The sequence below is a fragment of the Phasianus colchicus genome, chromosome 2 (assembly GCF_987193195.1).
Source record: "Phasianus colchicus chromosome 2, bPhaCol1.hap1.1, whole genome shotgun sequence".
NCBI lineage: Eukaryota > Metazoa > Chordata > Aves > Galliformes > Phasianidae > Phasianus > Phasianus colchicus.
Window position 1 is genome coordinate 79,733,933 of NC_143437.1, and position 71,464 is coordinate 79,805,396.

At 43.8% G+C, this 71,464-nt stretch overlaps 2 protein-coding genes across 3 annotated transcripts; one reads left to right on the top strand and one right to left on the bottom strand.

The window, feature by feature from the left end:
- Positions 1–21,056: 21,056 nt before the first annotated feature.
- On the bottom strand, positions 21,057–32,203 carry LOC116240457 (maestro heat-like repeat-containing protein family member 2B). 2 transcript variants are annotated; one of them, XM_090136111.1, is made up of 31 exons: positions 32,080–32,203; positions 31,657–31,778; positions 31,377–31,499; positions 31,088–31,253; positions 30,843–30,941; positions 30,518–30,669; positions 30,010–30,153; positions 29,407–29,499; positions 29,064–29,133; positions 28,835–28,948; positions 28,674–28,747; positions 28,222–28,341; positions 27,969–28,076; positions 27,614–27,773; positions 27,450–27,490; positions 27,130–27,271; positions 26,722–26,774; positions 26,421–26,528; positions 26,089–26,208; positions 25,772–25,894; positions 25,482–25,637; positions 25,141–25,263; positions 24,752–24,831; positions 24,209–24,344; positions 23,996–24,088; positions 23,509–23,604; positions 23,207–23,330; positions 22,892–23,001; positions 22,256–22,408; positions 21,844–21,998; positions 21,057–21,688 (listed from the first exon to the last, which is right to left on the bottom strand). In XM_090136111.1, exons 1-31 carry the CDS (start codon positions 32,105–32,107, stop codon positions 21,637–21,639), a joined length of 3,438 nt encoding a protein of 1,145 aa, XP_089992237.1. In that variant the 5' UTR covers positions 32,108–32,203; the 3' UTR covers positions 21,057–21,636. The 2 variants fall into 2 exon arrangements, with proteins under 2 accessions (XP_089992237.1, XP_089992236.1); XM_090136110.1 differs by lacking the exon at positions 32,080–32,203 and having other exon boundaries at positions 31,657–32,073.
- Positions 32,204–62,916: 30,713 nt separating this feature from the next.
- HTR1B (5-hydroxytryptamine receptor 1B) lies at positions 62,917–66,608 on the top strand. The gene is made up of 2 exons (XM_031612756.2): positions 62,917–64,826; positions 65,461–66,608. The coding sequence occupies exon 1, from the start codon at positions 63,624–63,626 to the stop codon at positions 64,761–64,763; it is 1,140 nt and encodes a 379-aa protein (XP_031468616.1). The 5' UTR covers positions 62,917–63,623; the 3' UTR covers positions 64,764–64,826; positions 65,461–66,608.
- The last annotated feature ends 4,856 nt before the right edge of the window (positions 66,609–71,464 follow it).

Here is a 71,464-nt window from a genome sequence, read left to right on the forward strand (position 1 = left end):
AATGAGGAAGGTGAAATGCAACAGCCATATAATTGAAAAGAGTCCTAACAAAGATGACTTCTTCTGATAAGTATGCGGCACAAAGAACTGCAAATTTATAAAAAATACGAGAGAAAGCACATCCCAGAGGCACCTACACAAGTGATCATTGTATAAACAATCAAGCAGATGAACAAATCAAGTGAAGATTAAGTTTATTAAAATTCTTAGCACTAGATTAGAAATAGAACAGAAAATATCCTGCAAAGGAATAGATCTATTCCTTTGAAATAAGAAATGTGAAAGAGCCTCCTTCATGGGAAACTGTGGAAACAGTTCTTAACTAGCAGCACAAAGCTCGGTAACTGCTGCTAGGCATTCTGCATTTAAATCAAATGTATGCAGCAGTTAGGAGCAGCAGTTAGCAGCAGCAGTTAGCAGCTGCTGTCAAAACAGGATAAACCATATGGGTAGTGTGATAACATGCTATTATTTCCTATCTAGTTGTATGTTTGCTTTACAGTTTTCTAGTTTTCCTTCCGTATCTCCTTCAAAATGAAAACAGGTAGACTGAATCAGTTATTGTTTACTGGTTGCTTATTACAGAGTGGCTTTTAAACAGAGTTGGAGTTTCCTAAACCAGAACACACTAAATCTAGATCAAGTCATGAGTTCAAATACTCAAATTGGACATCACTTCCTATGGTTTTCATGGTTACCTCTGGGCTTTCAAATCAGGCACAGAATCTAGTTGTTGCATGTGTGCCATGTTACATTTGATTATTTTAACCGAAGTAGCTGTGCACTGAAAGGCACCTCATGCATTTGTGCTGTTTCCAGGCTTTCGTATTCTGAAATACACTACTGAGATTGAAAATACATTATTTCAGCATGAAATTTCATAACAGAGGTTCCAAGAAAGTAGTTTTATGTGCAATAAGTTGACATCTATCATAATTTGATATCAAGAAAGAAGAAAATGACATAATCTAAAGTCAAATTCTCAACACATTGAAAAGAAAATAGATATGGCAAAATATTTTCTAACTATTTGTCTACGTTTCCCCCAGTTCTAAGCAGAGCCATTGTGGGCAACATTATATTGAAGCTACTTTAAACAAAAATAGTAATATGATTAGATAGATATTATACAGTTCTGTATACTTAACATGGAAAATGTCATACATACTATGACTATTGGATGTAATGTCAATGTAAAAATATATTTTTTAAGATTTCAGAATATTCACACATGGCCATAGAGCAGTTATTATAACCTTTGGTTAGGCTTAGAATGAGCACATGTATGTTTGTGTGTATAGATGTACACACACACACACATATAGATATAAAACTGCATACTATTGAGAAAATGGGGCATTCTTCAGTGTTCTCTCACCTTTTAGTCAGACATGTAGACTAGTATAGAAACTATACTAGTGTTTGAAGCCAATTGTATGCACAGATAATAAAAAGGTGATACAGTTCTTATTAAATTCTCAACTCAAAAATATGTTTGGACAAGCTATTGTGGAAACAAGAAAAGCAGTACAGAAGTGCAGCAGAGTACTAATGGTAAACATTGACAATTACACAATTTCAATATTGAATTGTATTTAAAAAAAGGGGGGTAGAAAGAAAGGAAGGAGAAAAGAATGGATCTAAGAGTTTCCTAGGTACTAATCATTGTATCTTCTAATTTTCTTTAAAAAATAAATGAGGCAAAAAGGATAGGTACCTAAAATATTCTCTTGCACTTAGACTAGGAAGCCATTTAACATCTCAGACATACCTCCCGAGTTTTTAACTCTGGTTAAAACCAGAGAAGCATGAATGATTAATGATGTAAGCTGCTTGGCCAAAATGAGTACTACCTCTAAATTACTTTGAATCAATTAAAACTAAAGATTAGGATCTCGGCCTGCAAATAAATAAGCAAGTAATAAATTCTGACAACCCAAGATTATCTGTGCCTTTCCCACAGAACCAAGAAGCTTTTTGGATGATCCTTCCCAGCTCTCAGCAGTAGTATTTGTGGTTAATGCAGGACATCACACGAAGCTAGCAGGGGAGAAAGGAAATGCTGTGCAAGAAGAGATAAGGAGAGAGTACCAACAGGGAAGCAGAATCTGAAAATAGCAGTTATTCTAGGAATTTAATTAAGGCCCTAGCTACAAAAGGGTACTCAAAATAATAATAGTGGTACTGAAATATAAGGTTTACAATCCAGAGACCCATACTCATAACTTAATACTTTACAAAGAAAATAAAATTACAGTGAATCAGGAGGGAAAAAAGAAGACCAAAAAAAAAGACAAAAAGAAAGGACAGGAGAGGAAGGGAAGGGAAAGGAAGGGAAGGGAAGGGAAGGGAAGGGAAGGGAAGGGAAGGGAAGGGAAGGGAAGGGAAGGGAAGGCCAAAAAAAGTTGTAATTAAAAATACACATTCTTACGATGTTTGTAGATTTTTCTGAAAGTTTCTGGATGAACCAGGACTAAGTCCAAATGGGGAAAGCAGCCAGTGGGAGAAGAAATAGATCATACTTTATGCTGCCAACTTAAAATAGTGATTATTAAATAACCTGAGAGTTACTGCATTCCCTAGGACAAACAACTTCTTTAGATTAAGACTGGGATTTTTATCCATGAAAACTAGACTTAATTGGGAATTTTCCAAAATCAAAAACCACAACTCCCATACCCAAAAGCAGAAGATAAAATATTTCATCATGTCACTGGCAGATGAAATATTTAGTTTGGGACTGGTTTATACAGTGCTGAGATTAAGCTTCATGAATTAACATAGAGTGGAGGTATGAAGGCTGGGTCATCAGGATTTACTGCTCAAGTTGCAGAGTAAATTAAATAAAGATGAATCTAAAGAATTTGGCTGAGCTCAGAGTGGAAATGTCAAGATGTGTTGTTCAGCTTAGAATGACAAAACAAAACAAAGGAATAGGATGCCATGAAATTTGATTTGCATGAAAAGAAGTGTCAATATTTCTTTTGTCTGATGCATAACAAATTTTGAAATCCTGCCATTTTCACAGGATGGAAGTCTTGATTTGTCACCAATTCTGGTAAATTTAAACCCTGTGTACTATTAAACAGGAGATTTGCACAATATTATGTGATCAGAGTCAGATAAGGCTCTGAGGTGGATGCCTTGATGCTTGCATTATGGTAGAGACCAGAAGACCAAAACACTTTTTCATCTAATGGGCAGATTTTGTTAAATATAAGCCAAAATAATTAGCCTTTTAAAGAGACAAAGCTTGTAGTCGCTCATACAGAATAGAAATAAAATTGTATTTAAACAAATCTCATCCACCCACTGCATCTTTACAGGCAAGTTCTTGCTTTTCTGCATGGTTACTGTGACCACAGTGGCTTTTGATTTGCAACCAGCTCTCTCTGATCCATAAAATGTTTCTCTCTACCATCGTGGGTGCTTGGTTAAGGGTCAGTCTCTGCTCCTTTTAATATTATCTTTATGGGCTCTAGCCCATAAAAGCCCATGCAGCCCATCAGTCACCTTCTTGTCATGACTCTCCCACCCTCAGAACCCTTCTCCTTCCCTTGGGCCATTCTCAGCTCTCTGAAGACACCACTCGGGCTCACAACACATTGCCAAAAAGGACATATTCAATCCAAGAACAAACTGTCCAGTACATGTGAAAAAGTCTGTTTTTGTTTAGTTTTAGAATCTGGTATTTGGACCACAGAACTATACTGTTTGGCAAGATGACAACTTTTCTGATTTAGTGAGTAAAAAGGTGTCATTTATTTGACTACATGAAAGGAATATTGTTTCTTTTTTTGTGAATCCATTGCCAATATTAATTAGCTTTTTCTCTGTGTGAGATCTTTATCTCTCAAAAAAACTCTTCTGATAAAGTCTTTCATAAGTTTGAAGACTTTATTTAAGCTGTGTTCAAAGTATTTAACAACTTCTATATCTGCATGATAAATTTTGACTTTTTGGAATGTATTATTTTCTTAGCAGCAAATTAAGGAAAATATTAAGATCTGTAACCTCCAAAGGAGAAGCAATCCCAGTGTTATTCAAAATAGCACAACGAAAATTGTTTGACCCACCAAGAAAATAATGTATTTTGATGGTCATACTGGTAGCTTGGAGCTGATGAGAGCAAACTGTATGCCAGTCTACTAATAGAAGGAGACACAATGGAAAATTTGAGCAAGTTGAGAAGTCTCAATGAATTAAAGACTCCCACTTGCTGCATACAGAAAGTTGACATAAATCAGTATGATCTATGCCATTGAGATCACCTGACTAGAAATAGTTAATTACAATAAAAACTGTGATTTTTGATGAAAAAAAAAAAAGGTTAGGTTTTTTTTTTTTTGCTAGAGTAGATTACCTAGGCAACTATCTGTAACTCTTATTCAAAACATAGATTAGAGCCAGCATGGTTATGTACAAACATACTTAGATACTGTGCATGAAATACGTTTAATTTTACAAAAATAAAAAAAAAAGTATTTCCATGCTGCTGTTTATCTTGCTCCACAGCTTCTGCTCTGAACAGTTTTTCTTGTATTCCCACACCATGCCATTATTCACATAAGTAAATTTAAACACATGAGTGGAAAATACAATTTCAAATTGGGAATGTATCTATACAGTCACCAAAATTACTTGAAAAATCAAGTTGTCATTCACACACATTTCCGCTGTAAAGAGAGGTAATGGTATTTCTGCATAAAAACAAGCTCATTTCTTGTAAATGTGACATCTGATGGGGAGATCTGCATACCTAAAAGTACAGCTATGACAGATACAGTCTTTACAAACATCTTGCTCAGTCAATGGACAAATGTTTTGTGTTCTGAAGATATCTCTGTGAAAATCACACAGGACGCCACATTAGTTGGATATGATAACAGAAGTATTTTTAAATAAAAAAGGAAAAGTAGTTAGTGTATGAAATTGAACATAAAACTTAAGAGTTTGGTTATTTTTCTGTTCTGTGAAATCCTTCATAAAGAAAATGTAGAATTACAAGTAATTAGAAGGTGCATTAAAAAAAAAAGATATGGCAGGAAAAATTATGAAAAAGAATAATTGAAAAAGGGCTATCTTTACAGTCATCTGTTTAAAGACATTAGTCACATTTAGGCTACATCCAGTATTAGCCTGAGTAAATAGCTAACCTGTGCTCCAGAGAGAAAATCAGGTAAGCACATGGCAAGGGAGTAAAATAGTACAGGGACACACATTAGAGAATCTTCCATTTTTTTTATCACTTAATTTTGACAATAACATTTTCAAGGCATAACATTTAATATACAAATACCAGTCTTAACTTATCAGAGGTAATGTTCTTTACTTAAATTTCTTCTAGTGGCTTTCCATCATGAAAATTAGTTTTTCTTCAGGAAATCATACATTAAATATTTATTCAGAGCAATATTCTGGTAAAATAAAAAATGAAAGTTGATTTAAATTGTCTTTCTATGCACATGGAGAAAATCTACACATTCATGTGGAAAGGAACTCATTTATAAAATGGAAAAAGAAGCCAAAGGTCTAAAATTCCTTTAGAGTCAGTTAAAAAGATGAAATATTTTCCAGAAAAAAAATATGTTCTCCTGAGTCCTTGTTTTAATAATTTTAAGGCCAAAAGGTTTTCACCAGGCTTTCTTGAATCCCTGTCTTAATAATTTTAAGGCCACAAGGTTCTCATTAGTTTTTCTAGCATTAGAATATCACCCCAGGCTGTAAGTGAGACCCTGATGTTTCTGTGGGTGATGTCAAAAGAAAAATAAATCCACATTCCTGGCAGTTTCTGAGCCTGGACTTGCCATCTCCATCTGACATTTTCCTTGCCCTTTATGGTACATCTACTTAATGCAGCGTATGACGCGTAAAGTTCATCAGGCACCACTGAATACCAGCATGTTCCTTCAGACCCTGAAAAAACACCAGTCACATTGCTGCATTTTCAAGACTGGTTCATGAGGGCAGGGTGCCCACTGTTCTTCTGTGGGGTAAGATCACTCATCTCTGTGGACATGGAGTCCTGTAGTTGTATCATTTACTTTGCACAGGCACTGAAGAGGTACTTCCCTAAGGCAACGTGTGTTATCTGTCTTGATGGCTATTGGAGGATAGATTTGCTCATGCTCTGAAAGATTTTATTTCATTTTGGGCCTCCGGGACCTTTCCAAAGCTTAGGAAAGTATTTTTTATTGCAGCCGAAAACAAGGAGAATAATGTGCAGAAAATTACTTGTTGGCTAGAAGGAGTTGCATTAATAACATGCTCTGGCAGAAAAAAAAAAAAAAAAAAAAAAAAGGTGATTGGACAGAAATACAACAGAGATCTATGGGGATTAGCATACAGAGATGACACATTTGGACCACGTAAGATAAGGAGCACTTACATTTACTACCTGTGCAAAAGTGATGTAGGATTCCAGGGGGAAAGTGAAGGAAAAGTGTGATCTAACATTTTAATTTGCTACTTAACAGGTTTAACTTCTATTTAATCAGAAAAAAACTTTTTAAGACTGTTCAAATCAATGGCTTATAATCATTAATGGAACTGTGTGTTTAAATAAGCAAATATGTCAAAGTACTTTAATGCCAAATCAACCCTAAAGCATATAGAGTTCACATTTTATAGGGTGTTTGATGTATGCCAGCATGCTTTGACATGTAGCAAGTCTGGGGTTCTGAAGAATGACTCACCTAAATCTTGCAATTACTTTTCTGCCAAACAAAGTGGTTGTAATTGAAAACGTCAGTAGTATTGAGATCTCCTGTATGTTCTAAAAGATCAGTGTAACACTGTCTGTCTTTCCCTTCTAATGACTGCACAAATGACTTGCAAAGAGAAGATTATCCTCTGAATGCAGAAAGTTTTCACAAAGTCTAAACTCTTTTTGCTACTCAGAAATAAATCAAAAGCATTAGATTTTTCAGAAGCATTTGTTCTAATACACTGTTAATGTCTGATAAAATCTTTATTTTTTTAATTAGAAAAATTCTAATCTCTTGAATGCATACTTTGTGAAGTGGTTATGGGGATAACCATAATTATACGTCCTCTAAAGCCCATAGGGTTTAGTGGGGTGAATATACCAAAAGGAAGATAATGTTTTCTTTCCCATTTAGCAATCTCAGAATGTCAGGAAAATACTTTATTGAATAAAGAAAATTAATTGACATGATTTATTTATATTTTCAAACTGCCTTTAAAAAATCTTTCACGCTGAACACAAAAGAAGTTCACTGAATTCATGATGAGAATGAGTTTTTTACCACAAACTGGAAACTGGGTAAGAAACAAGAGAAAAAAAAAAAAAAAAGAAAAAAAGCCAAATGAATGGTGGATGACTGTTGTGGCACATCAAGAGTGTTTGTGTAGTTATGTACGTGTAGCATATCTACCCTGGGGAAGGTGACAAACAGCAAGACAGAAAAAGTAGATAGGTCAGGATAATCTTGGCAAAACTAGAAAGAAATGGGGAAGTAGGCAATATTGTGAGGTGGCAATTTGAAATTGAATGCCACTATAAATCTGGATGCAGTCCTAAATTACTAATCCCAGTTCTCTAAGGATCACTATCTAACAGATGAAAATAATGGAAAGTTAGTCTATAAAAGGTTGGTATGAAGAATAAAGTGAGAAAGACTGTAATCACATTTATAAATCAAGATACATCTGTTGCACTAGGGATATCATCCTTAGGTTGGCCTATCTCAAAATAGAGTCTTCTTAAGAGTGCAGATGGGAGTAAGAAGAAAGACTAGGAAGAGACTGAATTGCTTATACAAAGAAATAGAGAAACTGAAACTCTGGGCTACAGAGAAGTAAGCTTCCGTGACTTATGCAAGTGAAGACTAGTGATGAGGAAATAAAAAGGAAATAAGTATTACAAATCAGCATGTTTCACCCTTCTGATACAGACTTTAGAGGAGGAGAAATACATTTTTCAGAAAAGCAAGGCAATGAAACAGAATTTCATGTGTAAAGTTCACAGTTGTTGATGCACATGTATAATCCAGTCTCTGCCTACGTTACATTTCTTCTAATTCAAGTCCCAAAATGTGATTGGTCAGAATCTGTATATCTGCATCTTAAGTGGTGCTTCTTCTTTGAAAAAGGTGTGCCTAATTTCTCTCATTGATTCCAGGATTGATAATATGTCCTCAGCGATTGCAATGCCATCTCAAACAAGTGGCAGATATCTAAAAAGCACGCAAAGATAGACAGTGGCAGTTTTAGGGTCTTGAACTCCTGAAATTGGAAATTTGATGATTCTTCCATCACAACCTGTTCAAGTGGCAAAAGGACATTGCTTGAAAAGTATTAGCTCACCACTTCTGCCATTTATTGGGGCAGAACTGCTTACAAAGCAGCTTCCTGTCTGGGGAGTTCTCTGAAGGTGAACAGGGTGAACTATACAGCAAAACTGGAGTCCCTACTATGGATATCAAGAGATGGAAAGGCACACTAACAAATGAAAGTCTCTGCTGGTGGTATGATATAGTATTTGGACATCTAACTCCTCAAGTTAGGAGGAAAAAATCTAGGAATTAGTTCCAATTTTCTCTCCCATATCCCATATCTCTCCCCATAATAATCATATAATTATTCAGTGGAAAATGTACCTTTCACTGAGAAGAAACTCACCTGAATTTGTGAAGAGCTTTGAGACCATTATAAACTAAAGTTGCTCACAAAAATCGAGTCTGTTTTACACTCATTTCATAGCATGATGAAAGTCAAATGGATCACATTTTCCCAGACAAAATTTTCCAGCTTCTCCTTTCCCCATTTCTACTATTTCTGCTTTAATTTCAAATAGTTAATGTAGCCTCCCCTTTGCCAAAAGAGTTCTTCTCTTCAGTTCCAGTCCTCAGATTCAGATACAAAATTAACTGTGAAGAGGATAGTCTAAATGTCATGGAAAATTTACTAAGTGCATTAATGCTAGGACTGGCATGAAAACCAGTGACTTTATGCTACATCCCTTCTGTGCTTTGCTTTCCACTGCTGTGTTCTACTAACCTTTGCCTTGTGCTGCTCAGAAAGTGCCCATATTCTCTGAGCAAGACTCTCAGGCTTAGTAATTTAGCTTATTGGTTTGAGCTGGTGCAAAATGTGGCAGAAGTGATGGCAGAAATAAGACCAAAATAGATTTGATGGAATTAATGGAGCACTTGTGGGCAGGAGTTGGCTTAGCGCATTAAAGATTTTTTTTTCCCAGCTTGACAGCAAAATACAGGGCTCTATCTACAGGGGATGGAGAGTTAACAGGGACTGATAAATCAGTGTAATGCAGTAGCTAAAACCACAGCTTCATGGGGAAGAGCCCAGAGAAATCCACAGCTGCATGCCACTTTGGCACTAATGCTGGTGATAATGTTTAAGGGAGGGTGATAAAAAGGATAAAGAAAGTGTGCCCCTAAGCAGCAACTAAAAAGGGCCCTGTTTCCCCTAGAGCATGAGACAATAGTATTGAGCTATCCATCCCATCTCTCCTAGATGTGCAACAGGAGGCCTTTGTGTGAGCCACAGCAGAAAGAGGCACAAACAAGCCCTTCATCCATTGAGTGAACATTTTGGGGCTTCTGAAGCTCCCAGATGGTTGCAGTGCTTTCAGGCAGTGTATTGTCCAGTACAGATACAGGGAAAGCCTCTGAATCTGCCAGATTTTGCTTGCAATCAAGGCAGGAGCAACACATCTCTTTTCTCTTTAGGAGATATATATACATGTGGATTTAATTTGAGGAGAAGGGGGCTGAGGGAAATACCAGGGTGCCTTGTGGGAACTCAAGACATTAATTAGCCCTGTCTAAATAGAGCTAGATATCCAGGTTCCACCTTCATCCAAATTAAAGCACAAGTCTTCAGTTCTTGTACAGTTTTATACCTGAATGCGTCCCACTTGCAGATGACTCTACAGAGGGATTTTCTCTTTGCCTTCTTCCCTTGAATAGCACAAGAAAGAAATAGTATTTTTTACTTTAAAATGTTGCAACACTGGTTTCATCTGTGACTACCTGAGCTGCTGCTCCAGGACAGTCAGTAGCCTACCACCAACTGAGGCTGAATCTGTGAAGCTTTGGAGCAGTGCCAAAGAAGCCCAGGGATGTTTTTCAGGGAACAGTGAAATCTTCCTGCACGTGAGTGGTGAGCTAAGGGAAGAGCATGGGCTTTGATAGAGGGAACTCTGTAGATCTTCCCCTTCATAAAAGATGCTAGCATCATCTTTTATTCATCAGAACTGTGCAAGTGAAACAGAAAGAAAAACATCATAAACTGGCCTTCAGACCAAGAATCTTGAAGAAATTCACCTTGCTGAAATGCCCCATCCAAACTGTAACACAGCATATCAGCAGTGCTGGACATTGTGACCAAATGGGCAGTCTGACATCCAGAACAACAGATCCCCTCTGTTTTGCTGCTGTTGAGCCTCAGTCTTGTTCTCCTCACTAAGCAACAGTAGTGCAGGTCTGACTTAATGCCATGGAAACTATTTTCCTGAGGTCTCCCCCAGTGTTTGGAACAGTTTGTTGTACAACACACTAGCACTAATTGCTGGCAAACAAAATTACTTTGAGTATCAAAAAAATAATCAAATTTGAGAGGATAATTAAGAGTCAGAATGCTCAAGAGAAAACCTTCCTTTTTATTTTCATTTTTGGTAGAGATAGAAAGTAGAGAGGAGATCTTCCTATCTCTTTTAATTATGAAATAAAGTTAGAAATGAGACCTTAAAGGATACTGTTAAAATAAAAAGATAAAAAGGCAAAGAAAATTGAAAAAAGTATTTTTCTTGGCAAGAGTTTCACTTCAGAAAAACTAGATTGATGAAGTGAGGTTACCTGGAGAAAAAAATGTGTAATTTCTCCATTTTTTTGTAATGAAAATAGGTCTTTCATATTTACCCCCTGGTAGAAATGGTTAACACATACTGGGAAACTTCTGTACATCAAAATCTGCAATGCCCTGTAGATCAAAGTGTGACACAAACGTGGCAAAAGGGGTTGGGATTTCTTTTGTGAGGAAAGAGTGACTGTGAAGAAGTTCTGCTCCTCTGGACAATACATTCCATCACCTATAGAGGTAGGACCGGAATGCTTGAAAAAAGCTGTTGTAGTGATTCTCTAAATTTTTCTCTTCCTTGTAGACAAGTGGCAGCGTTTACATTCCACACTTGATGTTAAAGTTCTGTTTAGTAGATATGGCAAACTACTGATGATCCAAACATGCACCCTAGAGTGCTGAGGGAGTTGGTAGATGTGGTTGCCAAGCCACTCTCCATCATTCTTCAGCAGTCCTGGCTAACCGAAAATGTCCTGGTGGACTGGAGACTGGCAAATGTTACTCCCATCTTCAGAAAGGGCCAGAAGGATGATCCTGGTATCTACAGACCTATCAGTCTCACCTCGGTGCACAGGAAGGTTATGGAATGGATAATCTTGGGAGACATCATGGACCAGTTAAATGTCAACCAAGGGATCAATCCCAATCAGCATGGATCCTGTCTGACAAACCTGATTTCATTCTATGACAAGGTGACCCGCTTAGTGGATGAAGGTAAGGCTGCCGATGTGGTCTACCTGGACTTCAGCAAAGCCTTTGACACTGTCCCCCATAACATTCTCACGGAGAAGCTGGCTGCCCACTTTTTGGATGGGTGTACACTCTGCTGGGTGATGGCCAGGCCCAAAGAGTTGTGGTCAGTGGAGTTAAATCCAGTTGGCAGCTGGTCATGAGTGGTGTCCCCTAGGGCTCGCTAATGAGGCCGCTTCTATTTAACATCTTTATTAACTATCTTGATGAGGGGATTGAGTGCACCCTCAGTAAGTTTGTAGATGACACCAAGTTGGGAGGGAGTGTTGAACTGCCTGAGGGGAGAAAGGCACTACAGGGGAACCTGGACAGACAGACAGTGGACCAAGGTTAACTGTATGAGTTTCAATAGGACCAAGTGTCGGGTCCTGTATTTCGATCACAACAACCCCAGGCAACCCTACAGGCTTAGGGAGGAGCAGCTGGAAAGCTGCCTGATAGAAAGGGACCTTGATGTACTGATGGACAGTCAGCTGAATATGAGCCAGCAGTGTGCCCAGGCGGCCAAGAAGGCCAATGGTATCCTGACTTGTATCAGGAATGGTGTGGTGAGCAGGAATAGAGAAGTCATCCTGCCCCTGTACTCAGCACTGGTCAGGCCTCGCCTTGAGTACTGTGTTCAGTTTTGGGCGCCTCAGTACAGAAAGGACATTGAGGTGCTGGAGCAGGTCCAAAGAAGGGCAACAAGGCTTGTGAAGGGCTTGGAGAATATGCCCAACAAGGCGAGACGGAAGGAACTAGGGTTGTTTAGTATGGGGAAAAGGAGGCTGAGGGAAGACTTTATTGCTCTCTCTGATACCTGAAAGGTGCTAACAGCAAGCGGGGTTGGTCTCTTCTCGCTGGTGATAGGTGACAGGATGAGGGGAAATGTCCTCAAGTTGCACCAGGGGAAGTGTAGGTTGGATATCGGGAAAAACTTCTTTACAGAAAGGGTTGTTAAGCACTGGAATAGGGTCCCCAGGGAGGTGGTTGTGTTTAAAAACCATCTGGATCTGGTGCTCAGGGACATAATTTGTGGAGGGTTGTTAGTTAGGGTAGTATGGTTAGGTTGTGGTTGGACTCAATGATCTTTAAGGTCTTTTCCAACCTCTCCTAGACTTACATAAGAAATTCCTGGATGTGACACTAAGAGACATGGGTTAGTGATAGGACTTTGTAGGTCTGGCTGATGGTTTGACTTAGTGATCTTGAATGTCTTTTCCAACCTAAATAATCCTATGATTATCTTCCAGTGGAGTTCAGGAACACCAAAGATGAGACATAAGGATTTACCAAACAAGAGGATAAATCAGAAAAAAAAAACAACAACAACAACTTCACCAATCCTTCCCCACATCAGAATTATGACATCTTGCATGGGAACAAATTGGGGTTCTTTTTTTTTTTTTCTGGCTTTGCCTTTTCTCTATTTGGGTTAAATTGCACTAGTAGGGATTACTGGCTGATTTGACAGTTCTTCTCTTCCATATGAAAAGATTCCGGGGAGCTGCAAAAGAGAATTTCCCCAACCAAGTCTATGATAAGGCCCTTTATGATTTATTGAACTATGCTTCAGCACAGGTTACCAGCTGTGAGATCACAGACTGAGCCCATCTATGCAAAAAACGGAAAGATTCATTTTATGGCGTAAAAAACTCAAGGGCCAATATGATTTGTCATCAATCACTATTGACTTAAACAGAGAAATAAAAGATTTGGGGAAAGTTAAATAAAAGACTTCAAGGGAAAAGCTAGGTCCTTTGGGAAAGCTGTTGCACAGACTTCTGTATCTATCCCCAGTTTGGCTGAAGAAGATTTTTTGACAGAAAACTGGAACATGTTTGGGGAGAAAAAAAGTAATCTTAAGAATATGGCAGTGAGAACTGTATTTGCTAACCAACAATTTCAAGAATGTTTTGACAGCAAAATTTTTCAATGCTGTCTAAATCACAACATTCTGAGGTTAAAAAATGCCTGTGGCAAATGATGTTCACTGTAAGTACTCAATGTCAGAGCTAATTAAAATTCTTTTTTAGAAGTTGAATACATGAGAATAGATTTAAGTCCACATGCTTAGAAAATCTCATCAGTCTACATTTATGTAGAATTTAATTCTACCACTTTTAGTGATGAGGAGTAGTAGCTGAAGACATGAGTGATCTTATTAAATAAATTCTACTTTCAATGTAAGTTAGACTCAGGATAAGGTCCAAAGTTATTACAAAAGGTGTATCAACAAATATTTATTAAAGCAGAAGAGCATACAGAGGAGCATCCAAAGTGTGTTGTATATTTGAAAACTGACATGCAAGGCGAATGAAAATAAATCTAATCCAAGCCCAAAGGCAAAACTGGCGTTCTTATTGCTACAACAAAAGCAATGACTAACAACCCTCTATTCTGTTTCTACATTTCTAGAACGTATATTTCTAAGAGCTTGGCATCACTGCATTGCTCACAAAATACTAAAAAACAGAATTAGCCAAGCAACACGTTTTGCTGGGTTTTTCTTCTTTTTTTTCTCTCTCTCTGTATTAGTGATTAAATAACCCTGTATCAGTGACCCTGCTAACTTGTAATTCTAGGTGTGTTACCAGGCAACCATTATATGCAACTGTACCTAACTTTCTCTTCCATTCAGTGTTCTAATAGAAGTGGAAACTTTCTGTTGCTAAATAGATCTTATCCATAAAATTTGCAGAGTACCAAAGTTCTGGTTGTCCTTTCCTGAATGTATTGCTCATTGGTGTGCACAATGGTTAACACACACTAAATGAATGTACTTGTATATATGCTTCAAGTAAGGCTAGACTTGTTTATCATTTAGAAGACAGTAACAGTGTGAACAATTGCAATGTGAGTAAAAAATGTATGAGATTTGGATGACTATACCTAAGAATTTATTGCAGGACTTATCTGTCTTCAATGCAATGCAATTACAAAGTGGTAAATTAGTGTGTAGCTTTTCTGAGGTATCACTGAAAGATGCCTGTTTAGCATTGAGATAATGGAAATTACAGAATAATATTTTCTGTACTTTTTGTTAAGGCAGACATTGTGTACCAATGAACTCTGAATTTATTGGAACAACCAAGAGTATGCTGAAGAAATTGCAAGAGTGCGACTACTGATGCTGGAAGTAACAGTGACTAAGTGGTGGCCAACATCTTCTTGCCAAGGCAAAGGCTTCTACATGAAAAGAGAAACCGTGCTTCCAAAAATCCATGCAGTTAATGACATGTCATCCCAAGTTTCTACAGATAATAAAAGCTCTAAAATTTAGAGCAGAAAACACAAAAATCATTTCAGCTAGGTTTGGCTGTGAGGAAACTTAAATCAGATTAGAAGATGAGATGTAAGAAAAATTCTATGTACGCCATCCATCAAAATGGCAGCAGTGACTTGAAACCACTGTGTAATTAGCAGCTACCAGCACAACCTTCCTGACGGATTCCTGGCTCGTGATAAATCCAGCATAAGAAACTGCCACCTATGCTGGGCAAAAGATCTCTTAAAAGGAAAGCAGCAGTTCCGTAACTCATGCCTTCTGAAATGAGTATTTTCTGCTGAAATATATATCATTTCTGTGCTACTAGGAATGCTTTACTATCTTAACTGAGGATTAAAGAAGTTTTAAAATTAAAAGTGAATACAGTTTTTCATATGGTTCATGCACTTTTACAAACCTATTAGAGTGATCTCAGTGCTACATTAGCTGCTCCTCTTGAGTGTTCCCCAGTGCTTAGAAAGGTCAGTGGGATTTTAGAAAACCAGAGATGTTCACAGCAATGAACAGCAGCAGGTAGGGTGCTCTGTAGCAGGGAATAGCAATGAAATAAGCAGAGAACTTATGCAAGCTTAGCAAAACACTTGCAGAGAGCTAGCAATGACACTTGAGAGGCCAGTAAACTTATGTCAGTGGAACAGAAAGAGGGAGATAAATGAATGACACTGCACGCTTGGAGGTCAACCTGCTTTAAGTGATATTTAAATTCCAGGGTATTCTGAGCAACAAAGAACAAAACTTGTCTTGTTCTCTGAAGAAATTGCACATTAAAAAAAAAAAACACACAAAAACAAACAAACAAAAAACCCAGGAATCACTCAGCACTCAAAATTAGTATTTTTTTAAACAGTCAATATAGTATCATTTTTTCCTTGTTAGTTAGTACATCTGTTAAGAGAAAGGGCTCCTCACATAGATCTGAGAAAAAGGGACCATTCACAGGCAGTGTTCAGGTAGGGTGCAAGACGGTCCTCTGAGAAGCAGAGCTCTGTTGCAACCTTGAGCTGAGAGATCTGCTGGCTGAAAAAAATCATTTTGACAAAAAATGAAAAACCAAAATTGGCATCAGGGAAAACATGCAGGGAAGAAAAGTGGGGAAAAAATGAAAAATGGGAGAAGATATGTTTCTACAGAAAAAGAACAGAGGGTGGAACAGGTTGCTCCAAGAATGCATCCCTGGAGGCATTCAAGGCCAGGCTGGATGTGTCTCTGGGCAGCCTGGTCTGGTGGTTGGCAACCCTTCACATAGCAGGGGGGTTGAAACTGGATGATCTTTGAGGTCCTTTTCAACCCAGGACATTCCATGATTCTGTGATCTTGAGGGAGGTGGGAGGCAAATGGATGAGGCCATGCTCTTCTCAATGGTGTGTAGTGATAGCAGAAAGAGTAATGGCCTAAAACTTGTACATAGGAAGTTCCTTTCTAACATGCAGAACTTTTTTACTGTAAGGGTGATGAAGCACTGGAACAGGTTGCCCAGAAAGGTTGTGGAGTTTCCTCCTATGGAGATACTCAAGACCCATTTGGACAGCTAGGTATGCAACCTGTCGTAGGGTTCCTGCTTTAGTAGAGGAGTTGGACTCAGTGATCTCTTGAGGACTTTTCCAGACCCTGTGTTTCTGCAATTTCCCCATTTCCCTTTGCCTGCAGTCACCCACAGTCCCCAGAGGACCGTCTTGCATTTCAGCAAAAGCCAACTGGAATGGGAGCTGGTAACTGGCGGCTGACTGTATCGTCTCCCTCCTTCTGGTTTACAAGTTTTGTCTCTCTGGCACTGAGGGCCCCTTCTGACAGAGTGGGCTGTCCCTGTGCTCAGATGCAGTCCTTCTCCCCCGACGGCTGCAGAGTGCCACGGCCCTTGCTCAGCTTCAGGCAGTGTCCTGGCACAGCTCTGAAACAGACTTGGGCAGGAAAGTTCTGTGCTGCAGAACTCTGTGGCAAGCCTTCTCTCTGCCTACTACCGCTGCTAAGACCTTCCTTTTGCCTTGGAAAAGAGATTGCCTCTGCCAAATCCATCCTGAGCAATTAGCATGTGGTTCTTGTGGTTTCTCTCTCATACAATCTCAGAATCATAGAGGTTGGAAGGAAACTCTGGAGATCATTGAGACCAACTCCCTTGCTAAAAGCAAGTTCCCTACAGGAGGTTGAGCAGAATAGGTTCCTGGATCACCCCTCTTGAGCTGCTGGCCACACTCTTTTTAACACGCCAAGATACCATTGGCCTTCTTGGCCGCAAGGGCACACTGCTGCTGGTTCATGGCCAGCCTGCTATCCATTGGGACACCTAGGTCCTTCTCTGCAGAGCTCTTCTGCAGGTCAGCCCCTAGCACAAGAATTATGCAGCTGTGCTTTCTGTTTTGATACAGGAATTAGAGAATAGCTCTCAGGATTGCCAAAAATTCATCAGTTTTTTTGTTTCTTTGCGGCTCCATTTTCTGTTGACATAAATACATTAGTGGCCAATTTTCAAATGGAACATGTAGAGCTGCAATCTGAAGTCTGATCTCTTTATTAAACAATTTTAAAAAATAAATAAATAAACAAGTTTTGTTACTTATGTGATGTGATGTATGTATGTGATGCATTTTCTGAGGGCTGCTCCAAAGCAAATGCCTCTTATTGTATAGAGTTGGTCCATGACATCAGAGGCGGTTGTTGGTGGTGTGGCAGTAGGGGTTGAACCTTAGCACCAATATTCCATGACGTGTTATTGTTGTGTAACAGATGGCAGCAGGGGGGCAGTTGGACACAATGGGTCTGACGTGGAAGTGCACATGAAGCAGAGGTGTGTCACTGAACTCCTCCATGTGGAAAAGATGTCACCCACTGACACTCATTGACACACACAGAACATTGAAGAAGACCAAGCAGTGGATGTGAGCACAGTGAGGCGGTGGCCGTGGCAAAGCAACAGTAGGTCACCTTCACTGGTGCAGATTGTTACAAGCACGGCACGCAGGCTCTTCTTCATCACTGGTGAAAAGGCATAGCTCATGGTGGTGACACTTTTGTAGCTGAGAACGTGAAGAGGTTTCAAGAGGGATTACAGCTTTACTGTGTGGAACTGATTTCAAAGTGAGTTGAAGCGGGATTTCTTTCCAAAAGTCTGACAGCCTGTATCTGGATGGCATAGATGCTGGCATTAAGGGGCTGCATGGCCTGGACAGCTAGGAGCAAGTCTGAGCCTTGCTAACACTGGACACATGCACTTGCACAAACAGGTGTGCATGTGCGCATGCATGCAGACACGCACACACACACACACACACACACACACAACTGCTGTGGTGACAGAAGATGCCTTCTCATCTGTCTGTACTGCTGGAGGCTGTGCTTAGGTCCTCTGTACCCCTGAGGCCCCAAAGGAAGTCAGGATCAAGGACGAGTTTACATCTATTGATAAGGTTAAGGAGCAATTAAACAATCTGGACATCCATAAATCCATTGATCCCGATGGGATGCACCTGTGGGTGCCAAGAAAGCTGGCAGAAGTCATTGCTGGGCTGCTCTCCATTATCTGTGGAAATTTGTGGGGAATGAGAGAGGTGCTTGAGGACTGGAGGAAAACAAATGTCACTCCAGTCTTCAGAAAGGATAAGAAGGAGGACCTGGGTAACTACAGACTGATTAGCCTCACTTCCATCCCTGGAAAGGGGATGGAAAAATTTATCCTTGGTGCTGCCTCTCGGCATATCAAGGATAAGAAGGTCTTTAGGAGCAGTCAACGTGGCTTCATCAAGGGGAAGTCATGCTTGGCCAACCTGATAGCCTTTCATGAAGATGTAACCAGGTGGATAGAAGATGGTAAAGCAGTGGATGTGGTCTATCCTGATTTTAGTAGAGCATTTGACACTGCTTCCCACAGCATCCTGGCAGCTAAACTGAGGAAGTGATGTATGGAAATTAAATGCTATAGCCAGATTAAGGATATAGAGCAGTGTGGATATGTGTTTATTCCAGCAGTGCATTGCGTGCAAGGGGGACACATCCATCTAACTTGCACACCGTCAGGAAGAAGCATGCTACAGATATAGGCTGAACATATAAATATAAAATGAATACATAATCAATTGTTTCCAGGAATTTGGATACATATTCATTAGATTTCCGAGAACCTATTAGCATGCAGACCCTCCCTCTCACGCATGCATAGTGAGTCGTGGGGGTCTCTTCCTGGTATAGTCTTCCTCATGAAGGCTCCTACTCTACCTCGCTGTAAACTTCTGAACTTGCAGGAGGGGCAGCCTCCGATCCAGTTCTAGCCTGCCCTGAGGACATCTTATCACCTCCCTGTCAGATGGCCTTGGGCTGCTCTCAAATTCTTATCTTTATGTTCTCTACCCCTTCATTGTCTCAGTCCCAGTGTCTGCGTTCCCCATTCTTCTAACAACCTCTACATATCTGCTTCTGTAAACTACCTCTAACTATCTCCATCCCCAGTTCCTGTGAAGCCCTTTTCTCCTCTTTTACTGTGGGACCCTTCTCTCATCCTTCAGAAGCGTGGTCAGGATGATTGCGTAGTGAGGTCGACTGTGAACCGGCTGAAGGAAAGAAGCCAGAGAGTTGTGGCCAATGGGACAGAGTGAGTCTAGTTGGAGGCCTGTATCTAGTGGAGTCCCTCAAGGGTCGGTACTGGGACAAGTACTATTCAATATATTCATCAATGACTTGGATGAGGGAGTAAAGTGCACTGTTAGCAAGCTTGCTGATGACACAAAACTGGGAGGAGTGGCTGATATGCTAGAAGGCTGAGCTGCCACCCAGCGAGACCTAGACAGACTGCAGAATTGGGCGGGGAGAAATTTAATGAAATATAACAAGGGCAAGCATAGAGACTTGTATCTGGACAAGAACAGCCCCAGGTACCAGTATAGGTTGGGGAAAAACAGCATAGAGGAAAGGGACCTGGGGGTCCTGTTGGACAGCAGGGTGACCATAAGCCAGCATTGTGCCCTTGTGGCCAAGAAGGCCAATGGCATCCGGGGACATACTAGAAGGGGTGTGGTTAGTAGGTCAAAAGAGCTTCTCCTCCCCCTCTACTCCGCCCTGGTGAGACCACATCTGGAGTACTGTGTCCCGTTCTGGGCCCCTCCATTCAAGAAGGACAGGGAATTGCTTGAGAGAGGCCAGCACATAGCCACAAAGATGATGAAGGGATTGGAGCATCTCCCTTAAGAGAAAAGGCTGAGGGAGCTGGGTCTCTTTAGCTTGGAGAAGAGGAGACTAAGAGGTGATCTCATTAATAATGTTAACAAATATGAAAAGGGTGTGTGCCAGTAGGATGGAGCCAGGCTCTTCTCACAGTGATAGGACAAGGGACATTGGGTGAAAACGAACATAGGAGGTTCCACAAAAATATGACAAAAAATGTCTTCATGGTAAGGGTACAGAACAGGGGAACAGGCTGCCCAGAGAGGTTGTGGGGTCTCCTTCTGTGGAGACATTCAAAACCTGCCTGGACTCATTCCTGTGTGACTTAATCTAGGCCTTCCTGCTAAGGCAGGGGGATTGGATCTTTCGAGGTTCCTTCCAATTCCTGACATTTGGTGATTCTGTGATTCTGTAACTGCTATGGAGAACTTAGAGACTTAGTAAAACAAAATACCCTTTTCAATTCTTAGCCACAATTCAAGCATTTAATTTTTTAAAATAAATCTTTTTTTAGCTCATCTGTTCTTTTCTTTTTTCTTCTCTTTTCTTTCTTCCCTTTTTCATCCTCTCCTCTCTTCTGCTCTCTTCTCTTCTGCTCTCTTCTCTTCTCTTCTCTTCTCTTCTCTTCTCTTCTCTTCTCTTCTCTTCTCTTCTCTTCTCTTCTCTTCTCTTCTCTTCTCCTCCCTTCTCCTCCCTTCTCCTCCCTTCTCCTCCCCTCTCTTCTCCTCCCTTCTCCTCCCTTCTCCTCCCTTCTCCTCCCTCCTCCTCTCCTCCCTTCCCTTCTCTTCTCCTCCCTTCCCTTCTCTTCTCCTCCCTTCTCTTCTCCTCCCTTCTCTTCTCCTCTCTTCTCTTCTCCTCCCTTCTCTTCTCCTCCCTTCTCTTCTCCTCCCTTCTCTTCTCTTCTCCTCCCTTCTCTTCTCTTCTCCTCCCTTCTCTTCCCTTCTCTTCTCTTCTCTTCTCTTCTCTTCTCTTCTCTTCTCTTCTCTTCTCTTCTCTTCTCTTCTCTTCTCTTCTCTTCTCTTCTCTTCTCTTCTCTTCTTCTCTTCTCTTCCCTTCTCTTCCCTTCTCTTCCCTTCTCTTCCCTTCTCTTCCCTTCTCTTCTCTCTCCTCTCTTCTCTCTCCTCTCTCCTCTCTTCTCTCTCCTCTCCTCTTTTCTCTCCTCTCCTCTTTTCTCTCCTCTCCTCTCCTCTCCTCTCCTCTCCTCTCCTCTCCTCTCCTCTCCTCTCCTCTCCTCTCCTCTCCTCTCCTCTCCTCTCCTCTCCTCTCCTCTCTCCCTCTCACCCTCCCTCTCCCATTTCCTCTTCCTCTCCTCTCTTCTCCTTCCCTCTTTCCTTCTTTTTCTTTCCCTTCTCCCCTCCCCTCCTCTTCCCTCCCCTCCCCTCCCCTTCTCTCCTCTCCTCTCCCCTCCACTCCACTCCCCTCCTGTCAGATTCCCTCCCTTCAGATTCCCTCCCCTCCTTTTCCTTTTCCTTTTCCTTTTCCTTTTCCTTTTCCTTTTCCTTTTCCTTTTCCTTTTCCTTTTCCTTTTCCTTTTCCTTTTCCTTTTCCCTTTCCCTTTCCTTTTCCTTTTCCTTTTCCTTTTCCTCCCCTTCTTTTCTTGACTTTGCTTTGCTTTGCTTCGCTTTCTTCTACCACCTCCACCGTTGAAGACAGAACTCTCTGATTCTCCTCCATGTATCGCTAAAAAAAGGAAAGTGTCAAGTCATGACTGAGTAATTTTCACCTCAAACAGACTTTGAGAGGAAAAAAGAAAAGCTGCTTCCTCCCAGGATCCCTCTGGCAGAGGCAAGCTACAACTGTGACCGCAGCAACAGCAAAGGCAGGAGTGCCAATACCTGTCTGTGGGCCCAAGCAGCCGGGAGAAGTTGTCAATCGCAACCTCCGTGTGGCAGCGGGTGAGGATGACCACCGCCTGGCACACAAAGGGCATGAACATGCTCTGCTGTGTGGATGATGTGCAGCTCCGCAGGACATAAAGGATCAGTGGCACCTGAAAGAAGAAGGGGAGAAAGAACGATTTGCCACATCCTTGACTCTGTAGGAAGTAACCACAGGCATTTAGCACATGAGCAGTGCCTGCTCCCTTGACATGCTGCCTAAGGCCTAAGACTAGATTTCACACCAGCGACCCTGTCCAAGCCCTGGCTCTGCGCTCAGACTGTGTTTCTTTAGCACAAGACGCAAACGACATAAGGCGTAGAGCAACAGCAAGAAAAAATCCAAGACACGTGGAAGAAAGTCTCTTACGTCTCGACGGATGTCCTTTCTGTACATCTGCAAAAAGGTGATCATCCACTTCCCAGCAGCACGCACACGCATTCCTTTGGCCTTTCGGAAGGTCTCCTTGATGGCCATCAAGAAATCGACGGTGCGTTCCAGGGGGAAGTTTCTGCACACCATCTGCAGAGAAATGAGAAGCAGGAGAGATCCCATCACTGCTCTGCAGCAGTTCTTCAAAACAGAAAGCAGTCTTGAGGGCACTCTTAATTCAACGGCTTGCCTGTCATTCAGGCAGCAATCACAATGCTCTTGCTGTCTGTACCGTGCTATTTATACGGAAAGTGGTTGAGCCTTCTCTCAGCTTCTCCTTCTTTTGCTTATATGCAAAGCCCAGCAGCCACAGACACACACGCATACAAACACATACAGTCACACACACACAAACACACAGACACACACACACAAACGCACATCATAGAGTCAGCTCCTTGCACTGGGCACCTGAAGGCTAGACATAGCTCAGAGCCTCCTGCTACTTGCTGGAGAAAAGTGCTCTCAGGTTGACTGTTCATTCTGGAAATGGTGTGAGAGGCTGTGGGGAGCAGAAGGGCGTGCAGAAGCCTACGCACTGAGATCCCACCAGCCCTTTTTGGGTCCACTTACCCTTGCGATTTTGGACGAGGTCTGGAGCTGACAGACCGTGCTGCAGGCATGCAGCCCCTCACACAGGCTCCCAGTGTCTCCCATCTCAATTACTCTGTTGGTCACCTTGGCTGGAAAGAGCACAGGGAGAAAAGGGAAGTAAGTAATGCTTCTGGACACTGAACTGCTTTCCAGGGAGAGACACAGAGGGCAGGGTGGGGACGAGAAGAGAGCTGTGCATGGTGCCTCTCCCTCCTGTAAACAAGGGCCAGCCTGTGGGGTTCTGGTAGTGCTGTGGAGGAGAGCACAGGGCTGGTGCACACCCACTCTACTTGCCTTGGATTTGGAGAAGGGATCTCAGGCAGGTGACAGCCAACTGGCGGGATGTGAGCTTGGGGTCACATGTCAGTGGTGCCAGCAATCCCACCAGGGAGCCAAAGTGCTCGCAGACATCTTCTCTCTGCAGGGATGAGAGGCAGGAACAAAGCTGTAGGCAGCCCCACCTCTCCCTAGCTTCTCCCACCAGTGCCTTCCTCACACGGCAGGTGACACAGCACACACAGCAGGGGAAAGCTCGCCTTCCAGCTCAGGGGCAGTGGAGAGGGAGAAGGGAGCGTGCGGTGAGGCTCTTTACTTACTCGAAGCTCTTCACATACAGCCAGCAGCTGGGAGCAGACCTGCAGGGCCCTCTTGCGCTCCCACACGTTGCCTGATGTCAGTGATCTCCTCAGGACCTGGAACAGAGCACCTGTCTCACTGTGGATGTCTTTTCTTTCCCTTCCTGCCATTCCTCTCCCTGTCCCTCCTTTACTGGGACTTTTCCTCAGGGCCTGCCCTGTGGCTCCACACAGCCCCCCACCTCACTGAGCACCAGCACTGCTGCCCCTGCTCTCTGCAGATGCTCCTGTCTCCTAAGCCAGGAGCTTTCCCTCAGCTGTGGCCTGCCAGGGGCCGGCTCCTGCCTTTCCCCCTGCACGGCCCATTTCTCTGCCCATTTCTGAGCTTGCAGTGAGCTGGCACATCAGCAAGAGATTTCTCCTGCTCTGAACGTCCTCTCAGTCCTCAGATCTCTGTCCCCACTGTCTACAAGCACCATGCTTTCTCCCTTGCTCCACATGTACTCACATGGATTATGTTCTGGAAGAAGTCACGGGTTGGCTCTGTCTCGAGCAGGACTGCCATCAGCCGGCCCAGAGCTTTCAAAGATGTTTGCAGAAGCTGGAAGTAGAAGAGGGGATTGAGTGAGGTGTGGCATCATGGCTGCTGCCAGAGCATAGGCCGTGTGTGCTGAGGTAGGGTTCCGACCGAGAGGTGGCCGGGAAAGTTACAACAGGTTACCTGAAGGTACCGAGCTGCTTGCTGTGACTTCCTGATCTTCAGCATCATCTCTGCTGAAGGGTGTGTCACAATGCTCTTGCAGCACAGAGCCAACATTTCACACATGTCCTTGCTTCCTAGAGAGGGCTTCAACTTGCTGACAGGAGGAAAAGGGGAAGAGAAAGCAGAAAGGGCCTTTAACAGTGCTCTCCAGACTGGTTCAGACAAAATCTGAGTTTCTCTTAATTGACAGCTGCAAAGCCAACACCCCCAGCCCATGCTGCTGAGTATTGTCTTCAGTTCCAGCAGCACCTGCCTCCTCCCGATAGCAGTGAACCACCTCCCGCTCTGAAGGGAAGGAGACCCCAGGTCTCCCTTCTCTTCCCTGCCAGGAGACAGGAGCACCAGGGCCTTTCTCCCTGCCCAGATCCTCAGCTCTGCTGGGCACAACAGCCCAGCCGTCTCTCCTGTAGATGAGGCTCCTCACCCCCTCCAGGCTTTCGGGAGCTACCCAAAAGGGGGACCACCATCCTGCCTTACAATCCCAGAGGCTCCAGCCCTTACCTCAACTGCTCCAGGGCCAGAACCACCTTGAGGGGCACTGGGGAAACACGGGTGCCTGAGTGATACTTCTTCAGCAAGTCCTGCAAGTCCCAGAGAGACACAGTCAAAGTGGGCAAGGAGCATGTGAGAGCTCTTCCTCCAGCCCAGTGACAGACACAACTGCCACACACCAGCCCCATCACTCCCATGTTTCCCACGGAGGCGTGGCAGGATGCAGCAGCTCCACAGCTGGTGGACCTATCCTGCTGCCTAGCCATTGCCTGCCAGCACCCAAGGTCCCCACCAGCTGGAGATATGTGGCTGAGGGAGACCTGTTTGCCTCCAGGAAAGCGAGCCCTGTGGCACAGCCCAAAATTGCGCTGCATACAGCCCTGGCTCTAAGCACTCACCATCAGGATCTCCAGCACTTTGCCCTTCAAGGAGGGATTAAAGAAGGTGCAGTCACCCACAGCTTGGAAGGCAGAGCTGAAGTCGGTGATGCTCTGCACCAGTGCAAGCTTGTTCTGCAAGTCCTGAGGCCCAAGAGAAAAGAACAGTCTTTGAACTGCAGGAAGAGCCAAGGGCTGCAAGGGGACACGTGGGGGCAACACTAAGGGAAGGGCTTGGATCTTCATCTGGGCATAAAACGTTCCCTGTGGGGCCTTTGAAAAGAAGGCCCATCTCAGCATCCCCCCATGTGGAGGGGCTGCAGCTGGGCGCTCAGACACCCTGGCACACTTTGAGCTCCCACCTGGCAGCTGCAGCTGTAGAGCAGCAGGATGTTGCCCACAATGTCTCCCTCCAGGTGGGCGAGCAGTTCTTCCTTGGAGGCACACAGTGCTAAGCTGCCATGGGCGAGCATGAGAGCGCTGCGTGTGGCGTGAGCTCTCGTGCTGTCCAGCTCCATCTGTGTGGGAAGAAATGCCTTGAGACACTTGCCCAATGGCCCCAGGGCCCCACGATGCACCTGAGCTCCTAAGGCAGGAGCTGCTGTGAAAATAAGGCGGAAGAAAGCCAAGATGGAAACACGTAACGCTTCACCTTCTTGTGCCTGGAAATCCTTGCATTTCGGCCTTTGCACAGCCTGGACGAAAACATGGTGAGTGTGTCCAAGACTGCACGAAAGTTGCTCTCAGCAGCATGGCTGAGGAGAGAGATCATTCCCTGCACAAAAGAACAAGCGGCAGTTCGCGCAGGCCTGAACCTACCGGCACGGCCAACCACAGTAGCCAGGCCCGTCCTTGCCTGAGGGAAACGGCAGCACTGAGGAGATGGAAAGGCCTGGAGCAGGGCCGGAGCCCTTTGTCCCAGGGACAGAGCAGGGACACTCACAGAAGCTGGAGGAGAGGAGAGCTCACCTGGGCCTCAGGTGGTTCCTCTGCATTTGCTTCCTGCAGGTGTTGCAGCAGTTTCTCTTGGACATGGAGGACTCCCTTACAAGCTCCCAGCACTGTCCCCAGAGCCTTGTACAGGAAGGACTGCATGGGAAGGGAAGGAAGAAGCTGAGATGTGGCAGCAGCCTGACCTGCTCAGACAGGTGGGAAGGACCCACACTCCCTGGGAATTGCTGAGAGCAGTTTGCAGGAAAAGGCCCCCTGGGGGGCATGGGACAGGGAAGCAGGGAGAACAGCCCACGTGGGCAGAGCACCGCCTGCAGCTGCACCGCTGGGTAGAGCTGGGGGGAACTCACCTTTTCTCCAGAGCTGCTGGGAGAGCTGCTCAGGTACTGGCTCAGCTCACAGCTCAGGCCCTTGGTCCAAGCCTCATCGTCCACAGTCTCCAGTGACGCCCTCAGGAACTGTTGGAGAACAGGAGAACTCAATGTTCCCTTGCCCTTTGTCTCTTCCCGCATTCCCAAGTTGCTGCAGCCTTCTGGGGAGAGGTGTCTGGAAAAACAGTCCCCCTCCCAGCTCCCCCCAGCATTCCTCCTTGAGGGGCTCCTTGAGGCAGGCAAGCACTTCTCTGTACTGTGCCTCCTGGCAGTGCTGTACCTTTAGCAGTCGATGTTCCCATGCTGCAGAGTCCGGGAAGCTCTCTTCTTTCCCTGCACAGCAATAGGAAGCAAAAGAGCTTTGCTTGGGATCAAGCCACAGAAGAAGAGCGGCTGCAAACCTGGCTTGGCCTGGGCACTTGGCACTGCCAAGCTGGGACCTGCACCCCCTCCACAATGACCTGTCCTTCCCCACAAACACTGTCCCCTCAGGAACACAGAACTAACTGCTCCAAGACTGCTGACTGAGGTGACGTGAAGGGCCCATCATTGCCCTGGAATGGGCAGATTTTCGGGGGAACGATCCCTGGGTCTCAGCACTGTCTCCCTGGAATGGGGACAGCAGCAGAGCTGCATTTTTACTCCACCCCTTCTCTGCCTCCACCTCTCCCTCTCCACCAGCACTTACCTTGGACACACTGCAGCAGCAGGGGGATCTCCGCATCCCACATGGCCCCCACAGCTCTGTGGATCCTGCTGTGGAGCTTTTGCAGGAGCAGTAAGGCAGCGGCTTGGAGATTGCTGCCTGCAACAGGGCTCCCTGCCACCACCTGAGCGAGAACAAGGAGAAGCAGGGTCACTTCTGCAGCAAGAGCAGCGGCGGCTTCCCCCAGGAGGGAAGCAGCTTGGCTCTGCCCTGATGGGCAAGGAGCAGCCAACAGCTTTGCCCATGGCCATGCTGCTTCTTCCTCGGGGCTCATGGCACCAGCCTCCGGAGCATCTACTCACCAACAGGCGTGCCAGCAGTGTCTGGGGAATCAACCATGGGCCTGCAGGGAGAAAGAAGTACTAAGACTCCGAGGAACACCATGCCCTGACACACGCACCTTCGCTGTCCCTTCTGGGTGCTAACACAGGTCAGCAGAGCTCACTGGGGGAGTTTCTGCTCCTACCTTGAAACATGGAGCTGAGAAAATGGGGATCCAGTTCTTGAATCTCCCGCGTTGTCAGGCTCTCTCTCTCAGCCAGTGCTTGGACACAGTGGGAGACTGGGATCAACATGCCTGTGTATTGGGCTGGCACCACAAAGAGCAGCAGCCGCGGCCACAGGAGCTGTAGGGAACAAGGAAATTCAGCATGTCAGCATTCCTGCCTCCACTCAGAGATGAAGGGGATTCTGTGAATTTCCTTGAGTCTTGTGTGCTGTGTCTTATGACCACATTGGAGAAGAGACCTGGGGTGTTGGAATGGGACAAGGAACATGTGCTGCGAAGGCAAGGAGCAGCAGCAGGGCAGAGTGTGACTTACTTTGGACATCCCTCTCATAGAGACATCCAGTGATCCCAGGATGTCCATGCACAGCTGTTGGAGAGCTCCTTCTTCCCGGGCTTCCTGGGCAGAAAGGTCTCCGGCTGCCTGCACAACAGTGTTGTTGAAACAGTGGTTACTCTCAGTTCTCAGCAGCCTCTCAGGAGGCTCAGATGGGGCCCCACCAGTGCTTCTGTGCCAGCCTCTGAGCAGCACAGGTCTTCCAAAAGAAGATGCTGCCCACTGTCCTTACCCTTCTTCCCGTGGTGCGGCTGAACTCTCTGAAGATGTGCCCCACCACATCCCACGATGAGCAGCTCTGGGTGTCAGCACTGAGGAGATCCTTGATAAAATACAGAATGGCCCTCCGCACCTGCCAGGGATCAATTGTGAGTGTGATTTTCCTGGTCAGAAGGCAAAGGGAAGCCACCTGCTCATCGGGACAGCCCTTTGGGCAGGAGCAGAGACAACAAGAGCAGAGAAGAAGCCTTGACTGCTGAGATGAGGGCCAGGCTTTAGCACCAGGCTGTTTGCTTTCCATGCGCAGCACAGGGACCTGCCTGCTCCACTCCTCCTGCTCACCCCACAGAAGCCATTGTGGCCATGTGGTTAATGCCCGAGCACCTCCCCGGTCACCCCAGCCCTGCCCACGTTGGCAGCAGCATCACCACCCCAACAGCACTTTCCATTCCCAAACCACCTCACCTGGGGCCTGAGGTCGCTGCACAGACGCTGCACAGCTTCCGCAACCAGGGGCAATTTCTCTGTTATCACGGGCTCTGCAAGAGATGCACAGAAGCCTGCGTGGAGGCACAACCCAGATGGCAAAAGGGATCCCTGGAAAAGACCGGATCCATGGTACTGACCATCAGAGCGAGCCAGAGAGCCGAGCAGACCCAGGGCTGCCACGCATCCAGCCTCCCAGTCATCCTCCAGCTGCGACTGAAGAAACAGGACTGTTTCCTCTGGGCAGATTCGGGCTGCAGGGAGGAAATCCCACACTGTGTTAGCAAGCAACTCGTGCCCCTTTCTGAGGTCTGCAAGAGAGGTTTTGGCCAGGGCACCGCCAAGCACCGCCAAAACTCCTCTCCTTACCCTGCAGCAGGATGCAGTGGGTCAGCTCTGCACTATCAGCCTCGCTGTGCTGCTTGATGTCATCAGAGAGCTGTGGGAATAAGGTCCATTTGAGAAAATCACAACAGCACTGAGGACGGAAAAGAAACTGTGCTGGCAGCTTTCGTTTTCCTTGGCACTCTTGGGAAGAGGACATGCAGGCAAAACCCAGCCTGCCCCACAGCATCCCTGGGGGCACACACACGGCTCTGGAGCAGCATGTGGGAGATAAGGCTGAGCAGCCATCAGAGGCTCAGACTTGCAGTCCTCCTGAGACTTAGCCAAGAGGGAAACTGCTGTGGGCGCAAGAATAGGCTTCCCTTACCTGGTAGAACACAGCACTGGTGATGGCCAGAAACTTGTCCTTGGGGATGACAGACTGAACTCCCTCTAAGACCTCCAGGAACATAGTGAGGCTCTGCAAGAGACCAGGAGAGGAAGGAAGGGCTGAAACCACATCTAGCCACTTGGGAGAGGAGAAACTGTTTCCCAATGGTTTATCTGCTGGGAGAAGCTCTTTTTGTTTGTCCCCCCACCCAGCAGCACCAAGAGAGTCCCCCTGCTCTCATCCGAACACTGCTTGGGCACTGTTTGCAGTCATTTCCTGCCCAGCAGCCCTCTTGTCCCCCATCAGATGCAATTGGACGTGGTCCCCCCAGTTGTTAGCACAGAGCTCCTCAGGCACTCAGAGCCCCACAGTGGTGGCGGTGAAGCCTCCCATCCCCAGGAGATGGGCCACAGTGACTCTTGGCTCCCTCCTGGCTCCTGTCCGTGTTGTTCCTTTCTTGACTGAAGAGGTCAGGAAGCCTCAGACCTCTCGAATGCCTTTCTTTCTCCAAGGGCTCCCCACCTCCTCCCAGCATCCCACTGACCCCTCATAGCACTTGCATGGGTCCACATCCACACTGAGTCCTGTGCAACATCTCACCTTGGCCACCCTGCAGATGTCTTGGATCTCCTGACATGGGTGCATGAGCCAGAGGAACTGCTCCCAGACGTGTTCTCGGTGCAGCTCCTCTTGCAGGAGGACAGCCATCATGGAAGCCACAGCCCCGAGGACAGCCTGTTTGTCCTGGAGAGGGATGGCAGAGGCCCGGCATCAAAGACTGAAGGTCTGCCCTTCCGACAGAGAGGGCTTTCTTTTTCTTTTCCCCTTCCCCACACCCCCGTGCCCAGCAGGAGATGGGCTCTCTCTGGAGGGCAGGGAGGTTTTCCTCACACCCCCATCCCCAGCTCTCCCTGCCACAATGCTGTGACATGTGGCTGCTTCCTGGCAGGGAGATCCAGCCCCAAGCGCAGAGCCAGTTTGGGGGCCCTTTGCAGACCCAGCCCATCCTTCTCATCACCACTCTGCTGTGAGCCAGCTGGGCACAGACAGAGCTGCCAACATGGATGTCCCTGCTGCCATCCTGTGCTGGGAATGCAGCAGTGCTCACCTTTTCTTCCTTGCTGTCCTGCCAGTTCCTCACCACAGAGAAGAAGAGCTGGTGAAGATTCTCATAGATTCGCTCTTTCTCCGTGGCAGGCCAGGGGCATTGCTTTCCAGAGGACAAGTGATCCTTGACTCCATCTGACCATTGTTTCACAGCTGAAGAAAACAAAACAGAACAAACAAATAAATGAATAATTTTTATATATATATATATATATATATACACACACAACAAAGCAAGACAAGGGAAAAGGGAGCCTGTGTGAGTCTGCAGCAGGGCGAGATGCAAGGGCTGTCCCGATCCCCCCTGCTCTGGGGCCAACACTCACCAGCACAAGCGATGCGCAGCATCCGGCCGCTCCTCACCTGGCCCACCAGACTGTGCAGGCCGGCCAGTGTCAGCCACACAAAAGGGATGCACTGTGGAGCTGCAGAGGAGAAGGAGAGGATCACGGTCAGAGCTCCAGCTGTGATGGAGGAAGGGCTGCAGCCCAGCTCAACATAGATCACATGCAGAGGGGAAAGAGCCCTTTCCCCCACTGTCACAGACATCAGGAGGCTGAGGGTGCTCTACCGTAGGTGCTGAACAGTTTGCTCAGGGTGATGAGCACGAACTCCTTGGTCATCTCCCCCGTGGCCTTGAGGTGGCCCTGGAGCTCGGCCATCACCAAGCTGAAGTGCGTCCTGGCCAGAGCCACCAGGACATTGCTGGCAGCCGTCCGCACGTTGTCTGTCACGTCCTGAAAAAGAGTCACTGGTGACACACGGCACAGGAGACTGCCTGAGGCCTTCCCTTGGCCATCCGCCAGCAGAATACCAGTGCAGGCAGGCAGCTCCCTTTGCCTTTGCGAGTGACCCCTTACCTGGGCCGCCGTCAGGTCCTGGGACACCTCTGCCAGCAGCCGGTTCACCACTCCGCATGGCAGGCGGCCGTCATCTTCACACAGGACGCTCTCCAGCTGACAGTACACCTGCGCTCGGACACCCTGGGGACAGGGACCAATCATGCTGGCTTTGCCCTTGTTCCCGGGGAGCCGCCCGCTGCCACCCATCGCTATGTGGATGTGCTGCCGGGGCCTGGCACCCAAGGGGCCATTGCACTGGGCCAGGGCAAGGACTGATGGTTGCGTGTCCCCAGCTCACCTCCTGGTCTTGCAGGCGCTGCAGCAGCAAAGTCGCGGCACAGGCAGGGACAGGGCTTTCCACCCTGCCTCTCTCCCTGCGACGCGTACGCCTGGGCACGCAGCCCACACAGGCAAAGAGACCTGCAAGGAAAGAGCAGAGCAGCTGCCGCTGGTGTTGCTTGGAGCCAGGGCCGAGCATCTGGCCAGCCCTGGGAGGAACGCTCCTCCAGCCCCACAGCACAGGGCGGGCTGCACTGGCACGTGTTTGGTTGGTGGGGAGAGGGGAGAAAGCCTTCCCCTTGCTGGGGTCCTGGGGCAACCATGGCAGGCAGCTGCACTCAGAAGAGCAAGGACAGTGCTGCTGGCACGTCCCAAACAGACACTGCAGGCACACATGTGCTCGGGCAGCGTCACGGTGTCCTGAGAGGTGGAGGGACCTCACCTCGAAGGGCTCTCAGCCGCTCCATCATAGCAGGATATCTCCAGATAGACACAATGCTCTCTCTGGGTCCACTTCCTGCACGTCCCACAAGAGACTGAGCCACCGCTCCCACCACAAGGGTGTGAGAGGCAACAGCTGTGACATCACACTGCAGAATGTCATCTCACAGAGAATGACACGCCCTGGGCTGGGGACCATACAGCATGCAGGGCAAGCTTGCAGGCCCCCAAACACAGCAAAAACACAGCATGTTTGTCACGCAGTTAACTAGATTAATCTATGCCCGTGACAGGGGGTCAGTAGACCCCGTTCCCCCACCCTCCCAACCCCACAAATTGGGAAGGAAAAGGAAAAAGGGATAGGGAGATGGGAGCTAGGCTCAAGGAAGGAGAAAAAAAATAAAAAAAAACCAGCAGCAACAATCTATGGAGGAAAATTTACTTTACTAACTATGATATTGGGATGCAAATAACACAATATCATACAATCTAATTGAAACTGAGACTAATAAATCAAATAAAGTAGGAGAGAGACAGAGATCCTGAGACCGAGTCAAACCTGAAAAGCTTGGTACAGCTAGGAAAGCACCCTCCAGCACCCACTGCAAGGCAGTAAGAGACTTTTCAGTTCATGATAAACAAGAAAGAGAAGAATTTATTCACACCTCTCTCCCTTGTTTGAACAGACTCCTAATATGGCTAAAGATCTGCTGTGTATATACGTATGACAGCAACTCTGTTTGCCTTCTGTCCCTTATTAATGATAAAACACAGGGCCTGTAGAAGTTGTTCAAAAGCATTATATATATATATTCCAAGCCTCATGACTACTACACCTAATACTCTGATAAATACGTGTTTATAGGCACCAGACAACTTTCAGTGCTTACAGTAAATATTGTAAATTGTAAAAAGCATTTAAACTGAATCCTTTACATCTGTGAATGCTATGAAAGCCTGAGGATAAATTTTAAATAAAAGCTGTTATACAATAAACCTAGTGATGTTTCCCACACAAGTCTCTATTTTGTTGCTGTGATACATGTTCAAAGGCAAAAGCTTCAGCCTTTATGCCTTTACATTTAGGACAGATACGTAAATATATTATTCCTGTCTTCTTCCAAAGTGAATGACTCAGTATTTAATCCCTATACGATGCATAATATATGTTCATTTTGCATCCTTTTGTCACTGTAAATCTTTTTATGAAGATTTTGCTGTCAAGTGGGAACACAACTGGAGATTTGCAAAACCAAATCCTAGTTTAACATTGACCAGCTACTCTGGAAGAGAGGGCAGATGTGGAGAAGAGATCATGCCAACCCACAAGAAAGAGCCACACAGAAATGTTAATACAGTATGGGGCCCTTGGCTAACTAGACTGCATAGATGTGGGGACCGAGCAGCTATTTCTACTAAATGTTTGTGATTGTGTTAGGCTGTATTTTTGTATGGATTGCTCTAAGAAACTTATTTGTCCTTTTTTAAAAGACAAAATATGTCAATAAAGCAGAGGCCCTATATGGGCCAAAAGAATAAAATTCCTCACATCCATCACAGATTTTTTATGTTCAGCGTGTAAACCATAAAGTGGTACTGATAGAACAACAGTCTGGTATTTATTAGATTTCCTTTGTTCTTCTGAAGGGAAAAATGCTAAGGGAAGATGCAAAAATGTGCACTTCTGAAATACCACACAGATGCTAGGTCACATTTGGCCATGGGATAATCCCACTAATTTTTCTAGCAAGGAATTTGGTTCCCCAAAAAGAAGAGATAACACTAAACATATCTGTCTACTCTCTGGAGATGAGAGAATCTCTGGCACTGACATAAAGTGGTACCATACACAGAAAGCCGCATCTTCCTGGCTTCCCAGCCCATACTCCTTTTGTGAGGGTACACAGATGGATAAAGGTTTTATTTATTAATAATAATTGCCTAAAAATAGACATTCCACAAAATTCTGTAAAAACCAGAATGTCCTAGGAACAGCAGAAGAAGAAGGAAGTTAATAATGAAAAAGAGAAGGCAAAGAACTGAGCACAAAGAGTGGCCAAGTTCAAAATTTCTAGAAGATCAGATTGTAAATTTAGAAAGAAGAAAAGATCCAATTACTGGATCAAAGAGTAAAAAACTCTGGCAATAAATTAAAGTGATGACAAAGAATAAAAAATTGCAGTGGTGTTAATCATGTGCAGTTATGCAAGGTTCATAGAATCATAGATTGTATTAACATGGTCAGAGCTGTGCACTAATTAGTGAAGTGGAATAGAACTAGAAAGTCATGCAGGAACCATGAGACAGTACACAGATGTTGGTAAAACATACACAAGAATGATTTTTCCTGCAGTTTTATTTTATTGTATGGGTGTTGATCATGAGTGAATGCAGTTAAGTTGTCTACATCAAATCGATTAGAAGTGCTTTGCTGATCTTTTCTTCTCTAACCTCAGACTACTTAACCTCATATTTGACAATAATTCACTCCCTCTACATCCTGCCATCCTCCTGCTGACAAGGTCCAAGTTAGATCAACCGATCCATCGAAATTTGGCTTTAGAATTGCAGAGTTCAGCAGATAATCATCACAAAAGAGACAATTACAATGGGATTAAAACTGGCCACTCTAAGAGGGCCATGACTTTAAGGAGACCAGATATCTGGCATTGGCTGTGGCTTCTGAAACACAGTTGATAGCTTAAGAGTACTATACGCTCTCTGCTATGCTAATAACAGACCTAAATATTTTGCAGAGTAGCCACACCAAGAAGGGAGTGTTCCACAAAGTAGCATGTCAAGAAACACTGATGAAGAAGTTTAGGACTCAACTATGAAACTGCTTTTCACATTCAGAGTCAGATAACTAAATACAACCTTGCTAACTAGACACAACCTGGGCCAGAATGCTTGAACAACCACTTCATTTCAAAGTAATTTCAAAGCATTGAGTTAACTGAATGTTATCTTCATCAAGCTTGCATTTTTCACATTCCACTGACTTTGTGAAACTACTTACTTATGACTTTCATTAGTCTAAAACCAAATTAAGCTCTAACATCTTACCATGTTTTTCAGATGGATCATATAGGGGCTCCTCCCTTTGGAACGACAGTTTTGCAAAATCTGCAGTAAATGCAGGTGACTATTACTTTTCACCATGTTGCCTACCTGCACAGGTAGATGAGAAACTTGTAGTGATTCTCTGAGGATATCCAGATGTTCTGCTCTTCTTCCTAGATGGGCTGGTCTCTCTAACTGTACACCACTTTTGGACCTGGTAATAGTAAATATTAAGGAAAGAAAAAAGAACTTTTCTGTCACTAATTTCTCTTATTTTTCCAATGAAGTTTGAACTTCCAGTAGATGTGGAGAAGGTGACTACAATATGTCAGTTAGTTATATGTCTCCTGGTAAGGAGAAAGACAGATTTAAAAGTATACAAAAGCCAGGAAAAGAGCAATGAGAAAACTCCACAGATCTACTTTAGAGCTATTCCTAAATGTATTAAATGGATCAGGTTTGTTTCAAGCCAGTTCAGCAAATTCTGGCAGGGTAATCATTAGAGAGTGCTTCTTAAAGCCTGGAGATTTGAAGGCCCCCAGTTGAGCTATCAGATGTTCTAGAAAATAGCATCAGCATGATGAAAGCTGCTGAATGTGGACAAGGTGATTCTGGCTACAGCATTTCTTAGAGGACCCAAAGAGGCCATGTCTTGGGTACTCTGAGGTACCCTGAGCCTGAGTGCTGCTGGGTTCACCAAGGTCCAGTGCCAGAAAAATATCATGCCGAGCAGTTTGGGAAGGTGCTCAACTCTGTCATTCTGTGAAATGGTAAAAACATATGTGCTTTCCTGATTTTGCCAAAGGGCAACATGTGTGGGATGAGAAGATCAGCTTTATCTGTAGTGTGTAGGAGAATTATTACTGCACCCCTATTCTGGCCTGCAGTTTCTCACCACTCTACTTAAAGAGGACAGAAGGAAGAACCATCAGCATCTATGAAAAATAAAAATAATTAAAAAAAAAGCGCAAAAAAACTACAACCACAAAACCAGACCAAACATGCAGAAATGCATCTTTCTGAGACTGATTTTTTTTCTAGTGTGTCCATAGTCTGTGCTGTTTGCTTTGGCTCAGAGAACTCAGGAGGTCTGTGTCATCCTCATACACTTCCCAAACTAAGATACTACAAGTCTGTCCTTCCTTCTCCTTCATGTTCTTCTTGAAGTTCCCTGTCCTTCACAGTATAAGTAGCCTTTCTCTAAATTCCCACCTGACACCATGACAATGAAATTTTCTGTCCTATACCCTTATCCATTCTCAATAAATATTTATTCTAAATGAACATAACTAATTCCACAAAGGGAAAAGTATTTCCTAAAGCATGATGCAGACACACGCTACATCTTCCCTGTATGATACGGCAGCAGACCTGTCACATGGCACTGGAGAGGAGAATGAAATAGCCACTACTCACTCTTCTGCTTCATGTTGCAGACAAAAGTTTCTGCCTTTATTTGCAGTGTCATTCACCTGCATGGCAGTCACTTCTCTGATGGTAGTGGATACGTTTGGCATAGACCAGCCAGGCCTTTCCAGACCAACGAACTAACAAATAATATAATTTTTCTGGCCTTTAAACTCTGTCGAAGTGGTGTCATGGAGGAAATCTGGTGAAGGTAATCTTGGCCACTGTCACTTTATAAGCACCTTCACGCTGTGGCCTTTCAAAGCTCATTCTGGCATATTGATTGATTGAAACATGAATGTGTCCTTCCCAACTGACAACCACAGACCCCTGAGTTACTCCAGGATTTCTTGTCCTTGTTGCTCATCTGAAAAAAGAATCACGATTTCCTTTATCAGACAACTACCTTTTATCATGCCTGTTTTGCTCCATATCATAACAAATGCATGACCTGTAAGTCTTACAATGATAGCTGTGTGTACAACAACCTCTGTTGGTTAAAAGACTGACCTATGCTTTATTAATATTTATAGATATAAATTTTTAATACACAACAATTCTGCATTATTGAATAGGTGACTTCCTGCGTTTTAATGGTTATGGAATAGGAGTGGGCTCTTTGTAGTTAATGTCTCAATACATTTTTCATTATTAAATATAAAGTTGCTACCTCTAACCTCCTCAAACAAAATCCCCTCAGAAAACATGTTGGTACTATGGTATAAATTCTCTCAGGAGGTATAGAATTTATTTGTGGCAAGTTTGTGCAGGGAATTTAGAATTTAGATTTATGGCACATGAGAATTTCCCATAGTTGGAAATAGTTAATAAGTTTCTCTTTAAAGTTGCTAAATTATTCAAACATCAGTTTGGATCAGTTACTCAGTTTTGAAGATGACTGGATTCTTATTTGCAAATTGATCTTCACATTTTAGAAGGTGAATGATGCCAAAATAAGATATTTCAAATATTTAGTTCTTGGATTAGGATTGGGATGTAGATTCAGGCTTTTGCCAATTTATTTTGAAAGCAAGACCTTTGGTAAGGTCTTTAATAATAGCTGCACTGTAAAGTAATTGCATTTTAGAGGACAACTTGGGATTTCCTAGGAGCTACATAAAAATATGGACCATATGGCATAAGATAAGATCAGTTCATTTCTTAGGAAAAAAACTAAGCAATTAGTCACAAGTCACATTCTAATTCTTCTCTGACAGCTAAATATTCTAAGAATAGTATCAAGATCCAGTTTGTGTGCTTCTGTGATAGTAAGACCTTCAGTGGTGGCATATGAACAGTGAAGAAGAGTTTCTCTGGTGTTTTCTCCGGAGTTAACTAGATCAATCTATGCCCGTGACAGGGGGCAGTAGGCCCCTGCCCCCCCACCCCCCTGGCCCCACAAAATGGGAAGGAAGGGAGGGAGGAAAAAAACAGCGGCAACAATCTATGGAGGAAAACTTATTTTATTAACTATGTGTTGTAGTAGGCGCTAATGAGGATTCGGAATGTGACGCGGTAGGATCTCCCCTGCTCTGTGATGGAGAAATAACGTATGCTTAAGGAGGCACAGACGAAGCCAGAGGTGTACTTAAGGAGCTGTCGTGCTATAATAAATGCCATTTGTTGTATCCTCATATTGGTGTCTGTGCTGCAATGGCCCTAGCGAGGGTAGATCGCTAGCCCCCGGCAGAACACGCCTCAGTAACAGGGACAACAACTATGATATCGGAATGGAAGATAACACAATATCATACAATCTAATTGAAATTGAGACTAATAAATCAAATAAGATAGGAGAGAGAATGTTCCTGAGACCGAATCAAACCTTAAAAGCTTGGAAAGGCTAGGAAAGCACCCTCCAGCACCCACTGCAAGCCAGTAAGAGACCGCCCCACCCGAAAGGGTCAGATCCCATGACTTCCGTAATGTATAGGGATAGGTACCTGGAATTGGAGCATTAACATTTTAATTCCAGTACATGATGTTTTGATGTGGAATACTGAAAACCAAAAAAACATAAAACCATGACATCTGGAATAACAAACTTGACAGCGTTTCACTGTTAGGTGGGTCAGGTTGTTCACAGCTATTACTGCAGAAAGGACTACTGCGTTCTTCAAAGAAAAGAGTAAATCCAATGAATTTTCATTTAGGAAGGGATGCTCCATGTGAATACTACAATCACAATCTAGTCTAGTATAATCAATAGTCCATTTTCTTAGAGTGTCTCTTAATGTCAAATTTGTACTGCATAAAAATTAGTCATGTCAAGGTTTTTTATTCTCAAAATCTTCAGTATGGTTTGAACTAGGGTTGTTTGGATTTTTTCGATGGTGAAATACTCATCTTTAAAAAGCCGTTTCCCATATCAGCTTTCTTTTACGTTTCATTTTAATTTATACTTTCAACTATAACTGAGTACATCTCGTATTATTTCCAGAATATATATATGCCATTGTACCAAAGATTTAGCGGATGGATTTGCCATCATAATTCCTAATTTGCAGGATATTGTGGCTGTGTTTACCTACAACAAATGTAAAGAAAGCTATAAATCTTGCAGACTGTGCAGAAGAGTTGGTGTTGCTTTGAAAGCCACTCACAGTAATTGAAGAAAATTGGTCATATATATGATTATGAAATATAATTCAATATTCGGAATAGTCAATAATTCAAAACTGTATGTTATGAATTAATTTGGATCATGTATCATCTTAGAAGTTGCATGACTTCTCCAGTTTGAGAAAATAAATTATCACCCAGAATTTGGAAATGGGACAAACTGTACAGTTTTGTGATCTGTCCTGTTGTATACCCACATCCCAGTGATGGTCAGATGAAAGTACTTGCACACAGTAACTGAGGCAGCTAATAAACATTTCGTTACACTCAATGAGAGAGATCATGTTACCTTATGTTTTCCAATATGTTTTCCAATAGAAAATTGATAAATAAATGTGTTCACAGAGAAAAAGAACAAATACCGCTACACTGTGATGATAAACTTATAAAATTATAATTATTAGTTAAATATTTAAGATAGTTATGTTTCCCTCTAAGTTCTGATTTCACAGCCCCTGAAATCCATCCTCAGCTGTGAAGCTCAATTTCACTCTGTATTTTTATCTTCACCTGCAAATAAATATTATTTTTTTTATGCACGAGTAAATCTAATAACCTAATGAAAGACCAGAGTTTCCGTATATATGGAATATAATTCATGTACACCATTTTCCGGAAGAAATGTATGAAAATGCAGCAACACTTAAGACGGTCACTGCTATATTTCATTTCTGGACACCATATAAAATAGCAAGACACCCACTCTCATTAGTCAGCGCTATAAAACAAATAACAGGCAAGAACGTTGTTTCCTTTCATCTTCAGAAATGCAAGCTGGCAAGCTCTCCTGGGGTGTGATTAACAGTTTCTCAGCTGGGGGTACTTACAAATGAAATTATTTCTTTTGCTATTAACCTTTGATGACATCAGTAATTCCCACATCTAGAAGACAACAGTGCCTGGTAATGGACACGGAGGAGGAACACGCATTGACTCACGCTGCAGCCACACTAAAACACAGACTTTTGGATGGGTTTAGCTTCCAAGTCAGCTGCTAAGCAAACACCAAGTTTTCAACAGCACTCAGAAGCTCAGGGCTCCCCATGCTATGAGGACATTTTCAGAAACATTCAGGCACAAGCTCCTCTGAAAGAATCTACTTATTGCTTTAGGTGCTGGAAGCAGCTGCAGTCTTCTAATGAGCTGCCCCTCACAGACTTTTCACAGCCTCAGGGAACAGTGGCTCAGAGGCACCGCCTTGCTCTGCCATTCCTCTGCCATTATTTTCACTTACCCCTTCCCTCACAAGCCTGCGCTGCCTGCCTTTTACTGCTGTCACAGCTCCTTCCTATCTCAGCGGTAAGTACAGACTGTTTTCTTTTGTGTCTGTCCAGCAGAGTGGTGTTCCAGCATCCTGCTTGAATCCTCTGGGCACCGCTCCAATACAAGTAGCATCTGCTTGCAAATTACCCTAGTTCTAGGAGACAATGATGTATGACCTTTCACAATACTGGGCGAGGTATCGATCAGCGTCATTGATCCCATGTTTGAGTGACTGTCTCACCCAGGAAGACAAGTGAAGTAAAAAAAGTCTGACAGTGTATGCAAAAGCCCATATCTGATTGGAAACTTCAAAATCTTTTTTGTTGTTGTTGTTGTTGTTTTGGTTTTGCTTGCCATTTGGCCTGGACAATGTTAACAAATATCATACTATTGTTTTACTCAGAGGGGTGTGAGGCCCTGCCACAGACTGCCTGCCCTACCCCTGTAGGCACACAAGGCCAGGTTAGATGGAGCCCTGGACAGTGTGATCTGGTGGGTGGCAGCATGGGTTGGAACTGGTGGGCTCTGAGGTCCTTTCCAACCCAAACCATTCAAAAATTCTTTGATTTTTTGAATGGTTTTTAAAAGAGACTTCTCCTATGCAAATAACTTCTTTTATTTGGTTTGTTTGTTTTTTTGAATAAACAAGAGACTATTAGGTACCACTCAAACCTTTACTTGTGTGAGTAATCCCTAATTACAGAGCCACTGTTCTTCCACATAGGAAACACTTTGCAGATGAGATACAGGACGGGTCAGTACATTTTCTAGGGCTAGGTTCACACACTGCATATATGCTTTTCTCTTTTGGAAAATGTTTTTCTAATTTTTAATGACCACCTATAAGAAACAATTCTTATTTCTTTGTATTTCTTTACTGGAACATCATTAGTGGCTTGTTTTATCTTAAAGAGACAACTAAAATTGGCTTCCAAATGGCAGGAGATAAAACTAGATCACCTTATAAACCAGCTCTTAATACTTTCAGACTCACAACTGTAGCATACGGTGTTACCTGAAATTAAATGTTCCATAAAAATAAGCACTTTTGCTTCTTTTAGAACTGTTCTGCATACACCTCCCCACAGTATGACAGCTGGCTAGGTGAGGTTATGCAGTGATATCCCATTTCTGAAGGAGCGCATAGGCAAATTTCTGCTAATGCCATACAGATTCTATGAATAATGATTTAGCAGGCATGCATGCTAAAATGGGGTAATGAAGATGCTGTCCTTGGTAAGTGAATTCATGTTAAAATGGGAAAATAACTCCACATATCATTCTTACATCTGCGATTCCAAACAGATCTCTGGTATCACCTGGGCAGGGAGATTTGCAGCAGAATGGGTTTCATCAAAACATCCCAGGTTTTTGGGAGGCTGCAACAGAGTTTAAATAGATATTTTCAGATGGAAAGCAGAGCAGCTAAGGAGATGGCAGAGAAATTTAACTATCAGTACTGCATAAAATGTGAATATTTAGAAAATGTTTTCATAGGGAAGCAGAATGAACAAACCAATGCTGATTCCATGCAAGAGGCTTCTAGTGCAGATGCTCAATTGTTCCAGTGCACTCCATCTCCCAAAGGATATTCTGCTTTACCTCTCATCACTAGTGGCACGTGCTATACTGCTTATGAGACATGCTGTGCAGAATTTCTCCAGTAACAAATCAAAATTTAATGTGTTTCCTTTTTTTTTTTCCCTTAAAAATTTCATTTACACATAGTATAAGAAATCTTTCTTTGATAAGGTCAGCAACCCTGCAGTGAGCCTCCATAAAACACCTCTCTTATTCCTGCTGGATAATGCTGTGTCTCATTGCTCCCCTTGCCAATACCTTGGACTGCAAACCCCTGCTTAGGCAAGTCAGTCCTGTCCTTGTGTCCAGTCCTTTCCAGTCTCATCCTTAGATTCTCTGTTCAAGATTATTCTTGATTGAATTGATAAATATAGTTGATAAATTAAAACATCTTAAGGGCTGAAGCACATTTCACTGAAATCTACTCTCCTTATAATTTGCCACCATTAGAAGAAAACCAAATAAACCTCCCTCTGCCATCCCGCCACACAAACACTCAAATATCTGGAAATAAGACATGAGGAAGCCCAGCCTGATCCATATAGAACTGACATAACCTATAGTCTGTCTCCATTTCTGCTATTGCCTCCCAATGCCTGATAAAACAGGCACAGCAGAAGCAAACAGCAGTTTAATCAAGTTTCTCTGATTTAGTAAATGTAGAGTTACTTTTTACCTACCACCTACTTACCAAAGCATTAAACAGGATTCTGGGACACCTTTGTCCATGAATTTTTAGCCTTACTAATAAAGAATTTTGTTATAAGGCATTTTTTCAGCCAAGCTTCCCTCTCTGGGATACCTCTCAGCTTTCTCATCGGGACTCATGCATCGTTCCACCTGCAGTGCTTGAGAGCACCAGCCCATGCAACCTGGGCACTGTCAAAAACTGAACACAAAGTCAATCCATTCTCCTCAGTGTGTCTGCAGGCTTCTACTCACCTCTGTAGAAGAAGGAAAGTGATTCCCTGCGTAGGCATCTCCACGGTCAATGAACTCTTCCAGTCACCTCTCGCATCACTTGTCAGGGAAATATGCTGGCACCAAATGCACAGAAATGAAAGCAAAAGCCTTCCCTGCTGGACCAATCAAGCCTGACAATTGGCTTGTGGTGGATGCCAGAGAGATTCTGAATATTTTGGCAGAAATGCAGGCTTTTTTCTAGGTGAGAATCTGCCTACATAGGATTTATGCAAACATTTCCTTGCTTGGTCTGCAGCCACCCCTTTGCAGCTAAGCGGTTCAGCGTTATCTCCATTTCTTTACATAATTCTGAGTTTAAAATACTACCATCACCTAAAATAAGAGGAGTTTCAATTACAGTGCTCTCTGAAATGAAAGAGGTGGAAGCCAGTTTGACAATATAAGCTGATAGCTGAGATACTGCTGCACTAGCGTTCTTGGCACCTGGCCTAGGGAGGAAGTAAACAGAAGGAGGGAAGGGACAAAGAGAAAGGAAGAATAAGGAAGGGCAAGAGGGATCCAGTCCATTGAATATAATATAATGTGTTTCTTATAAAGGGAGCTTTGTGGTTAGTGAAAAGAGAGAAGTGCTTTCAAATGCTCCATACTGCCCAGGGGGTATTCTTGTCCACCAAACATAAGCATGTCTCTTCCTTTGCAGAGGTCCCTGTGTTCTCAGGGAACGATGAAGCCCCCTGGAATGAATTGCCTTTCCTACTCGGCGTACACCAAGGCAGTGGAACACAACACATACTTTCATTCACTTGGACCTGATGCTCTTCTGCTGGAGCAGATGATTCTGTTAAGGGCTCATAAAACTTGGTTAAGAGAATGGGGAAAGAAATTGGTCCCAGAACCTGGCTACAAGAAAGCATTGGAGGGGACACAGATTTACACCTACTTGGAAAAACATATCAGAGCCAGTATAGTTAACAGGCTAAATTATTCAAAACAACCAGTCTGTGAATGTGTTTGCAGGTCCAAACTTATGGGTAATGGCAGTTGCCAAAAGGACAGAGCAGAGTCAGGGCTCCCAAGCTGCAGCCCAACCTTCCAGCTGAAGCTGCCACATTGCTGGCCATGCTGAGAGCAGGGAGCCAGGTGTGTGCCTTGTACAGTTGCTCAGAGAGAGAACAAAGGGATTATGTCTAGCATGATAGAAACAACCAAGCTTGCAGGTCAGGGATGTAATGAAGGCACTGGCTGAGGCAGAAGTGACTGCCTTGGCTGATGGCCAATGCAAAGGGCCATTTGTCTACATGCAGGCAAAGTAAGAGCTGGATAGCAAACAGGCATTTCTGCAGTGTGTGAGAACTGATTCAGTACTCAGGAAGGTATACAAAATGTTTAAGCAGAGGGCTTCTAAGCCCTTCGCAAACACAAGGTCAGACACGTAAAAGAACAATGTGAGTATGAGCAAACTATCTCTTGAGAGGGCAGGTACAAATTACTGATTTAGGCACTGAAGAGCAGTGACATGAGAAGCCCCAGAACATCATCTTGGACTGAAGCAGAAACTCTCAGGCTAAAAGCAGCTTTCCACTGCAGGGTGGCATGCAGGGGTGTAGAGAGCTCAGAAAGATGCTCATGCATGAAACTTGGGGGCATTGCTGGGCTGCCTAGGCATCACGTGAGCATACCTGAAGCAAGAACATTACAAAAGTCTGTGGTACTGGAAGGATACAAAAGCCAGAAAATGTGAAATCAGTATTTAGCTCACAGTTTCACCAAATCTAGCAGCACATTACAGAAAATTTAGAATGCCAGGCAGCATTACTCTTCAGAAAAAGGAAATTTGCTTTATCATACTGGATATGACAAGCTTTCCCCTCAGTGCAAGCAGCCCTGTGGAATTAAATAAGAAAGCAGCAAAATATTCCCAGGCAAGAACGTATTTGCAAACGCGTCAGGCAGCATTTGTCTGAAGCTAAATGAAACATTTTTCCGTGGAACCCAAGGTAGCCAATATAAAGATCTATTAGTAACTGCAAAGTCTGTAATGTAGAAGGCCAAATAAAAAACCACTTATGGCTTATACTGTCAAGACCAACATATTCAGGGCCAGCACTGCAAACGGGAGTCATTTGCAACTGATCCACAGGATGAAGGGGAGGGGCAGGACCCAGAAATTGTTCCAGATTTATTATCCTCTGTTGACATACACTTTTCAGTTCCAATATGTGAGATTAGAGACAGAACAGAAGGTGCTGAAGCTCCTTTGGCCAAGTTGTGAAGATTGCCAAGCACCAGCTGTGAGCTGATCTTCCATTATTTGGGCAAATGGCCACAGCCAAGGTAGCAAGCTGCTCTGGTATTCAGGGCTGTCTCTGTGGTGAAATGTCTCTTCTGAAATCAAATGGCCCCAGAGCAACTGATCTCTGGGTCAAATGATCATCTGTAATCTCTAAGGAAAGAGGTTTGGCTTCTCAGCTAGTTTAAATGTCAGTTATTCAGACAAGGTATGTGATGACACAAAAAGAATGTCTTTCATCATCAGTTTTCTCCAGTAATGCCCAGCTTTCCCTCTGATATCAGATGTGCTACAGTTCCTATGCAAGCAGTGTGATTGCACTTGATTGGCAGAAATACCATGGATGAACTTCTGATCTTCTGCAACGGCCACCTCAGTCTCTTTACGATCTTCTCCCTCACATTTCTTGGGGAATAAAATTTTAGAAAATGTCTGTTTATCCAGTGATTGCTGGTTAAAAATAGAAATCTTTATACATACCATGAACACCAATGCTGTGAAAAAAACAAACGCCACAACAGAATGTAAACTAGGTGAAGACAAACTGTCCATGGAGGTGTGCTGTGCTGCTGCTACTGCAGGCTTTGATGCCTCTAAGGGTTGGAGCAATCTCCCCAGTTAGCAGTGACTTCCACTGCTATCTTTGTCATTACTATCTTTTCTGGTAACTTCTCACTAGCATTTTTGAAGAATTTGTGGCCCTGACCGCCTTCTTTGTTTTTATAAATTCAGATCTTCAAATTCTGTGTAAGCAAGCTATCTGTGAACCACACAAAATACAGTTGGTGACTTCCGTACCGTCACTGTAATTCAAATCACTGTAGACTAGTGATTTAATATCTTAATGTCATCCTCTACACACCTATAATCAACAAATGTGCATTTAGAAATAAAAATTGTTTCAAAGTGCCACCAACTGTTGTTTTTGCAAACTGCAATTCAAAGCACGCATTTTTGAAATGCCCCTCCTGAATGTTATCACATTTTGTGGTGTAGCACACAACTTACGTGAATAAGCCTACGTTATCCTTATCCCAAGGCAGACAAGCAGCAGACATCACTTTGTAATATGTCCTTATGGCTAAGCTAGGTTTCAAAGACAACATAATACACTTTATCAAGCACACCTTTTCTGTTTGTAGAATATATTTTTTCAGATTTGCATGTTTTAATGACAATCCAATTTCTAAAACTTTCCATAAACCTCCAAAACAATCTGAGAGAACCAAGTGCTAGAATTTTGATTTGCTTTTTGAATGCATCTCCTATTAATGCTGTGTGAATTCCTAAGCATCGAGTATGTGCTGAAAATGCTGTGATCCAATGCTCAGCTTTCACCTTCTCCAGAATTTAATTTTTACTCTTCTCTAACTTGGATTTCCTCAGTTCCATCACCCCCTCCATTTTGGTTCCTCCTGAATCAATCTGGACTCCTCACAAGACAAAACTCTTCTATGATCCACTGACATTGGTAAAGAAACAGGTTTACACGGTGTGCAAGAAAGCCCAGTCATACTTCCCTCTTGGTGCCATGAGTGGGGTAAATACTCTCAGAAGTTTGTCAGTCTGCACTGCCTGTGAATAATACGGTGTGGGACTCTTCCAGGAGCTTGAATGGTTACAGCTCATGGTGAGCTACCTCCATAAATAGCAGCTCTAAATCAATTCTGTTTGCTTGCTGCGATCATATGAAATGCATCAACTGTTGAATAAATCAATGTGACCCCACCGATTCCCTGGCCTAACATCTTATTATTATTTTGTGGCTATTGGCTGATTAGGCATTTAAATAATTTTCTGAGAGAGCATCTGCATTATTTGAATGTCAGATTGTGAACACAAAGCTTTAGATTTCTCCAATGCTTTATTTGCCAGTAATAACAATAACTGAAGTAACAACAGCCTTCCCTTGCTTTTGTTGATATCATTTAGTTTTTCCAGAGAGGACAAAGCAGGCATTTTGCTGGTTTGAAAGGAAACGTGTTCTGAAAGGTCTGAGCTAGTCATCTATTGACTGGTGGGAGCATTCATTTCAGAGAACAGTAAGTTACTACGACATTCCCAGCCCAGACTGATCCAACAGAATGAGACCCCCCTTTGAAGTCTGAATTCCGCCACATTTTGTCTATAAAAATTGCAGCCCTGGCCCCATGTAGATGCACTGGGTAATCGGTGGTGACTGATTTCTCAGCCCATGGATGTAAGAGCAGGGAGAGAAATGACGCAGTGTCAGGAGCGTGTACAGAGTTCAAGAATGTGGACGGAAGGTACCAAGGAGCACTTCTGTAAGAGCAATCCGATGACTGCAAAAAAGCAAGAGAGGAAAAAGAAAAAGATACTGCTGAAGGATGAAATAAGGAGATTACAGCTTGGTGCAGTGATTAGAGGAGGGAGGTGTTTTCAGCAAAACAGCACATGGTTAAATGGAGGAGCTGAAGGAGATGAGGGTACAGTTTTGCTGAAGTGCCTAATCACGTGGAAAGAAATCTGCTCAGATTTCTGTTCTGAGAGAGAAGGATTCAAAGCAGCATATTGACAAAACTCTAGGTGCCTGAGATGTGTGCCAGTTCCTACTCTAAAAGTTTTGAAAAAAAACAAATCAGTAGGTTTGAATAAGAACAGCACTGAGTTGCAATGCCCTCAATACTCCTTGTAAGCAGAATTATGATTTTTAAGATTATCTCAAAAATATAAAGTTTTTTTCTGACAGTATCAAATAAATTGAAATAGCCAGATACTCAAATCTGCCACTACCCTATTGATAGCTGGCTTTATTACTGAACTTCTTGTCAAAGAAAAGCAAAACAAACCACAGTAGACAAATGCTTTTATTTCCATTCACTGTTCTACAAGTATCAGCTCGACAAATCCCAAGTGCTGTGCAGTCAGGCTTCATAGCTTCGGCTGGTCTTACTGGAGGAGTTCTGACTACGTAACATACATGAATGCCATTGCCATGGAAAAGTATTATATCAGATAAAAATAAGTCTGGATTTTGCAACTGGCATCACAAAAGCAACACAGAACAGAAAGACAACTGACAAACAAAAAAATCTTGAAGGCAAATTTCTATGGCCCTCAGTAGTGGTTCTACAGTTTTGTTTTCCTTTTCAGTTTAGAGCTAGGAAAAATTAATTGTGATTTAATTAAATGACAGTTCTGGCATCAGCTTAGGCTACAACAAATGAAGAGTGTATTGTTTTCATTACTGATAAGTGAATTTGAATTTTGCAGAGCTGTAACTGGAACCTACTGCCCATACTTAACATTGGTTTACTAAAAAAATATTAGTTTTCCCTGTTTCCTAATCAGCTGCTTCAGTGTTCTTTCCCCCAGTGCTTTCAAGATGGATATGTCTCAGCATTTCATTAACAACGCTTCCTTTTGTAACAAATTAGCATTACTGTAGTGTGCAATATGCGTTTGCATCTCATTTTCATTAGGATCCTTATACAATTCTGGCAAAAGAAACATTTGTATAGGAAAAATCTAATGCCTGCTGCAATTATTTAGTTGCATAGACAAGGAGGATAAGGCAGGCTCCCTGATTTTGTTGCAGCACAGATATATGTGGAGCACTACATCCTTTCTCAATACCCTCTCCCTGGCAAAGCCTTTAACAGTGCTAATCAGTTCAGACCAGGCTCTCTGTCTGTATTGGTGGCTGAACACTGACCCCCAAATACCTCTTATCAGAGCGAGATTGCCAGTCTTTTATTCTAGCTAATAGGGGGTAGGCACGGTGAACAGGGACAGGATGTCACTACAGCTCCTGTTCCATGAAACTACATTTTGCAACATCCAGTCACGTCAGCTCTAAGAAATGTATCAGTGAAAAAATAAACTCGAATGTGTAACTACAGGCTACTTCCCAGGCTTATGGAAGACTCGGATATCTGACTTGAAACAAAGTAATTCCCTATTCTCTACTTCACGGCTGTGATTGTTACAAAACCACTTCTGCTGAAGTAGCTGGCTGTCCATTAAACTCAATATTAATCTCTAACTAGAAACCACTTAACATTCCACACAGTTCTATAAGGAAAGAATAAATATCCTGCTTCTCAGAAAAATGCCTCTGCAACTGAGTCTCTTATTAAATCCTTACTTTACTGAGAGCTGTCCTGTAATGCAAAAACTCTATTAGCATGAAACAAAAATTAGAAGACACTGAATATTCCTGCTAAATGAAAGTTATCATGAAGAGCATAGGTTCCACGGGGTTTGCGTAGCACAAAAGCAATCTTTATTGAGTTGCTCTAGAAATCTAATAGGAACAACAGTAACAGTAACTGAATTGTCACACTTTGCTTTCATACATGCTAAGGCAAAACTTTGCTTCAATCAATAATCGTCTAAACACAGTTGCTTTAGTCCATCAGTTGTGTTTTCTGCTTATTGCAGTCCTTGAATCACACTCGGACCAGTGAAAAGGTGTTATTTCTTACTCTCTGGGTTCTTCCACATTCCTGGCAGCCCTTCATATCTCTTACTTCATTAGTCTGATTTCCATTTTCTCTAATTCCTATGATTTTAGAGCAACTCATTTTGAAAGCCAAGCAGCCCACTGCTAGAACAAAGTCACCTTCATTTTGCTAACATGTAATGCTGACCAGTGGCACAACAAGCAGGATGAACTTTCTGCATGTATCTTAAACCAGAGATGATTCTCCACCCTCCCACCCACCCACGTACAATACCAAAAGTGTGCACCTGTATCACGGCCAAAAAAAAAAAGTCTTGCCTTGATAGCTGATGCTACCTTCCCAAAATTCAGTCATTAATATTTATTAATCCTTTGCAGCTATGTTTAGAAGCCTTGCTGCATTAACACAACAAAAATAATAATAATTATTAAAAAAAAAAAAAAAAAAAAAAAGAGAGAGAGAGAGAGGGGGAGAGAGAGAGAGAGAGAAGAAATGGGAGCCTTTGGAAACCATCCAGACCAACCTGTACCAGCACTGGATCATAGAGACAGCTCCTCTTTGAAACATCTCCTGATTTTGCTTCCACTGATTAGTTTATATAATGGTGGAGTATCTCTGTAATCTACTAGTGAACAGCTCTGTTACGTATGTATATCTTAAAATAAAACAGCCCTGATTTTCCACTAGTTCTATTTTGAGTTTCTCCTAGAAATAAGACAGCTTGAGAGCCTAACTATTCTCAGGGTAGAATAAAAATTTTCCAAATGTGTTGTAAAAAAACCTCCTCACTAGTAGTCACCATGGTCATGAATAATAGATTCTTTCCTTCCTTTTTGTGATTATCTTTTATATATATTTATATATATTGCACATACATATATATGTACATATTTGTATTATTTTGTATGTTATAAATCTCATATATATAATTTATATATGATGGTATATATATTGTACACATCTGTATATGGCATATATAATGGTATTTTGTATGTGAGATCTACCTATATCAATAGCTATGTATTTCAGTCTTCCTGCTTTGAGACAAGTAAGGAAAAAACAACTTTGCAATAGATGTAGAAAAAAACTAATGAGACTGAAAAGCCAAACAGCAAAAAAGGAGATATGGGGATATAAAGAATTGAAGACAGCAAGTCTCTCCTACCCTTGGGAAGAGGTTAAGAAGGACGCTTGATTGCAGGCTACAAGAGCTATACTAGTACAAGTCATTTGATACCAGGTACTCTTTAATTTAACAGACAAAAGCATGCAAGAATCAACTGTTGAACATTGAAGTCACTAAAGTTCACATTAAGAAAACGATGGAAATTTTTATCAGGGGAAGCAGTTCACTGCTGGAGTAGATTAAAAAGGGATGTGGGTGAATGAGTTGGGGTGGGTCAGTGTTCGAATGTGTGACCTGCTGAAGACCTCTCTCGTGTCCCTTAGAAACTGTCTGCTTTTCATACAGCTATCACAGCTGCAATGATAAAGTGTATTGCCTATCTCCCTCTTCTATGGCCTGATTCTTTCTTTACTCACTAACTTTTCAGTCAGAGTAGGGCTGGTGAAATCATATAGCCTGTGGTTATAGAATAAACCCCTAATACTTCCCGAGCCCCTAAAAATTTGTTACCTGTTTATGGATCCAAAGAAGATTCAGACAAGTAGATGTATTTCAACTCTTACATTGCTTCTATGTATAAACAGCTCCTATTCCTTCAAACAGATTCTAGATGCACATGATCTGCCATTCTGTTATACCATCTCCTACATTAGCATTATGTTGCCCTTCCCAGTACTCTTTGCCACTCTGTTCACAGCATCACAGAATGGTAGGGGGTAGAAGGGACATCTGGAGATCGAGTCCAACCCTCCTGCAAAAACATGAATGTCTCCAGAGAAGGAGACCCCACAGCCTTTCTGGGCAGCTTGTTCCAGTGCTCTGTCACCCTCAAAGTAAAGAATATTTTACTCAAGTGCAAATGGAACTTTGTGTTTCAATTTGTGCCCATTGCCCCTTGTTCTATCACTAGACACTGCTGACAAGAGCCTGGCCCCATCTCCTTGACACCCACCCTTTAGATATTTATAAGCACTGATAAGATCCTCTCAGTCTTCTCCAAGACTTTCCCAAGTCTTTCTGCCTCTTTCCTCATCTATCCAGCTGGTAGAAGGTAAGAGAAGGCTACCAGATTTGTTAAACATAACTTCTCCCTGGTGAATCCATGCTGACTACTTCTGATAATCTCTTATACTTGCTTGGAGATGACATCCAGATTACCTTCCCAGGGACAGAGGTGAGGCTGACTAGACTGTAATTTCCCGGCTCCTTCTTCTTGCCCTTTCTGAAGACTGGAATACATTGGCTATCCTCCAGTCTTCAGATACCTCTCCTGTTCTCTGTAACTTTTCAAAGATGATAGTGGTTCAGAAATTGCTTCTGCCAGCTATCTCAGCACACATGGGTGCATCCCATTGGGGCCCATGGATTTACATGCATTGGGCTTGCCTAGACAATCTTTGACCAGATTCTCCTCAAACAAGGGGCAGTCTTTTTCCCAGGCTCTCCCTCTTACCACCAGGGTCTGGGATTCACAAGGGGCAATTCACAGTTCAACAAACTACTTGTAATGCTTACTTTATTAGTATTATCTACAGTGATCTCTAATTATTTCAATATCAAGAGAAGGATCTCTTTCTTGAATAATATTTACTTACGCTTTAATTTATGCTATGTAGACAGTGACAACATTTAACTATGGTGTCCTTTGTATTATCAGAGTAAAGGAACTTATGTCCCTAACAGCCTTTCTACTCTCTCATATTTGATTGTGGGTAAAGAGGGAAGGGTAGTACTCTAGGAGTAAATAACCATTTTCGTTGTCTTGCATATGAATTATAGTTATGGATAAATACTAGATGCCTTGGTCAAGGCTTGAGTCTTTATCCCAATCTCTTCAAACATAATTTCATAGAATCATAGAAGTGTAGAATGGCTTAGGATGGAGGGGACCTAGATCCAAACCCCCTGCTCTTGGCAGGGTTGCCAAGCACCAGGTCAGGCTGCACTGGCCTTGAATGCTTCCAGGGATGGGGTATCCACAGATTCTCTGAGCAACCTGTGTCAGCGTCTCTCCTAACATCTAACCTAAATTTCCCTTCTTTTAGTTTAAAGCCTTTTAAAGCCATTCCCCTGTCCTATCACTATCAGACCATGTAAAAAGTCAGTCTCCCTCCTGTTTGTAAGCTCCCTTCAAGTATTGGAAGGCAACAATGAGGTCTCCCTGGAGCCTTCTCCTCTCCGAGCTGAAAAAGCTCGACTCCATCCTACTTATGCATGACCATCAATATTAATATTTTTTTCCATATTTAAGCTATCATGTCCTAACAGTCTCATTCTGTGTTTGTCCAAATTTGACTTGACTCCAGCCTAAAAACATTCTATCAAGATGTTGCCAGTACCTCATTTTTTTTCCTGTTTGCAATAGGTAGTTGCTCAAATTCTTTAACAAATTTCAAACATTAAAAAAATGCTATCCTGTGTGTGAGCAGCGTAGGCAGGATTTAACTGCATATGAACTTAGTTATATTATTTAAATCATAGCAGGGTTTGTTCCTTATTTTGTCACAATTGTTTTTTGGTCTCTCGGGTCATTTGCTGTTCATTTTCTAAACTTTCACATTCCTGGTGTGACACAAACATTTGCAAATCACCTCTATTTGAATACTGTATAATTTAGTGAGGCTACTGCTTGTACAATCTACTATTGTCAAAATGCAAAGATTCAAATTATCTCAAATAGTTGAATAAATATCCTCAGATTCATCTAGTGCCTTCCTCACATCTTGCTGTGCCCACTAAGTATTCTCAGCAATTTTAAATGACAGAGAACAAAATTGTGCTCTTCAGCTTGAAATATATCAAAATGTAGAAACTTTTCCAAAAAAGCACCCTAGGACTCCTTCATCCAGTCCTCCACATTCAAAGTCACATTAAGTATGATCATGATTAAACACCCAAGTAATTTGTTTTTTTTTTTTGTTGTGTTTTTTTGTTGTGTTTTTTTGTTTTGTTTTGTTTTGTTTTTTCACTTCATTGGTTTTGTGTCCTTATAAATCCAACAATGGGTAATTCAATGGAAACTGCTGATACATTAATGAAAATCAAAGGAGCTGAAAAGCTGCAGTCTGACTCTTATAACTGGAAAAAGAATTTGGTCCAGAAAACAGAGAGAAGTATCAAGAAAACAGTAGATGATTTTAAGTATGCCTAATGTTTCCAAAACTTGCTTCAATGAAAGAAAGGAGGACATCTGAACTACCTAGGGACATATGCTATAATAATTTTCATGTATCAAACCTAAGATAAGGCGCACACATGACTATCAGTTCCAAGGAATATCTCTCCTTATAATTTTAAGATAGATAATATTAGGCTTAGCATCTGACTAACCTATTGCTCTTTTCCTGAGAGGCTTATGTCTCAGAGGACTCTGTGCAATTCCTGGCGATCAAATGGCAAAGATCAAAAAATACTATCAAAACTTGGAGTTTATGTTGGTTTGTTTTTAAAGGGGATTACTAAAATCTCACTTGTCTCCTTGAGACTGTGAAACTAAAAACTTTTTGTAGAATTTACAAACTGTCCCTGTTGTAGGAACTGTGCACTGTGGAGATCTTATCAAGTTCATACTGGAACTAGTAGAAAAGCTCCCTTCATTATCTGGTTTTCCACCACTAGTATAAAGGCCATTGGCAGACCAGCATGTTAGAGGACAAGAACAATCCAATTAACATCCAATGTTCCATACAGTTCTGAGCCAATAAAGTCTGCATTGCTGAGGCAAGTAACATACCACTAATGAAACAGCTTCTTAGTATGAATGCCAATATTTGCACTATCACTGAAGGAGAGAGGGAGGACCTGGAAAGCTGCTGAGAGTAGAATCCTGTCTGCCATTTCCTGATGCCCAAAGTTTTATTGTGTGTACACTTTAGACAGAGGTTTCTTTAGGCAGAATCACTTAAGATGAAACCTGAAATTCTTATAATCAAACATTATGTGAAAAATTATTGACTGGGGAGAGTTTGGAGAATTTGACCTCTTAGTACAGATGAAGTTCAAGTGCATACTGGAAAGGGCAATCATGATCTCTTTTTCCTGAACCCCAGTCTTTGGGATCACATTTTGCAATCCTTTTTCCCCTTTTGCCTCTACAGCTTGGAATTCAGAGGTGCCATAGAACTGAATATCCTGCTGCACGTTACATTTCAATAGCTTGCTCTTCTGCTTTCTTTTGTTTCTAACTGGTTACATAAGAGAAATAAGGGACAGTTCTTACTACCTTTTCTAAACAGCAAAGCATTACACTTTTCCTCAAACAGAAAATGAGAGATTTGTACATTCTGGTTGATCTTACTTTGAGCTCATGTTGCACTGATCTTATCAGCCAATCAGTCACATATTGCTAAGGATATGCCTTGTATCATTTTTTGATCACTGAAAAAGTGAGTTCTGAACTGCACAGATGAAAACCAGCAAACCAGAAGATGACGGTAAGTAATTTTTGTTGATACAAAGATAATTTAGGAGGCCACTCAAAGCCCACAATCAGGACCATTACAGCTATTTTCAAGGCACTATAAACACTTAAAGCACAGAGGTAGTGCCTGTTCTGAAGAACTGCAGTCTAAGATAGAGGTACACAGATGGAGGAACATAAGTAAACAAATTACTTCCAGTAAGAATAACAGGCAGCAGTCACAGTCAACAGCCTGACTCTTGTTGAATGTGGTCTGTAGACATCACAGCAAAGCAGGATTGTTAGGTAAGATAATGAGGATGTCTGTGCCTGTTAAGGGAAGCTTCTCTCAAGCCTGGGAAGGCATGAAGACATCTGATTGAAATCAAATAAGATTGGGAGGGGCCAGCATCAGAGGCTAGGGGGAGACAGTAATTGACCTGAATATGTGATGAGAAAGGGATAAGCTACTAAAGACTCAGAACGTTGTGTAAAGAAAATTGGTTTGTTAATGATACACTAGCGCATGGGTGAGATAAGGGAAGGGATGCAGAAAGAAGAGATGAAAAGAGAAGGGACCATGAACAGAACATCATGTAATAAAAATATGTTATTGTGTTGACTGTCGTTCAGGCAGGTATAGTACAGTTTTCAAGACTCGAAAAAAAAGTATATGAAATTTAACATGATAGAGACTTAGCTAGAAGTTTAGCTGCTAAACATCTTCAGCTCTACCTAGAAAAAAGGCAGCTTGTCCAATGAGATAAATTCACCATAGGTTTTTCCAGCATCTTACAAGGGTCTTTACGTTCTGGAATATAGAAATTTCTCAGTACTTAGTGCTGCCTTTTAAACAGGCCTAGAGTCTCGGGGAATGTGTAAGGATGTTCTCCCACCTTTCCAGTTACAGGACTAAGAGAAGGTTGGGGAAGCAGAAGGATGAGCTCCCATACCGAGGTGTGTCCAGCCACAGGAAAAAGCCACTGAGAGGGCAACTTGAAAGTGGCGAAAGACTGTTTAGCTTTAGAAGCCTAGGCTTGCTCTTAAAGAGGTGAACCATACATCCAGTGTGTCTTTGCAAATCTCCCAGAGAGCAGGCAAAGGACTACAAGAAGAGCCAGCACTGGGGAAGAGGCATCCAAGAGCAACTGGTCAATAAGGTCTCAGAATGTACCAGCCAAGGCAAGAATTGGCCATACAGTTGATGGACCTAGTTATATCTGTCAGTATATGGGACCATGTTTAGCAATCCATAATACAGAAACCTGGCAAAAGTTAGCTAGAAGGCTCTACCAGAGCAATATGACAGCCTAGTGTGTTGTAAGAAAATTTTTACAGATTAGATGAGTGGATAGTGAGGTGGACTGAGAACTGGCTGACTGGCAGAGCTCAGAGGGTTGTGATCAATGGCACAGAGTCCAGTTGGAGCCATTTAGCTAGTGGTGCTCCCCAGTGTCTTGTTCAACATCTTCATCAATACCCCTTACAACCCTGTGGAAACAAATGGTTTTCCCACATCTGCTCCGTAGTCCACCAAGTTTTGTTGTCTGACTCTGACTGTACCCACATGCTTTAGAAGGTAATATATCTACCACAGACTCACAAAAGATGATCCTGAAATCAGATTTTTGATCGTGAAAATAGTTATGTCTAGCATGTCCCACAAAAAGAAACAATGTAAAAAACATCTAATGTAAAATGGATTACCTTGTTAGCTGAGCTGTTTTAACCAGCAACCAGTTGGCTAGTGTTCAAACATGACCAAACCAAAAAGTGTTGACAACTTCATAGTGAAGATAATGGAAAAACACGTGCAGAGAGAACATTTCTTTCCAACCTCTTTTTAGGTAGTTGGTGATTTTTTTTTTTCCTAAAGTATGAGGACTTAAATTTCTGCTAATTTGTCCTGAATCCTGAGTAGCATGATTTCCTACTTCTAGCTATCTGTAGACACATTTAAATCTTTCAGTTCCATTAGTTGAATGGAATAAGCATCTCTTACAAAGAAAGAAAGATGCAGAGACAAGGCATGACAAATAATCTATCAGAAAAAAACAGCAAACAAACAAACAAAACCCACCTACTTTATAGTGTTTTCTCTGTAAGAAATAAGATTTTTCCCAAAGAACGAAAGGGAAACCCATGAAATTAAAAGCTAAAACCTAAACTTCTCTGGTTCTACTTCCACAATCTTGGAAACTATCTTGCAAAGGAGGACAAGATCAAGTCTCCAGATTTTAAAATTTATTAGCATATCAAAGGCTGTACCCAGAAGCAAGGTATTCTTGAGACCAGTGCAAAACCTTTATCTGGGCATGTTCTGACCTGAGACCTGAACCTGTTAATACTGACTTCCTCCTGTAAAAAAAAAAAATAAATAAATAAATAAATAAAGCATACTATTCTAAACAGAGATCATATCTTTATTTTACAGTTAAGTATTCCTTTCCCCAACAACACAGAAGTGCGCTAGACATTGAGAAACACAGTTTTAGAAGCATCAAGGACAGACGCCAATTAAAGAGTATTTGGATAATTAAAAGATTGGAAAATAATAGGCATTTGGCACAGCAGCTTCATTAAATCACTGGGGTGAGGATGACCCAGCCTGCTGATCTGGCTCTCTAACTTTACATGGTTACTTTTCTGAAAACCAAGCGTGATATGGTTCTGCTATCAGTCAGTGGCAAGATTGAAGTGTCACAGTTTCATTTATCTATCTCTTTTGAGTCTTTTGCTTCTCAGTCTTTGTTTTCTTCTTCAAAGAAAGAACTGCACAAGGAGCACAACCTTTGCTGGCTGGATTATCCCTTGGTGGAGTTAATCTCATGCACTGCAGTATCCAGACCTGCAGTTTCATAACAGCATTGCTTCACGAACAGATTGTGTTGGAACATGCTGGTTTGTAGAAATGCCCACTTGCCACCAGAAGCAGATCCTCAGCTGGGCACTACCTGACAAAGTGCTTCAGAGATTAATGCATGTGCTTCGATTCCTGCAGAGCACCTCCTGATCTCGGCAGGCTCTGTCATTTGGACAGCCATTTGCTACTGCTTTACTCTTGTTGCTGTAGTCTGCATTTCCACAGACCTACAAGATCTTTGTGGCCTTCAGAATTTCCTCCTTTTCTGATTTTCAGCATGCTGCAAGATACTCTCCCTAAACCTCTTGCTAAGCAGAACAGACAACTAAATTTTGCAATTGAGTCTCATGCTGCAGAAGAAACTGTCAAGTGACATCCTAAAAGGATTCAAATTAATGGATAATGGATTTTATTAAATTAGCAGCCCAAATCTGCATACCAGCAAAAGCTCCTCGTTTCTGATTGCCGCTGGGAACAAAGAAGACTACAGCACGCTTATACATAGTGGCAGTGGGCTTAAAATACATTACCTTCCTTCCTAGATAAATATTAATTAACCATGTAGAAGAACCATATTCTTAGTAAGAATAAATCTGTACTTCCCCTTAAATCAGTGTTGATGTGCTAATTTTACAAGGAAAGTAACATTCCTTATTTTCAGCATTTTACTTCTTTACTGTGATTCACTGCATTGCACAAGCTTCCTTTAAGCTTTCTGTATGAGTAGCTTGTTGCTTAAAACGTGTGCAGACTTCTTTTCCTGAACACAGAATTCAATGTTTCATTCCTGGAAACTTGGTATTTGGGACCTATCTGAAAACAACTGTAGATCCTAAAAAGAAACCCTTGCCGATTTCATCCCGTATAGCAGAAAGAAAGATCTGAGCATCCTGAAAGGGGCTGAAGCTTTAAACCCAATAGGCTTTCTGAAAGTGGGGATTTATGTTCTGCCAGCTCTGAGCACAGAACATGAGACTTTTTTTCACTCGAATCCCTACAGAGTCAAAACATGGGGACCTTTCCCTTCATGCTGAACAGACACTCTTCTTTTCTTTTTCCTTATGTGACAGGCTGGAGTTAAATGTTATGCCATCCACTTTCGGTCTTGGTAGACAGTCGTGCCTTTGTGTTGTAGTGTCACAGCCATTTCCAACAGTTTGTTCCCCAATGGATCTGTATGAATTGCATTGCAGACAGATCCTGGTGGGTTTAAAATCCTTCAGGTGTACAACTGAAGTCTGCCTGAGGCACAGGGATGGTTGTTCAGCTAGACTCTCTGGCTGCAAAACAGGGATTTGCACTGATTTTAGTGCAAATTAGAGGCTCCAGCAACCTCAGATGGAAAGCACAATAACAAGGCAGCAGCAGCAGCAGCCGCAGCCCTTTTCAGTCATTTTTTCTGCTCAGTAACAAAGCCAGAGAATAACAGGAGCATGGAAGGAGAGGTGATGGGGCAGAATTAAAGCAGTTTCCTGTGGAGCATATCCAAGTAGATCATTAGAGAGCAAACCCCGTAGCTGAATGGGGAACAGCCACCAAGCTCTACTACCGCCTCCATGAACCAAAATCTGTCAGAGTAGATGCAGTGTCTGGAGATGAAATGCAAAGATGGTATAAGGGGAACTGGAGTTTCTTTTTGCTTGACCCCAGCTGTCTACTTAAAGAGTAATTGAATACTCCCCAGAAGGTATTTGAATGCATCTTTAGGCACCTGTACCTGACCAGTGTGAAGAACAAGGAGATAACTCAATCTGGCTTTACTCCCATGGGACAAAGAAGTCCATGTGTATGTGTGCCTGCTGAGACCACGTGTTTCTTCTTCTTTTTCTGTGTCCTCAGAGTCAAAATCAAAACCAATCCCAGCTGTTCCTTATAATTAAATTTCAGTAGCTCAAGCTGGGTGTTTTTATTTTGACTAGTGACTTAAAAGTGCTGGCATTTAAATGGCCTCAGCTATATTTCAAAGTTAGCATTGAGAAACTTCACACATATATTAGCATTATTTTTCTGTTGGCAAACTCAACAAAATACCACCGTGTTGATTTACATAGTGAAGGTTATCTTTGCTAACAGAAGGACTCCGAATTTCATTATTTAAAATATGAGGATGAATCTCATCACTGTGCAGGAGGCTACAGAAGAGCATGCAACTTGCCACCTGGACCAAAGGTGAGGTTCATTTTGTGCACCGAGTTCATGTGCTCAGATGCACCTAAAAGGATCCCGAAGCCAAAACCCACACAACATTATCTGAATTTAGGATAGATCTGACTGTAGAAGTTTCCATTTCTGACACTTAACGTTTGTTTCTGTGTGTCGGCCCTCCCTCTAATTTATTTACAAGTCATTGATGATATTTGTGCCGTATGAGCCATTATTCATGGGCACTTTGTGATGCAATAGACCAGTAACAGGATCAGTTTTCATTGCTATTTCTGTACTTTGGTGTATTAATACATAAAAATCTAGAAATAAGAAGCATTAATGGCCTTATTCCAGCAGAAATAAATTAATTTTATTCTTGCATCTGCACAGATGGCAAAAGCTTCAGGAAATGGGATCCCTTCCTATAAGCATCTTCTCAGATCCAGTCAGGAGAGGGGAAGGTAAACAGCGGGCATGTGGCTGCTGCTTTTAAATGCAAGCTTCACAGTGACAGCACAGCAGGGAGATACGATCACCCATGCGATGATACATATGATTCACAGTATGTTTCTGCCTGCTGCTCCAAGATTCCAGCACTTCAATGACAACCCAGCTAGAACCTGCTCCTTCCTGCCATCAGATTTCAACCTGTGTACCCAGCTGTGGCACGGGCTGCATGCAGCCTGGACAGACAGACAGGAAGGGTAACCTCCTGCTCTGACACCAGTTCTGGGAACCACCACACTCTGCCTGAAGAACAGCAGCTTCAGTGCTTAGTGGCATATATTCTCTAAACATCAGCTGCAGCAATTTGCTGCTCTGGGGCACGGAGCACTGTTTGTTGGGAAGTTGGCTTTGTGTTGTAGCTGCAGCAGTTCCAAATCCCAAACTGAGGCTCCAGGGGGAAGCACAGGGAATGACCGCTGAACCTGCCAGAGGACCAGGTGATCCCTGTGGGAAGCTGTCTGAAGTCACCAGAGCAAGACCTCTGTGAATGTGTTCCTGACCACTGGCAGCAGCACTACATACTCAAGCAAAGAGCAATTCAGTGCTACAGCACAGAACAAACAAGGGAGGAGAGGAAAAGTATCTACCTGCCAAGACAAAGAAGGAAGCAATGAACGATGATCTCTGATTAAAAAAAATAACCCAGAATTAATGGAGAAGGACAACAGAAAAAGTGGTGCTCAGAAAACACAAATATTTTATAACAATTGTTAACAACAAAATTAATGGGATGGTCAGAACTCATCACCTGTTCACAAAGTATTTGTATGACATAGCACAGCTGAAAGCAGTGCCAGAGAACCTTGTCCTTAAAGGCTATACAGCTTTATCAGACAAACCTTTCCACAACAGAAAGCAGTTCCAAAGCTGAACACAGGGACCAGGTTTTGGTTTTGCTATTCCTTGTGTTTTAAATTTAAATCAGCCTCAAGTATGTAGCCCTTTTTGGGAAAAAATACTGAGCTACGGAGGCTAGAGGGCAGCTGCCAACTTAAGCACAACTAAATTCAGCCAGAAATGGTGAGCAGAAGTGGAAGCAATAGCAGACGATATTAGAAACTGGGATTATAAAGTCTGTGCTCAACAAAGAGACCAGAAGGATGTAGATAGCTCTACATTATTATTTGCAGTGCAGCAACGCATAGAGGCTCCAACCAATTATCAGGCTCTGTGGAGCACAAGGCAGCACCGTAAGATAAAAACATGGAGACAGACCAAACCCTACCCCAGGTCCTGCTGGGAAAACAGAAAGGGTTAGTGATGTTTTACCTTCCTATCAGATTGGTGAACTTGGGCACACTTTGACCACTACCCTGCAACGGATCCAAGGCAGCCCTCTCTCTCCTGCACTCTGAATGCCTCGGGAACTGATTTGGGACCCACTTTATGCAGTGCCAAGCTCACTCCCTGCTTTCTGATACCAGGGGACGTGTGGGTGCTGAGTTCATCCCGAGATCGGGGCACCTTGCCCAGTGCTGCAGTGGGGAGGGGAAGGATGGTCCCTGCAGGGCTCTGGGTCTCCCGGTTCCCTCAGCTCAGCGTTTCTTTTCCTGAACCCCGTTTCAGTACCGCCCCACCCTCCTCTTACCATCCTCCCCCCACTCGCATCTCTTCAGTGTGCCCGTCCCTCCCGCTGAAGAATTGCCAGTAGGGTGCTCGCAGGATGATGGGGCGAGCAGCGGTGAGTGAAGGTGCGCACAGCTGTGCCTCCAGGCACAGACCCTTGCCTTTCTTTAGAAGATTTGCAGCGGCATCTCAGGGAAATGTACCGGAGGGCTGGAGCAGGCATTTCGCCGAACTTAGAATCGCCCTGACCCGGCATAACGCTCACTCGCATCTCCCGTCGCGTGCGAAACTTTCCTGCAGCTTTAAAGCCAACGCCGGTGGGAGCCCGAGGACGCGGGCACCTCGCCCAGCCCTCCCCTCGGGGCAATTCGGGGCGGAGCACACTGAAAATTAATGAATAAAACAAAAAGAAAGAAAAGGAGCCCGGGAAACGCTGGGTTGCCACACCGGACGGGCTCGGCGGGCAGCCGGCATCGCCCCATCCCCCTCGGGCCACGCGGGGCCGCTCCCCCATCCCGACCCCGATGCCGGGGCGGGGGCCAAACTTCGGCTCCTCCCGCCGCCTGCAAAGCGAGGGGACGGAGGGAGGGCGGTGCGCGGGGCCGGACCCCCCCGTCGGACGCGGGGAGGGAGGTGCTGGGAGGCGGCGGCTCCTCCTCCGCGGGCAGGCGGGCAGCCCGCCCGGGAGCGGCACGCGTTGCTCTGTGCCGGCAGAGCCGCGCCGCGGGCTATATAAGGGGCGGCGGCTGCTCAGCGCTCTCTCATACCGGCCCTTGCCGAAGGCTGTCGGCGCTGGGCCGAGATCGGGCCCCGACAGCATGGCCGGCGGCGGGATGCCGTGGGAGGGGAGCTCCCCACCTGCCTCCCGCAGACCCTCCTCTTCCTCCTCCTCCCGCACCCGCGGTGACTGCGAACTCGTGGCGGCAGGCTGCGTGTGAAGGCCGGACCCGGCGGGGCGGCTCCGCTGCCCTCGCAGCCGCGCCGTCGCGCCCGCAGCCCGGGGGGAAGCCGCCGCCCGCGGGCATGCGGCGCTGCCGCCGCGCCCGTCGAGACGCGGAGCAGGGCGGCCGGCGGTGGGGCAGCGCCTAGGGGCGGCCGGACCGGGAGCCCCATGCTTTGGGCTCGGCGCGCTGTGCAGAGAGGCGGCGGGGCGATGAGCTGGCGGGCGTGCCTGGCCCCCGCTTCGCCCTGCGCCCTCGGCCGCGGAGAGTGAGGTTCCGCGCTCCCGGAAGGGCGGGCGGGAGGAGGGAGGTGGTGCCGGCGCGGGGATGCCGCAGCCCTCCCCCGGCGCCGACGGGGTCCTGCCGGGGTAGCCGTTCCGAGCCCAGCCCCGCCGTCCGCGGGGTCGGTGGCAGCGGAGGGATGGAGCCGGCGAGCCCCTGCCCAGCGCCGCTGCTCCCCGCCAACGACTCTTACCACGGCCGAAACTGCAGCGCCGAGGAAGGGATCTACCAGGATTCCACCCCCCTCTCCGGGAAGATCGTGCTCGCCGTCGTCCTGGCGCTCGTCACCCTGGCCACGGTGCTCTCCAACGCCTTTGTCATCGCCACGGTCTACCAGACGAGGAAACTCCACACGCCGGCCAACTACCTGATCGCCTCGCTGGCCTTCACCGACCTCCTCGTCTCCATCCTTGTCATGCCCATCAGCACCCTGTACACTGTGACGGGCAAGTGGACGCTGGGTCAGGTCGTCTGCGACATCTGGCTGTCCTCGGACATCACCTGTTGCACGGCGTCCATCCTGCACCTCTGTGTCATCGCCCTGGACCGCTACTGGGCGATCACCGACGCCGTCGAGTACTCCACGAAAAGGACTCCCAAGCGGGCAGCGGGCATGATCGCGCTGGTGTGGGTCTTCTCCATCTGCATCTCCATACCCCCGCTGTTCTGGCGGCAGGCGAAGGCCGAGGAAGCCTCTAACTGTGCGGTGAACACGGACCACGTCCTCTACACCGTGTACTCCACAGTGGGAGCCTTCTACTTTCCCACGCTGCTGCTGATAGCCCTCTACGGGAGGATCTACGTGGAAGCCAGGTCAAGGATTTTGAAGCAGACGCCAAAGAAAGCGGGGAAAAGACTGACTCGGGCTCAGCTGATCACGGACTCCCCCGGGTCGTCCTCCTCCGTTACATCCATCAACTCCAAGGCTCCCGAGGGCCCCAGCGAGACGGGTTCTCCTGTGTACATGAACCAGGTGAAGGTGAAGGTGTCGGACGCCCTGCTGGAGAAAAAGAAGCTGACAGCCGCTAGGGAGCGGAAAGCGACAAAGACTTTAGGGATTATTTTAGGAGCCTTCATCGTCTGTTGGCTGCCCTTTTTCATCATCAGCCTGGTGTTGCCTATTTGCAAGGATGCTTGCTGGTTCCACATGGCCATCTTTGACTTTTTCAACTGGCTGGGATATCTCAACTCCCTCATCAACCCCATCATCTATACCATGTCTAACGAAGACTTCAAGCAAGCTTTCCACAAACTCATCCGTTTCCGCTGCACAAGCTGAACATTTGGAATGCGATGTGTTCTCCGGGGCCGCCCCCGCGCACGCCCGTGCCCGATGCCACAGGTGGGTGCGATGGGACGGGGGGAAAACGGGGATGGGAGCAGCGGGGAGCGGCCTCACGGTACAGCTTTCCGTCCCGTCTCGGGCACGGCTGCTGGGGTTGCGGGTCAGGCTGTCTCCCTCCCCGGCTGCCGTTAGCCCCTTTGCGTTGCCGGTGGCAGCGATGCTACACGCTCCTGACATTTCACAGCGTGTGTCCCCTTCGGCTGGCAGGGAGTGACTCACGGCAATCTGCTCTTTATCCCACCTATTAAACCAATCTGCCGGCAATTCGTATGCTAATGACCGCGCTGAAGCTAATTAGCGCTAAACGGCGCCTGCTGCCGAGCCCCGGGGAGCGGCGACGCTGGGCGGGGAGCGGGGCGGCCCCGGGGCCGGAGCCGGGCAGCGCCGAGGGCAGAGCAGTTGGCAGCCCTCACGGGTGTGTTACATAGGAAAGGGAGGAAGGTAGGACAGGCTGTAGGCTAAGGGTGCTTCCAAACTTCAGCCTACTTTCTAGCCTCCTTACGGCTCTGACTGCTCTTCCTAGGAGCTGTCAGCGCACAGCCCCACTCGGTGCTATGCTTTGCAGAACACACGCTTTGCCTTTATTGGGATCCTTTAATAATTCTGCCAATCTCTTGCTTTTTGTCTGCAGAATCAAGTTGCTATTGTAAAGACCCACTGCTTGAAACTTCCCCAAGCCCAGTTGCCAGACTCATGATGCTGCAAAAACGTCAATACATACTGCCAGCAAACTGCTCAGCTCTGCATTTCAGTGTAATGACTCTGGCAGAGATGCTGTTCCAGTAGTCACGCAGATCAGTTGCAAAAAATGAGGGCAGCCTCGATCAAGGTCTATAATTCATCCGGACTGAAGAAAAAGTTTGAGAGTAAACTCAATTTATTTTGCAGGCGTAACTTCTTAATTTGTTCTCCGGCCAGTTGTAGGGGTGTGCACAAGAGCACAGTTGTCTCTGTCTGTGTTGGTAGCGTAGTTGTACTTCTGCACACCTGTAATTTCTTTCTTTCAGTGGGAAGAGTTGCTCACTCCTTATGAGCCCTAGAAGGGGAAAAAAACAAAACAACACAACAAAAACAGCTTTAAAAGAGAAAAAGAGGAGCATCACAGAAAACTCTGTGCACGACTCCTTCAGCTGAATGTGTGTGAGAAGTGGCAGTGTGCAAAAGCTATGTTTGTATTTCCAAACAATAGCAAATGCAAGTACCGTAGAAACGAGTTGTAGACCTGTTCAACTGCACCCGTATCTATAGCCTGTCCTCGTAGTTGTCTTCACAAAGTCAGTGCTTCTTGCTTCTACTCTGTAACTGAGGAGCAGGAAACAAGAAGTCCAATGACCTTTTCCATAAACCAGCTGGGAATAGAAGTAGCAGTTTGCTGTTGTAGCCGTGTGTTCCATTTTGTGTCAGTTGCACACCCTTACTGCATGAACCACTGCAAAATTTAGAACTCTAAGTAATTACATTATTAAATGTCTATTTTGTAAAGAAGTGAAGCAGTCTGCTCTCACAGAAGAGCAGTATCACCTGCAAAATAAATATCCATAAATCATGAATAAACTCATGTTAGTGAAATTACTCTCTTCCCTACTTCCCCCTTGTTTTTTTTTTTTTTCCCCTTTCTTTTTTTCTGATAAGACCTGAAGGCAGGTCTGCAAATATCCAGCAGTCAGAGTTAGAGTTTCGGGATATGGTCCACCTGCTGTGATAGAACTGCATTGATTGTTTCTCCTCTGTGTAAATGAAAATGAGTATAAACAATAAAACGCTTTACTGTGTTCTCAAGAGTGTTTGGTAGCAATTGTGTGACTAAAAGAGTATTTATTGGTTTACCTGGTTTCTCAATATTGACTTTTTTAGCTAACACTGACTTCATGAGTCACTTGAGAAAGCAATTGATGAAGGCTGAAATTGCAAGCTTCAATCTGTGGTCACATCTTTAATAGGCAGATTTGCTTTCATCCTAAACAGTACTGTTAGATAAAATTCTTATTTGTATATAATCCAGAATTAAATTCTAGTTATTTTTGGGGGGCACATTTTTCTTACTCCATTAATAGTAAACAAAACTTTTTTTTAGCACTTGGTGGAGACTATATGCAATTTTTTTTAAGCTATATATATGCATTCCAGATGGGGCTGTTATGAATGCTGCAAAAATCTCACGTGATTTATCTACCTATTATTATTGAGAGAGTCATTTAAGTAATCAGGATTGATTTACCTAAGTGAACAGTAAAAAGAAATCTGTGCTTCTGCAAGTGAATTAATTGTGAAGTAGAGGATGTGTTCATGGGCAGAAGAGAAACTGGCAAGGTACAAATTCAAGTAGTGGAAAGTAAATGCTTTCAGTAATTTGAAGACATTACAGAAGACTTGCCTCTAAATTGCTTATCTCTGTAAAAAACAAACAAACAAACAAACAAAAACTTACTATAATAGAAAGTGCTTCTAGAAAGTGCTACCGTATGTTATTAATGATAAGTCTAATTGGAGGAATCTTCTAAAAGAGAAATTTAATTTATTGAGATGCTTAAATTGCTTTTAAACTTTTTTTTTTTTTTTTTTTTGGCATATGTTGGGTGAAGAAAGCAAGAAAGGTAGCATTTAACATTGCTATTCTTAACCTGTCATTAGTCATTTTCTGATGCTGCAGTAGTAGAATAAACTTGGCTTACCTCATTGTCAGTGAAATCAAGAGATATCTTAACTGTCTAAAAATGGAAAACCAGACCATGAAACTAATACTTTCAGCATTTCCACAGGCAACTAAGTCCTTCATCAGTGTTTCGTAGTTATATGACATGAAGAGCGTGGAGCTTGGAGGTTGGACTTCCCTGGTCCTCATGCTTTTGGAGTATTTTCAACTTGACAGCAGAAACTCTTGGCTCCCTTTTGTGAGGTGAGATTTTTGACGAGAAGTGGTGAGGCTGAATATCAAGAAATTTTCCTTCCCTGTTCATGCTGAAGCTCTGAACTTTCTGCATAAACCTGCTGATTAAGGTAACCTGATGCTCACTGTTGGGACATTGATTGGGGCTGATGCCAAGGATGGGCCCTGGAGCTGTGCTGGCTGAAGGCCTCGTGCTGCCTGCGCAGTTTCCTCCAGACTGGGAAACCCTTCCCAGAGGGAGATAGGAAGCCTGAGGATGTGTATCTGTTCACAGCGAAATGGAAGAAATGTAGGGCAAACACTGCACATTGCAATGCAAATATATGAAAAATGTCCTAGGATGGAAAGATTCACTAGCATGTTTGAGGATAGGAGGGGTGACCTGCATGAGCTATTCACTAGTTTGTGACTAGCAGAGCCCATACTGGGTAGGTTTTGAAACACATCAGTGTTCAGTGAGCAGTAGTGATGCTTTGTCTCTCTCTGGAGGTCCAAGGGATCTGAGGATGTCCTCCTGTCTCTCCATCCCTCACTGCGCATGGCAACTGGAATTTCCAGCAGGAGAGGTTGCTTTCTCAGCCCACTCCATCTCCTGCAGAAGGGCCTCAGAGGGCTCTGCTTCTTTGTTACTTTGTCATGGGAACCTCTTCATAATCCTACAGGTAAACCCTAAAATTCAAAGGTGCTCAAGCCTGTGTTGTTTTGGTCTTTCATTCTAGAAGCATCATGTCTTGCTCATTCATTTGTGGCACTGGGTTCAAAGATTGTCAAAAATGATGTTCTAAGAAATGTTTGCTGGGCATCAAGGTTTGAAGCTGATGACACATTTGCAAGCCCTGTGTTTCCCACTTTTCCTGGTGAGAGGTGTGTTTGTGGCAGTGCTGCTGGCTGTGAGCAGTGTGAAATACATGACTGCTTGAGTGGCTGCATTGGAGGGGGCCGCTGCCTGCAGCCCCCCATGGCTGTGCTATTTTCCTAGTATTTTGCAATTGTTCTTAAGAGGCACTTGATTTTTTTCCTATTAATAAAGCACAGCTGCAGGTTATAGACATTGAGAGGGAAAATCCTTTGTAATGAACCTTCATTACTCCCATGCAGCAGTCAAGCCACTGTATCTCTTCTGCACACATAAGAAAAGGCCTCGGCTGCTATGCCAAGGCTTCATGGCACTAAAGGACTTTCAGCTAATTCTCTGGAAATCCATATCACGTTCACTGTTGCAGCACCTAAGCAAGCAGGACTGGCCTACAGCCTCAGCAGGGCTGTGTGGAGTAGGGCTGAGACATTGTGCCCTGTCATACTCCTCTGCCATGGCCTGCTCAAGGCCCACCTGCCTTCCATTAGCTGGGCACTGCCACAGCCTTCTGAGCCTCACTTGATCAGAAGGGAATGAATACTGCTAGAAGCAAGTACTTCCACATCCCTCTAAAGCAATTCTTTCAGGGGATAAAGTGACAACAAGAAGTGATATTGTGATATTAGAAAACAAACACTGTGGTTTGCAGTCACAAATAAGGCTGAGCAGGATGGCTAAGGGCAATCCTGTATTCAAATGGTGAAATCCCATTCAAATTGAGACTATAGAAAATGGTGAAGAATGGGTTTCTCCAGCAAAGACACAGTCTGCAGCTAAGGGAGAGGACAGGGAAGTCATTGCAAATCGACAGTCCTTGACTTGGGTATAAGGAAAAAAAGGGTTATTACTTTCAGGTCTCAGGACTCCAACAGACAGGTGAGCACACAGTTTCAGAGAGAAGAACAGAACCCAAAAAGATGTAGGAAAACTGCTGGTGTGCGTTTATTCCATAAAGTAGACTGACTTCTTTTTGTGTGTTAGAAACATCTAGTCTTTAGGGGAACCACATATTCAGCATACATGCTTAAAAACCTGACTATGTCTTACCAGAAAGTTCTGTGGCTTGTATTATTTTGACCAATATATATATAAAACCTATCTCAATAATTAGCATCTAAAACAAAATACATACACAGTCAAAGTGAACTATTCTATACCAGTAGGCTGGTAATAATAAGGATCATGAAATGTTTAAGCTCAGAATGATCATATAGAAAAGCAGGCTGAAAATGAAGCTTTTTAATCAATCACGTATTAAGCTTGAAAGATGTAATATAGCAGGCAACTCAATAGGTGAGGTGAAGAGGAGATCCACAGGATATCAAATTTACAATACAGAGATCAAAATCTCTTACTGAGTCATTTTCAGGAGCTGGAGAAAGAAATGCTTTGCTGTTCTTCTCAGAGATCAAACTCCTTGCAGTCATCCTTATAAAGGAACAAGACTTTTTTATTGTCTTTATACAAATAATGCTTTGAAGGCTATAAAATAGTCAGAGTTCATGGCTGCAAGGCTTTCACTGAGTAATCATATGTTCTGTCTTTTAGGTTGAATGGTCGTAGAATAATAGAAAAGACAGGAACAGGGTATCATTATGTAAAATAACCCGTTTTCTGCATTTCTTTCCCATAGAGAACTGAGGTAAGAAAAAAAAAGACAGTATCTGGCCATTTTAGGCGATTACAAGGTTAAATTAAATTTCAGGAACATGGTAAGGTTGAGTGGGGCAAAAACAAACACATTTCCAGGGTTCAGAGAGGTGGAAATTAAATTAGAAATCTCCTTTCACCCAGGTACCTGAGGGGGGCCGCTATCCTAATATTAATTTTATAAGATCCTTTCTAAAAATCTTGATATTCCCAGATTATATTATCAAATTATATTATCAAATTAACATTTATTATAGATTCATACCTACCTTTCATATTGAGGATCACACTTTCCAAGCTCACTCGTCCTTTTCCCCATAGATTTAAAATTACATTTACTTGGTGCTATTTTCTACTTGTGTGTTATATTTAGAACATGGGTCTCATTTGGACCCAGCTCTCTAGTCCAGCCCCTGAAAGAAATATTAGGAGCAGTACATTTGAGACAATTAGAGCAAAAGCCAGCAAGGCTCCTGTTTCTTATTTACAAGAGAATGCTGTCCTTCCTTGAACTCTGTTCCTAGAAGAATTTGCTGTAGAGTTGAGGGACACAGATATGACATAAACAGAACCATACAGCAGTTCAGGCTTTGTACAAAAGGGTGAGGTTTTACACACACACACACACACACACACACACACACTCCACAGTAACTGGCCTTGGATACGAAGTCCAGCAAGCAACTGGTTCTGAAACCTTACTATTCTCTGATGCTCCACTTCTAGGCCCCACGTGCACACAAGATCTTGCTGGAAACTGACTGGAAGTCCCTTGGTCCCACTGGTAGCTAATGCCTCCTGCGCTCTCCCCCTAGAGACAGACATACCTGGCTTCCAGAACGTTTTGCCTACTTTCCAGCTAGTCTGGCTTCATCTTTGTGGGCAATCGCACAGTTGTGCTGGTCTCTCCAGTTGTTGCACCAGTCCTGCCAATTCATGGACCTTCAGCCACACGCATGCACACAAAACAGGGTTCCTCATGCAGGAAAGAAGTTAGAAATTGAGTTTAATAAGACATGACAGACTGCACTGATCAGGAACAGGGTATAACAGGAATGCAATATAACAACATGGCCAGCCCTTTTTATCCCCTTTTTACCATCTCTTGTTCCCACACTTGTTCCTCATCAAACCCCTTTTAAACCACCCTTTCTCCACCTTCAATTCCTCCCCTAAATATTCCACTCTAAGTCTTATTCAAATCCCAAATGCTCTTCCTTGCATCTCGTGTGTCTCATACCA

Coding starts and splice junctions, on each gene's coding strand:
- LOC116240457 (XM_090136110.1), bottom strand. CDS start 31,836: ATGCTCGGCCCTGGCTCCAAGCAACACCAGCGGCAGCTGCTCTGCTCT. Junction 30,154..30,517: donor AGGACAGCAAGGAAGAAAAG/GTGAGCACTGCT, acceptor ATCCCTCTCCAG/GACAAACAGGCTGTCCTCGG. Junction 28,949..29,063: donor CCACTGCATCCTGCTGCAGG/GTAAGGAGAGGA, acceptor TCCTCCCTGCAG/CCCGAATCTGCCCAGAGGAA.
- HTR1B (XM_031612756.2), top strand. CDS start 63,624: ATGGAGCCGGCGAGCCCCTGCCCAGCGCCGCTGCTCCCCGCCAACGAC.